General features: G+C 33.6%; 3 protein-coding genes across 5 annotated transcripts; 2 read left to right on the forward strand and 1 right to left on the reverse strand.

The window, feature by feature from the left end:
- The first annotated feature begins 304 nt into the window (after positions 1-304).
- On the forward strand, positions 305-14,766 carry LOC142336178 (uncharacterized). 3 transcript variants are annotated; one of them, XM_075384802.1, is made up of 3 exons: positions 305-617; positions 5,140-5,242; positions 14,232-14,766. In XM_075384802.1, the coding sequence occupies exons 2-3, from the start codon at positions 5,191-5,193 to the stop codon at positions 14,483-14,485; spliced, it is 306 nt and encodes a 101-aa protein (XP_075240917.1). In that variant the 5' UTR covers positions 305-617; positions 5,140-5,190; the 3' UTR covers positions 14,486-14,766. The 3 variants fall into 3 exon arrangements, with proteins under 3 accessions (XP_075240917.1, XP_075240916.1, XP_075240915.1); XM_075384801.1 differs by lacking the exon at positions 305-617 and adding an exon at positions 4,731-4,889; XM_075384800.1 differs by lacking the exon at positions 305-617 and having other exon boundaries at positions 4,968-5,242.
- On the reverse strand, positions 11,619-12,945 carry LOC142336177 (uncharacterized). The gene is made up of 2 exons (XM_075384799.1): positions 12,609-12,945; positions 11,619-12,205 (listed from the first exon to the last, which is right to left on the reverse strand). Exons 1-2 carry the CDS (start codon positions 12,841-12,843, stop codon positions 11,985-11,987), a joined length of 456 nt encoding a protein of 151 aa, XP_075240914.1. The 5' UTR covers positions 12,844-12,945; the 3' UTR covers positions 11,619-11,984.
- A 1,702-nt stretch (positions 14,767-16,468) lies between the features above and the next one.
- LOC142337044 (uncharacterized) lies at positions 16,469-17,042 on the forward strand. The gene has a single exon (XM_075386095.1). The coding sequence runs from the start codon at positions 16,591-16,593 to the stop codon at positions 16,759-16,761; it is 171 nt and encodes a 56-aa protein (XP_075242210.1). The 5' UTR covers positions 16,469-16,590; the 3' UTR covers positions 16,762-17,042.
- Positions 17,043-72,089: the final 55,047 nt, after the last annotated feature.

The raw sequence follows: 72,089 nt of genomic DNA on the forward strand, positions 1-72,089 counted from the left end.
TAATTTGATTATTTATCATGGCAGTGCATTCAGAAGAACAATAACAGCTCCAATCAACTTATTCCCAGCCCGTAAAAAGTGAAATCGTTAGTGAATATTGCAGCAGATAAGCTGAAACACTATTAATGTTTTGCCGTAATTTCAAATAAGACACTATAAAATGATCTTGAGCTGATCTATCGAAACAATAAGCATTCACTAAAATCATATAATTTTGTATCCAACCTAAATCAATTTCACGCTCTATAACCGAAACATTTTGACAATTTAACCATTGTTCACTGAATAAAATCCTTTTAAGCTGCACGGCGTACGCTTATATTTTTACCTGGCAATATTATTAACGCTTTCCACTAAATGAAATTAACTTGAAACTAACCAAACTTAATTAATTTTGATTCTTTGATAATAAACTTTTGATCCCGTTTATTAACCTTTTGAATTATTCGCTGCTTTTTAAAACGGATTGCATTGATCATCTTTGAAATTTTACAAAAGCACAATAAAGGATGACAGTTTCCTTACAACGGATAGAAAAACGAACGTTACTCTAAATACCTGTTCTACAAAACAAAAGTTGTTTCCTCAGTACATTTAATTTTGTAAACAACATTCAGGTGAGCTCAATCTTTGGGTATTTATTGGATAGAAACATAGTTGAAAGCGCTCTCTTATTTAGCAAAGCAAAAAATGTTGAGAGTAAATTTTTGAGACACATTTTTTTCTCTCAAAATGTCGGACACTAAAAAGCATCCTTCAGAAGGATCCTTTATGGTTTGCCTACTTAACCGCCAAACTTAATGCCCTATGACTACCAAGACAAAACTCGCTGGTGAACATCTGCAGGACTCAAAAAAACCTTACAGAGAAAAGGAAACCCAACCAAGTTTTCGTTTAAAATGGAAGAAGCCAACTTTTCCAAGAGAGACACTGTTTTTTTCCATTTTATTCCAAACGACTAAATAATATACAAAACAACTGGAAGCTGTAACAGCGCTAAAATTCAACTGTTTCAACTTAGTCCAGCTGCTTCAAACACTGAATGAGAACGTTCGAAATTACTCAAAATTAGAAAGTCAAAGTCCGAAAAGTCGATCCAATAGTAAGAAACGTTCGAGCAAAAACTTTGCATAAAAGATACACGCGAATACTAATATTGGTTCTAACTTCGCTCAAAAGCAATAAATTCATATTGAAGCATTGAAAACATTTTAAAAACTTCACATTTTCTTTAACCTCGCATTTAGTTGATTTATTCATTCAATTGTTATGGTATATAAATCAACAATACCAGATGATAAAATAAGAGAAACATGGAGAATACTTTTTAAACGACAAAAATTGAAAAACTTGAATTTTGAATTTTTGGCCGTGGATTTGCGCAGTGTTCCAATTTGGTGCCATATGGAACTATACAATTTTATTGAGAAAAAGATGACAAATTTCGATTTTTTTGATTGTATCATTTCTTGCTCTGAATTTTCAAAAAGCCTTCGGCAATTAAGCTTTTCAACGGAAGAGTTATAAAAAACAATATAAATTGTAAAATAAATTAAATTGAAAGCAAAAGATAAACGAAGAAAAAAGTAGACTCTCACTCTAATTTTTAATTCCGAATTCAAAACTAACCCTATAAATTCTGTCTCCTGTAAAATTTGCTTCCACTAAAACTGAACAAAAATACACAATATGGTGTATATATAAACTGAAAATCTTGAGAAAGTCATAACCATCTTCTGTTGACTTAACTGGGTTCTGAAATCAGTCATAAATATGATCTTCAGTCGATTAACCATTCAAATAATAAATTTCATTGAGTCAAAATTTTTTTTTAGACTTAGACTAAGACTTAGATTGCAACGAAAATGGAGACAGGAAGCTCTTCAAGCTCAAGGCTAATCGTAATCCAAGTGTTTTAAAGGTGTTTAATAGAAGTTATCTTGTTAGGGGGTCTAGTCCGGCGCAACTACTGTGAAATTAGACAGTACTGGATTCGAACCAGCATCTCTTACTTGCCTAGTGTGCTACCCATTTACAACAACTGGTCTTAAGCTCTCGAACTTGCGCATCTCTTATAACCCGTTATCGCGTTCTTTCTTGTTCCTCAAGGCTTCATTTCTCTAGCCAAGTATAAGTTGAACAAGTAGAGCTTCTTGTCAAGCTATGTCAAGCTTATCTTATGCACAATTTACATTAGGTTGTTCTCTCTCAACCTCCTATCATAACTGTTTGATAAAAATTGCTCGTTTTCGGATTTATTGCTCCAGTTGAATTTCAAGTGTTAATGAAGAACAGTTTTCTTTACAAAAAAGGTTCAAAAAAATAATTGATGGCATGTTTAGTATATCCCCATTGACCAATCTATATTGTTTAGTGATTCTGTTCACAAATTTTAGAAATGATTCATTTATACCATCACGAAACACATCAGATCAAGAAACATCGAACGTAAAGTGATATCTGTATGGCTTACTGTCTGTTAACATTTTCTTGAGGAGACATTGGTATGATGGTCACCAGAGTAAGATTACTGAAAAAATTCTGTGGAAAAAATGTTACGCTTTTCAAGGGACATTTGACTCGTCGTAAACAGCGTAAACGATAATATTAACTTTGGCAAAATAATAATTAGTAAACTTGCAAATGCTTTCTTTTATAAGTAGAGTCCACGAGTTTCTATGTAAAACTCTCGAGATAACAAGTTCTCCCAATAAAAATCCCAGTTTTAGATTGTAATTTAACAACAAAAATAAGTGAGTTGCTTAATTCACGCTATCCATTTGATTCCCTTAATAGTCAGATTTTAAAAATATGGCTGATTTATTTTAAAAGAAGCTCTATTTTCACTATAAGTCCCTAGTAACTTCATTAACAAGTCAAATGAAAGAAGTTAGTCATTTCTATAAGTTTCTAAAAAAAGAGTTTAACTATTCACAAAGCCGCTTAAAAGCTAGCAGTCTTCATGACAAACTTCTACGCGGAGATAAGAATTACACTAAAAGCTTAAAGATTTAAATATCATACTAAAACAAACTGAACCCGGGGTAACCTAAACTATTTTCTCTATGAAATATACGTACACGTCATCAAAAAAGAGAAAATAATTCTGTGGGTGTTTACCCGTACACAATTATGAAAACCGACTAACGTTGAAAGAATTGCTCTCGAACGACAATGAAAAAATCTTCAGAATGCAGCTAGATCTAAGATTGATAGATTTAAGAACTTATTTCGATAGTTCATAAACATCAAGATCGCATACTGTTAAAAATTGATGCTTTTGAAAAAGATCAACAAAAATGGAAATATTTGGATTTTTTCTAAAATGTTAGTACAATAGAAAGGGTACAGTAAATACAGCAGCAATACATGAGTATTCGATATTGTGTTACCTAGTTTACATTTCTCGAGTAAAAAACGATCAGTTGTTTTCTCTGAGTGTAAAAGCGCATTTTTTATGAGACCTCGTAGTTTATTAAGTTTTGCAGTCGAAATGACTACGGAAAGATAATTTTGAATCAATTTTAACTCCAAGATATTTGCAAACAGGCTCAACGTTAATGTTTTTGGAATCCAATAGCACTATTTTGGTTTGCATTCTGTGATTGAAGTTTCATGTTTACTTTTTTTCTAGTTTAACTAATTTTGTTGTGAAGCCATTTTTCCTCGTTTTCAATGTCCACTTGAACTTACCTTTTTTTTACACTAAGGGATGTGATATTTGCATCGTCCGCGAAGAGAAAAATATCTTATTTTTTACAGCAAGGCCAGAGGTCGTTAAGATATACGATCAAAAGGAAAGGCCCGAGAACTAATCCTTACGGGGCTCCGTTTTTCGTAAGTTCTAATTAAGATGGGAGAACCATTCAATTCTACTCGCTGAGTGCTGGCTTTGGAGGTAAGACCGCAACCAATCAAGATACGCACCACGGATTTCATATCTTTCTAATTTTGAAACAGTATTTTGTGGTTAATTGTAAATTTTCAGATTTCCAAAAAAAAACATAACCGGGTATTGCGTGAAAAATTAGTTTGGCAGCCCTTGAGGTTTATCTTCAAAACATCAATTTTTTGATAAATTGTTCTCGTATTGTTAATTCTCAATTCTTCCGTGGCATTTAAGTCATTGATTCTGTAAATATTACGGCTCATGACGTAGGGGAATTAAACAACTGATACATCTCCAAAAATTCCACCAACTCCGCCATTTCGGAATATGCCCTCTAGTTCGTCCTCTATTTACCCTGATGATGGCTCCATTTAATTAAATAAATTGTCTGGCCAGTTAAAAAGTCAACCAGACCCACGAAATAGCTCTCCAATCGGAGGCGAAGACGGTCGCTATTTCACATGCAGCATCTGTTGAAATTTATTCCACTTCAAAGAAGAGAGGGAACTCACTGACAACCCTTTCCTGGGAACACCCACCAATGCGAATTCCAAAAGGGCTTTCCTTTTAAACCCCCACAGACGATTCTTGATTAATTTTACGACAGCCCACACCCTATGCCCAGTTTCTACCTTACTCTCCATTACTTTTTCCCTTTTTATCCATACCTATTTTCTTTAATAAAAACCGCAACAAACGTGTAAAATTAAATTACAGATGGCAATCGGCGTAATTTCCCATAAAAATCAATTAAGTTAAGCGCAAGTTATAAACTCGTTAGGCAGCAGCTATAAAAAAGTAAAACTATCATCCCATCTATTACATGTAAGTGATGCATTTGTGATAAATCGGCATGACCGGGGAGTTTATTGAGGCCTCAAATTTAGCTTGTGACACTTAGCATTTATATCTTCCTCATATCCTCTCTCATTTCCTGTTCCTTATTGGCCCAACTAGTCGTACCTCTAAATCATTCTCTCATCTGTCAACTGTTACACAGGTAATTTGTTTCAACTCTTTATTGCTATTTTTAAGAGTTGTTTACTTTATTTATTCGCATCATTTCAACCCACATCCGCTCCGGCGTTCCCCTTCTACAAAAACAGCCCCTGGTTGGTTAATCAAGTCAGGACAGGCTGCCAAGTAGCCAAATAAATCACTTCTATCACTTTCTACCCTTCTTGGCTCATTTCACAAGTCAGCCGTAAACAGCTAGGTCGCAATAAAATCTGCACCAGTTTTAATTTCAGTTGCCCGACTTCTCAACCCCAAGAAAAAGAAGCGACTTCTCTAAAGACAAAATGGCAATTTCCAGTGCAGTCAAACTGACATCATCAGCCATACTTATGTTGGGTAAGTTGAAAAATCATATTCCTCTTTGTGCCAACAGTATTCCCTCCCATAATTGAATTCGTCAAACAAGGTGGCAACAAGAAAACACTTGAAAGCGAAAAATTATGACGCATAAGCAATAAATTCAAGTCACAATTTTTTTTCTTCATGTTTCGAATTCTTGTCACCTCTGCAATTTAACTAACAAGCTACTCAGTTATACGGTTCTAACACAACAAACAAACGGTATTTCAAATTGCAATCGGACGCGGTTTGGGTATCCCTTAATAAGGTAGTACTAGCAAAACTGTCCACTAATAGTTACAATTACCCCAACTCTTTGTTAATTCTACACATTAATGGATCGGAACTGAAATCGACACCAAAACCCTATATAATTGTAAATTAAACAAATTAGATAACTGATAGTTAAATTATGAATAAATGCAATAAAACTAAGTGGCTAACCATCCGCACTTCATCAAAATAATAGCTCAGTACGTCAAAAAGCAGCCGTCAAACAAACTTAGGCATATAAATAATCTGAAGCGGGTTGATAAAAATCGAAAATTTTGCGGCGTTTAAGACTGACTTGAAGAATGGAGCAAGGTCTGCTGCTATTAATTATATAGCAAACCGGTTGTGCTCGGTAATGTTCTGATAATGTGCTGGTAATACAAAGAGCAGCAATAGTATATAGTCAGATTCCGGTCAAATAGACTTTCAGTTAGCTTCCCTAAGCACTCATTGGCAGTTTTCTACATCCGAGGATTTCGGATTACTTCTAAGGCTGCGTATTTTCCAATCTTCGCCACCGCTGTTCACGATAACGAGAATAACCCATTTGAGTGCGTGGGCTGTGGTTTGTTAAAATGGGGAGGGGTTTCCGTAGATAACTCGAGTTCGCATGCGCATCCATTGAGGACAATAAACCTACGCAACTCGGGAGCCACAAAGAAATTTTACATATCAAAATAATTTTACTCTTCAGATAGTTGCCTTAAGTTTCTTGGGATCTTCCCCTCAGCTTAGTGTGTGCATATTATTTGCATGCCCCAGAAGAACCTGCAATATTTTATGCTCTGTAACTGGGGGGCACAAATCGAAAAATTAATTTTTGATTCCTGAATGCATAGAAAATGGCATATATCCTAATTGTTCCCACTCGGTTATTGACACTTCAAGCTGTGATTGAATCTTTTTGTATATTTTTTTTCGAAATAGTTTATTTCATCTATATAAAGATTTTGATGTGCAAAGCAGTTCTAACTTTTATGAGAAGTAGGAATTTTAAGACCCGCAATGTAAATATCGCACTTGCTGATCAATAACTTCCGTACATCTAAAATAAAACCGATAAACTAAATTTAAAGCAAAAGCAAAAAGACTATCCAATCATGTTCCCTGAGCAAACTACGCGTCAAACTCCTTAAAACAGGAGGATCTGATTGTGGATTACAAACTTCGACAAAAAGATTCTAACTTTTTCCAATAGATCGAAGAAGGGCAAGCTCAAACAAATATATTACAGCTATTAGCATGTTATCGCTAGGCTATCAAATTAAATAACGACTATGGCAATTCCACAGCAGCAACTGATGCCTACAATGTTAACACATCAGAAACAACGCAGATCTGATTTTTGACCTCAATAAACCAGAAACATTAACATTCACACGCCATTTAGGCACCAAACGGAGACAATATTAACAAAAATGATCACAATTAGAACAAAAGCGCCAGAAAGTTGGTAGCTTATGTAACAATTAAAACCAGATCTTGAAGAGATAGCATTCCAAAAAACTAGCAGAAATTTAGAAATAAATGCACATATATTGCTTTAACTCCAAAATTTGTTCATTTCGCTCAGCCTATTTTCTGGCTTTGAGAAAAGAAATATACTTTATTTGACATTCACTGAATTAAATTTAAAATTCAGATTAAAAAGCATAAGAGCCCGCATTTCGTCAAATACGAAAATAAATTTAAAATTATTTCGACATTCTCAGCCTTAATGTCTTCTCTGTTGAAGTTTGTATCAAAAAAATCCATCAGCTATTTAGTAAAACCTGTAATTTAATGAAGTAATGACAGATAACGCTGAAAAGGCAAAAAAATGCTTCACTGAAAAATACTTCATAGCGAATTCTAGACAAAAACATCTAGACAGAAACTACGAAACAAAAGGGGGTAAGCGACGGGGTGGGGGGATAAACAAAATCCGCCGTCTTCACAATTCTTCAAGAAATCGAAGAACGGCTCAAATCAATTATAGCTAATGTTCTCACCAGGCTATCAATTTAAAGGCGGTTGCATTGAAGCAACCACTACGGGCCATGTTAACAAACACTAAACAACGCGGCTAGAATAATTTTGACCTGAACAAACCCGAAACATTTCCAGGCCAAGGCACATTCACAGGCCATTTCGGCACCAAACAAAGACAAAACTGAGAAAAAATGTAGAACAGCTTCAAAGTGCTGGTAGCTAAAGTAACATTTAAATCTTGAAGATAGAACTCTTCAAAACAACTAGCAGAGCTTTCACCGAATTCAGTTCAAACTCAAAAACAAAAGCATTAGACCCCGTATTGTGTCCAATACGAAAGCAAAATTACAGAACTATAATTTCGACATTCTTTTGTCTTACTGTCTTTTTGCTTTTGGTCAGTTCATATCCAAAATCTACCAGCTACTTGATAATACTTGTAAATTTATAAAAAGTACGATACGTAGAGCTGAAAACGGTGTAAGCAACCGTTTACATGCAGCAAATGTGTCCCGTTTCGGCGCGCAATTGCCCGATTCAATGCAATAACTCGCGAAAACATCAAAAATCCGCAATTCTAAGCCTCTTCCGCTAATGATCTCAATCAGGCATTTGAAAAACACTTCAAAGCAAACCTTAGAACAAGACGTAAAAGTAAACACGAGACAAAAGGGGGTAAATATCAGGTTGCCGAACAAAAGCCGCCAGTTCCAATAGTTTTTATATTCTTTTCACCAGATCGAAGAACGCCAAGCTCAAACAAATTAAATACTAAGAAACGTGGGAAAAAATGTTTTCTACCTCAATAGACTTAAACATCAACTTTAACAAAGCATTTACGCACCAGGAGCAATGTAACAATCATAATATATATGAGTATTGGCAAGCTTTAAAAACTAGCAGAACTTTAACAATAAGTGCCAATAAATTAAATGCGAAAAATTCTTGCTTTTACTTGCCTCATTTTTCGAGCGCTGGGAAAGGACAAAGTCCCTCAATACATATTCGAACTACATACAAATTGAAATAAAAAAGCATAAGGCCCAGTATTTCGTGAAATACAAAAATCGCACGCAAACCATTGTTTAGATATTCTTTTGCCTTGTTTTTTTTGTATCAAAACAAGTGCATCAGCTATTTGGTAACACCTATAGTTTCATAAAATGACTGCAAGCAGTCCAGGAGCCCGTAAACAAGCAGCAATTATGTATGTTTGGGAGCGCACTTTCCATATTGAATGCAATAACTTGAAAAAATGCAATTTTCTGATTTTCTGCAATTTTTAGATTTAGCCTTCTACGCAGGTGCTCTCAATCACGCATTTGAAAATAAAAACCTATCAACGTCGGATGCAGTGCTTTCGAAACAACACGCGGTTGTATTTTAATTTAGAGGGGACGTAGCTTAGAAAGTTTAATGGGTGCAAAAAACTCCCACCCCACAAGGGTTCGATCCCTCGGCCTCCAGGGTACCAGATCCACTTAAATTATTATCTCGCAATCTTACATATTACCAAACTATTTCAGAAACAGTGCCAGAAACAGTGTATGTTTGGGAGCGCACTTTCCATATTGAATGCAATAACTTGAAAAAATGCAATTTTCTGCAATTGCGTAGATCCATTTGTTCTCAGTTGGTCCCCACGAGACCAGTTCTGTATCCTCAAAAAGATATTAAGCGCGAAAAAAGTCAAAGAATATTTAGGAAAGCGCAAAAACATTCATGCAAAAAGTTTGCATAGACACGTTTAAAATAATTTCTTCAACTTCCATCGAGAGCAAAAAAACTACTTCAAAGCTGTAGAACAAGACATAACAAACTACGAAAAATGGGGGGTGAACAGCTATTTGAACAGGTTCCAAATTAAAACATGCAAGTAGGTGGTGATCTAAGGGTATCGGGAATCCAAAATTTTCAACGTTTATTGGCCGTAATCAGTTGTTCGTTTGGTGAAATTTTCATATCCTTTCCAGTCCAGTGAAATTAAATCAGTCAGTCCAAGTTGCCCATTATCAATGCATCGGATCAGTTCTTAATAGTTCGGGATATAATCTATTCGTAGATCCATTTGTTCTCAGTTGGTCCCCACGAGACCAGGTCGGTATCCTCAAAAAGATATTAAGCGCGAAAGAAGTCAAAGAATATTTAGGAAAGCGCAAAAACATTCATGCAAAAATTTTGCATAGACACGTTTACAATAATTTCAACTTCCATCGAGAGCAAAAAAACTACTTCAAAGCTAACTGTAGAACAAGACATAACAAACTACGAAAAATGGGGGGTTACAACAGGGGGCAAATTGAACTTCTGATATACCTCATGTGCTTTACCCTCCCTCCAGCATTAACATTTGACAGATCATTCTGGCATCTGCCGACTTTTACGAAAAACTGACCATTGAGTGATAGAAATCAGAAATTTGGGAAACTAAATTGCAGAACACCTGCATAGTTTCAAGCATTTCATATCCATATTACACAACAACAATGTCAATGGCACTTTTGCCATACGGGCTTATAAGTGCCATTAAGCCCTACTATGAATGTAGTTTAAACGCATAACGACTAGAAAACAGCAGTTAGGATACTGTTCGTTCGCCCGGCGCATATTTTTCCTTCGAAGTCTGACGATGAACACTGCCAGAAACACTCAACAAACGTTCAAAGACAGCAAACGTTGAAATGATCTCAAACCAATAGCATCTTTAAATAGGCATTTACAGCCCAAAGAACTTCGACTTCAAGCTCAGCGTAACAAGCACATGAACACATGTTGTATGCTATCCAAACTTAGTTCTGTTTTTTTAACATAGCCGCCTTCCATGGAATTTAAACTGATGAATTAAGATTGACCACCAGTGCTTTAACAGACCACTAGACTTTTTGGGTTAGATTCGAACTGTCATTTTTATGACACATTCGCTCTATAAGGAAAAACCTTTCAAAATTATTCGCAGTCAAAAATTCAAGATTATAATACTCAAGAATTAGGGCTAATGTTCATAAAATTCATAAAATTTCATAAAGTGAGTTCAGAAGTCATTTTTTGAGGTAAGGCACGCAATTGACCAAAAGCAGAACAAATGACGTCCCAACATTGAAATTTAAAAAGTCAATGGTCGCAAAGATCATCGATTGAGACGAATTAAAAATAACATAGGACAAATCCTGACGTACAAATAAAGAACTTTCTTTGACTAAATAAAAACTAAATCGAACTGACGAGTGAATTGGAAAACCTATTTCAAAATATATTTCTAACTCAGTTAAAATATTTAAAAACCTGAATATCAATGCAAAATACCCCATGTGAACAAAAACCACTCGCGAGAAAGAAATTTGGTTCAAACAAAAAACAAGGCTCAGAATGAACTATGAATGGATTGGAAAAACTATTTAGAAAAATCCGATTCAAGAAATCGAAAAAAGCAGTAAACATTAAAGTGAAAGTGCCGCATGTTAAAAAACCACTAGTGAGAAAGCACATTTTTGCTCAACCACCATTTTCTCACTACTTTACATCTCTACTTTAAAACTAGAAAAAATTTCACTCCACAAAACCACTCGCTTTTTCGCTCCACTTCCTGTTTCGGTGTGACCAAAATCACTACTCATAAATCATGAAAATGTGTGAACAGATCTTAAAAAAGGACAGTGCCCCAATACAATTCAAATTCAAACTGTAAAAATTGAAAAATACAAGATGTAAAAACCACGATGTCCCCAATATAGCCGCTATCCTTTCGCGGTCATTAACAATCAACGTAAATTTTTTGCATTTTTGAACTGACGACAGCTCAGTGCCTTTAAATCTTCATATTTAGCAAAATTCTCGGCTGACCATTATCTCCTACCCATTAATGTATAACTTGGTCCTCTTTTTTAGGAAATTCAATTTATCGTGGAAAACATGCACATCACTCAGATTCATCTCAACTAGCTAAGTTTATTGGCTCCTCTCAGTACCGTTTCTGATCTATAATTCTGTTAATTAGAGCCTTAATTGCAGTCATAGCACCTGCTGGTGGTGCCTGTAAGAGACCGAAAAAGCATATTTGTAAAGCATATTGGCACTTAATTTGAATGGCGACCTCCTTCGTTACTTTTTATCGGTCCACTTAAAAAAGACAGTGACTTCATTGTTAATTACCACACAGTGGAAGCGATTAACAAACACTTCGTCATTCGTATATAAAGATGCTTAGATAATATAACCAGATATCAAAAGCACCAGCAAGTGCACAGGGTTAATATTAATTAACTTAATCGTGAACATCATTGATGACGCTATTTGAACAGGTTCCAAATTAAAACATGCAAGTAGGTGGTGATCTAAGGGTATCGGGAATCCAAAATTTTCAACGTTTATTGGCCGTAATCAGTTGTTCGTTTGGTGAAATTTTCATATCCTTTCCAGTCCAGTGAAATTAAATCAGTCAGTCCAAGTTGCCCATTATCAATGCATCGGATCAGTTCTTAATAGTTCGGGATATAATCTATTCGTAGATCCATTTGTTCTCAGTTGGTCCCCACGAGACCAGTTCGGTATCCTTGAACCACAGGGCAATTTCCTTCTGGGCACTGTCAAGGGAGTCACTTCCGTGCACAATATTCCTGCCGATGTCGATACAGTAGTCACCTCGGATGGTTCCGGGTGCTGAGGAGAGAGGGTTGGTCTCACCCAGCATAATTCTGCCTTGTTTGATCACGTCTTTGCCTGAAAATTAGGTAAATTAGATCACGCTAAGCGTCTAGGACATTCACAGTAGGTTGGATTCTTTAAAAATTCGCGTATTTAAACCCAGTCGAAACCGGAATTCACAAAATGCGGTGATAAACGAAATATCGTCCACTGCAGGGCTAGCAAGCTAGTTAACTTTCAGAATCTCACGAAATTTTCATGCAAATGACTTTACATCAAAGGAAAACCTTAAAACTTGCGATAGCAATACTTCAAGGCCGAAACCTTGAAAATCAATGCACCTCGACATACAGGGAGTGTAAATATTGCAGCCGGCGATTTGAGTATCAAGAACCTCTAGAATGAACGGTTTCGATAAAAAACGAATTTTAACACAAAAATTACCTCGCTGCTAAATTAAAAACTGAATTGAACTTACCCTCCCAGCACATAGCGACAACGGGTCCACTGGCCATGAAGCTGACCAATCCGGGGAAGAAAGGCTTGCCCTTCAGGTCAGCATAGTGCTGTTCCAATAGAGCAGCATCGGGTTGCATAAACTTCATCGCCACCAGCTTGTATCCCCTCTTTTCAAATCGCCCAATAATGTCACCCACCAGTTTTCGCTCCACACCGTCGGGCTTGACCATGATGTAAGTTCGCTCAGTTGCCATTTTAAAGATTTGGTTGGATTCAGCAATTCAAATATCGGCAGTTCAAAGTGCGACGCAAAGCAAACAAATCTGAAACGTTGAAAGAGAAGCATTAGCTCTTACTTAGTACGCAAACCGGTCATTGTCGAGATCAGTTCAATTACGTGAATTCAAGGTCAATTGACAACGGTCTTCGCTTTTCTTAATAATCGCTGCGTAACAAATGATAACTCCTAAGTGTTAGAGCGGGTGTTTAAGTTTTGTTCATTGAAATACCGGAACTTGCGAACTTGCCCCAAATTAATAGTTCAAAAATACACCAGCGGGGCAAAAGCTAATAAATATTAGAAGCACAAAATTGTGACCAATGATGAAGTCAAGTCTCGCCTACACAGTAGGAGTTATTCAATATGCATTAGGGCAATCAATTCCGTACAGAACAACACGACTTATTGGGGGCCACATAAAAGTAAAAGGTACAGCATATAACAACTATAAACAATAGACCACCAAATAGCTCGCTCAGGCCACCGGACCACAAAATGTTCAGGAGAGCTATTATTCTACAGGACCTAAATTAAGTATAAATTGCACGAACTTGGTTGGAATAAATATAAACCTGTAGCAACCATACTAGGAAGGGTAGCGAGGAAATTTGAGATTAAGTCTAATTCCACTAGCAACTAAATTGAATTTGCCTCAAGAGCATTTATTTAAGAGCAAAATGTTATGTCACAAACAATTCCTACATTCAAGTTGTAATATGACCCTGAAACTCCAAATAGAACAAAATTGTCCAATAGAAAGTGAACATTCCTCCATAACTTAGGCTAAACACAAAAAAAAATCTGTAAGCAATATATTTATTAAAGTTGTAAATGAAAAAAAATCTCGGGAATTTTTTTGAACTCAGTGCTAAAATTGATCCAAAAGCCATTAGTTCTTAAAGACATACAAAACAGTATAAGTTCGTAGACAATTTCAGTAGCCAGTCCTGTTTTTTCTGGTGACTTCTCGCATTTTACACAGCCGTATACATAAAACATACACTGTGCTCTAAGTGTAACCTCTAAGTGTAACAAACGAAATGTTTTTGTTGACCAGTCCTATTCAATTAAATATCAAAAGTAATCCCCAATTTTAGCATTATATGATTACTTACAGTAGAAGACATCAATTAGTTAATATAAAAATTATAAGTTTTGAAGAGGTCAATAAAACCTTACAACAAAAAATTTAGATGCAATTAATAAAATTACAGTATTTGAAATTCATCAATCAAAAATACAACGATCGCAATACTAATGTAAAATATGAAAAACTAAATAGGAAATATAGTTAGTTTTATTATTTTGGTACCGAAACAAAATTTATTACTATAATATATTGACCAAGTTTTGCTACTTCAGGCCTGGTCTTACCCTACAACATAGTAGTGTCAACAACTGCAATTAACTGCCGAGACCTGAGCACCACGGCCCTGATTGACGTCATGCGTGCTGTGAACGACTACTGCGAGGCAGTGCCCGAGAGCACAGTGTACTTGCGACACGCCCCCCTGGACACGGAGGAGAGCAACACACCAGTTAAAAATATGGTGGAGGCTATCAAGAAATGGAAAGGCAGATCGGAGCAGGAAAAGCGAACCGGAATGTTCCATTGAGTAAACAAAACAACAGTTACAAATGTTTCAGTTCAAACCAGAATATTTGCAACCAAGTTAAAAGCAACAATATTTTCACAATTTTGAGTATTGCTGTCGAACTATTTTGTAAGAGTACTAACTAGATTCTGAATGTAAATTTGAAAGTTATATTATGGTTTCAACTTCTGACGTCAATATCCGAATTTTGCGCTCCAACTTTGCAACGGCCTAAGTTTATACATGTTACCTGTAAAGTTCACAATTTAAATTGAATGTTTTGAATTGAAGTCTGACTGGAAGACAGCTTTGCTTTCCAATCCACAGCATGTCCGATAACACAGGTCATTTGTGTTTGTGTAGATTGGCATTTACAGTGTTTATCAAATATTTCACCCATAGGTGAGAAGTCTGGGATAAGATTTATGACCTAGTACACCCTTTGCAGCCTTAAAACGTTGCAAAAGTTGCAGCGACCATAAGTACCATAAGTGGAGTACTCCGCGCCTTACTAAGCAAGGATTAAATGGGCTATTTAGATTATAGTTGGACTAACTCAAAAGCGAAACAGAAAAATGAAACCAGGCGCGTTTCTAACAACCATAAAACAAAAATAGCCAATGCAGGAGGAAACCACGACGAACCAGGCCACTGGAACAGTTTTGCACTCTGTTCAAATCTATATATGCACTCTATATCTACTTTTTTATCATACTAAAGTCCCGTATGATAAAAAAACTTGCACTCGATTACAATTCGAATTTTCATTTAAAGAGAGTAACAGATACAAACACGTAACGGACACAAATGTAGTTCGCTAAAAGTCACTAAAAATTGCTTTTTTACTTGAGGCCTGATCAAATCTTCGAATAAAAAATTTGCGCAGGCGATATTTAACTGAACATAGCAGCAAATATCATGAGAAAAATACACATAGTCTGCTTGACAAACGAAATTGACTAAACTAATGAACTACATCTCGAAATAACCAGTAAAAACAGCAAACATAAATCAAATTCCAGCAAGTACGCAAAACAAATTATCAAAAAATCGAAACTTTTCAATCAACATTTCACTGGACTTAAAAATGCGTAATCAAAGTTACCTTTCTCATTTGGTTCAAAAAGCAACACAACGTTTGAACATATCTTAAAACAGAGCAAAAAAATAAAATGACAGGACAGCTCTTCAAATACGATCCACAGAAAATCGTACCTCACAAAATAGACCATCAAGCGAAGCATTACCTTCTCGAACTCTCCCAGAAAAAAAAGATGTCATCATAACGAGGAAAGACAAAACGAAAACAAAATGAAGAAGAGCAAATACTGACTTCCAATGATTAGAAAACTTGTTGGAAAAGTTTCAAAATTGAAAATTGCTGCTCAACTACTGCCAAACAAAAAATCAAACTGTTAGAGCGCATCAGAGTCAACAGGAAAAAAACAACAGCGAAATCCGAAACAAATATTACTAACCACTATTGGATTTTCGGAAATTCGGTCACAGAAAAAAAACTGCCATCAACAATTCGACCTCTTCTGTGCATTTTTGGCAACGCTCGATCATTGGTATTGGAAATTAATAGGTACCGATTGACAGTCTAACCAAAAACTACTAGAAATTAAATTATTAAAAATACAAAAAAAATCCAATCAACACAATTGTCTAAAAAGAATTGTCAATTGTCTAAAAACTACTGTAAGGAACGCGATTTCATAAACCAAAAGTTATCCGATAAAACACATTCTTTAAAATCGGCAAGAAATTTCGCGCTCTAAAATTTTGCTCATTCGTTTATTATTTTGTTTTCAATAAAGTTAATTAGTTAAAGTTAATAAGAAAATTTGATTTCTCGTTCTCATTGAGATTTGAAAATCTAAATTGAAGTCCGCATTTGATTCCTCATTGACCTTGAAAATCGAAATTATATCTTGTTTTGGATTCGTTAAAAAATCTGACAGAAATATAGTTAGTTTTATTATTTTGGTACCGAAACAAAATTTATTACTATAATATATTGACCAAGTTTTGCTACTTCAGGCCTGGTCTTACCCTACAACATAGTAGTGTCAACAACTGCAATTAACTGCCGAGACCTGAGCACCACGGCCCTGATTGACGTCATGCGTGCTGTGAACGACTACTGCGAGGCAGTGCCCGAGAGCACAGTGTACTTGCGACACGCCCCCCTGGACACGGAGGAGAGCAACACACCAGTTAAAAATATGGTGGAGGCTATCAAGAAATGGAAAGGCAGATCGGAGCAGGAAAAGCGAACCGGAATGTTCCATTGAGTAAACAAAACAACAGTTACAAATGTTTCAGTTCAAACCAGAATATTTGCAACCAAGTTAAAAGCAACAATATTTTCACAATTTTGAGTATTGCTGTCGAACTATTTTGTAAGAGTACTAACTAGATTCTGAATGTAAATTTGAAAGTTATATTATGGTTTCAACTTCTGACGTCAATATCCGAATTTTGCGCTCCAACTTTGCAACGGCCTAAGTTTATACATGTTACCTGTAAAGTTCACAATTTAAATTGAATGTTTTGAATTGAAGTCTGACTGGAAGACAGCTTTGCTTTCCAATCCACAGCATGTCCGATAACACAGGTCATTTGTGTTTGTGTAGATTGACATTTACAGTGTTTATCAAATATTTCACCCATAGGTGAGAAGTCTGGGATAAGATTTATGACCTAGTACACCCTTTGCAGCCTTAAAACGTTGCAAAAGTTGCAGCGACCATAAGTACCATAAGTGGAGTACTCCGCGCCTTACTAAGCAAGGATTAAATGGGCTATTTAGATTATAGTTGGACTAACTCAAAAGCGAAACAGAAAAATGAAACCAGGCGCGTTTCTAACAACCATAAAACAAAAATAGCCAATGCAGGAGGAAACCACGACGAACCAGGCCACTGGAACAGTTTTGCACTCTGTTCAAATCTATATATGCACTCTATATCTACTTTTTTATCATACTAAAGTCCCGTATGATAAAAAAACTTGCACTCGATTACAATTCGAATTTTCATTTAAAGAGAGTAACAGATACAAACACGTAACGGACACAAATGTAGTTCGCTAAAAGTCACTAAAATTGCTTTTTTACTTGAGGCCTGATCAAATCTTCGAATAAAAAATTTGCGCAGGCGATATTTAACTGAACATAGCAGCAAATATCATGAGAAAAATACACATAGTCTGCTTGACAAACGAAATTGACTAAACTAATGAACTACATCTCGAAATAACCAGTAAAAACAGCAAACATAAATCAAATTCCAGCAAGTACGCAAAACAAATTATCAAAAAATCGAAACTTTTCAATCAACATTTCACTGGACTTAAAAATGCGTAATCAAAGTTACCTTTCTCATTTGGTTCAAAAAGCAACACAACGTTTGAACATATCTTAAAACAGAGCAAAAAAATAAAATGACAGGACAGCTCTTCAAATACGATCCACAGAAAATCGTACCTCACAAAATAGACCATCAAGCGAAGCATTACCTTCTCGAACTCTCCCAGAAAAAAAGATGTCATCATAACGAGGAAAGACAAAACGAAAACAAAATGAAGAAGAGCAAATACTGACTTCCAATGATTAGAAAACTTGTTGGAAAAGTTTCAAAATTGAAAATTGCTGCTCAACTACTGCCAAACAAAAAATCAAACTGTTAGAGCGCATCAGAGTCAACAGGAAAAAAACAACAGCGAAATCCGAAACAAATATTACTAACCACTATTGGATTTTCGGAAATTCGGTCACAGAAAAAAAACTGCCATCAACAATTCGACCTCTTCTGTGCATTTTTGGCAACGCTCGATCATTGGTATTGGAAATTAATAGGTACCGATTGACAGTCTAACCAAAAACTACTAGAAATTAAATTATTAAAAATACAAAAAAAATCCAATCAACACAATTGTCTAAAAAGAATTGTCAATTGTCTAAAAACTACTGTAAGGAACGCGATTTCATAAACCAAAAGTTATCCGATAAAACACATTCTTTAAAATCGGCAAGAAATTTCGCGCTCTAAAATTTTGCTCATTCGTTTATTATTTTGTTTTCAATAAAGTTAATTAGTTAAAGTTAATAAGAAAATTTGATTTCTCGTTCTCATTGAGATTTGAAAATCTAAATTGAAGTCCGCATTTGATTCCTCATTGACCTTGAAAATCGAAATTATATCTTGTTTTGGATTCGTTAAAAAATCTGACAGAAGATGTTGTGATAAACTTATTAAACTCATTAAATAGTTTCAGGGATGAGCCAGCGAGGACATGGTGAACATTGTTGGAGCTAGTGTTCTTGTGAAGGCTAAGAAGTCATTACCCTACACTGCAATGAGGTAGGAAACTGTCAACTATAGAAACCAGATCTTTGCTCTAGGGGGTCTGAGCTTCAATCACAACTTCAAGAATCTTGTTCACCTTCTCACAAAGGGATCTCTCAGCAGACGCTCAGACATTGTCCTTTGGCACGACGTGATAAGCAACTCGGTGCCAAAGCACGACAGCAACCACAACACAGAATTGACTACCGCAGAGCTCGTGACACTGCTGAACAGATTTGCTCCCCAATTCAAAGCAATAATCTACTGTCGACGTGCCGGGTCCATTGATCTGTTCCAGACACTTTGCAAAGAGGTAAACGTTCTGATGATTAGTGTTAAACGTATTCTCTGAAAACGCAAATCGATCTGGTATAACCACCAGCTAACCAAAGTGCACACACATTACACTATCGATTCAAATTTTGTGGAGACCATAATCCACAATCGACAAAACCTGAAGAAAATCACCCTGAAAACAAGATCAAAAACAGGAAAGAAGAAATAAAAAAACAAGTGTGGCAGCAAACGTTCAAAGAAGAAGGGAAGCAAGAAGTAATTACCTGCAGTTAGTTATCTCCTATCCCCTTGTTTCCTTGTGTCTAGTTCTTGGTGCTCTCTGTGCTGGTAGCATCATGAGGCTTCTGTGCTTTGGAGCGGCCAATATCTATTAGGTATCTAAAAAAACCCGTCCACTGAGAACTGTTTGCTTTGCTGGTAGCTTCCTGAGGCTTTTGTGCTTTGGAGCGGCCAATAGCAAAAAATTTCCCCCATTCTTACTTTCCCCCGTATTACAATTTCTCCGATCAACAATCTGCCATTTAAAATATAAACCCGAATAGTGCCATCCACCTAAATCATGAAAAACCGATTGGCCAAGTGTCACACCTGCAACGGAAACATTAAGAAAGATCGATTCGAATGCTTGTTCTTAAAGGCAATGCATTTGACCACAAACTGCACTCAATTTGATAAAAAAAAGCATTGATGTCTTAACGAAATTGAAAGAAAACCTTCTCAACATATGCAACGACTGCAAAGACAATCGCGAGGAAAAACCGTGAGAAAAAAGCCTGAGTCATCGAAAAAGATTTGAACTAATTAAAAAGGCAAATGAAAACCTTCCAAGAAAGTATTAGTAAATCAAATGACTTGATCGAAACAGTCCAGGAGGAACTAAAACGAATGAAATAGACCCAACAGAAAAGCAATAGCACAGTTGTCGGGAACAAACGGGAAACGCAGGACAATCGACAACTAGCCAATGCCACGTCACTGCTCAGAAACTTGGCATTATAATCAGGGGCATTCAGGAAAGCTCTTTAAAGTCTCCCGCACTCTGACATTGAAAATGTTGAGAAGTCCTAGAGTTCCTCAAATTCAAAGATAAACGACTAGCAAAAATCCACACGATTGGAAAATACGAGGCAGAAAAAGGAGGCTCCCGAACGGTTGTCATCCAGATGGAAAGTGAAATCAGCAGAGATCTGGTAATTAAATCCGCTCACCTGTTGAAAAACTACAAAAAAGTATTCATTAGCCCTGAACTCTCATAGGAGGATGCAAAGGAAGAAAATGAGTGCCTCCGAAAGAGACGACTGCTAATAATGAATCATCTCTTTGACAGAAAGAGTTTGCGAATCAGAAACTTGAAACTACAGCAAAAACTCAACGGAAAGTGGGTGCGTGAACCCATGGAAGACGCTCCGGAGAGAGATCGCAAATGACTACAAACAATCATATTACTAAATTTTAACGTTCGAAGCATACTTAACTTAGACAGACGACTAACCCTAGCAAACACACTGACTAGTACTGACTATGACATACTGCTCCTCATTGAGGAACCGTGGTTAACCGAAAACTTTCCAAACAATGCTCTGTTTCTAACAGGCTTCACCATCTACCGAAGGGAGGGCACATGCGATCAAATCAACAACCAAACATGGTGGAGTGCTAATAGCTCTCAGAAAGGGTATTAAACATGAAGAAGTGTCGTTCAGCAGTGCTCCTCCTGATGTGTTGTCAAGATACTCACAAGACAAAAACCCATACTCATCTGCTACGCATACAATTTATCTTCCGGAAGACCCTACCTCTGGGATAAGCAAAAGTTTGATAGTATGATCAAGGAACTCAACAATGAGAGCAACTGCGAACCTTATGAATGCACACTGATAACAGGAGACCTAAATCTTTCGAAAACTGACTGGAACACAATGTCCTCATCCGACGACTGAGTCTGAAATAGTTGACCTTTTATCAGGGTCAAATTTTACTAACATCACATCGCAGAAACTGGATGTTGTATTGACCGACAACCCAGAGCAAATATTTGAATCAACAACAGACGAATACCTAAACAGAAAATACTCATTCCAAGGTAAACCACTGTCAGACCACCTCCCAATTAAAACGATCATACAGACAAACATGACTTTCATAACAAAAACAGAAAACCTAATATGCCTACAAGAAAGCACACTGGGCAAACTTGAATGAAACAATTTTAAAAAATCCTTTCGAACCATACTGCCTCAGCAATGTCGATTTCCTGTTAAAACAATGGTACGATTGGATTGAAAACCATATCGATAGTAATATTCCAAAAATCACAAAACATCGGGCGAGCGTCCCGCCCTGGATTGCTCCCCCAACGTCTCATCTAATAAAAAAACTGCAAACCAAAAAACGGAAATGGAAAATTCTAAATCTCAACATAACGCTCAAATTGAAACGCCTAGAACGAGAAATCGAGATGGCAACAAGCAATGACCTCGCAAACTATGAAGCGGAAGTGTTTCAAACAAGACAGTTCAGTAACATCCAAAGTACTCAGCCAGCATCCGCAAACACCCAAATGTGTCTCCGATAGTATACCTCGGCAATACGAGAGGTGAATCCGACAGAGAAAAAGCGGACCTATTCAACCGTTTCTTCAAAAGTTTTTGTAATGAAAAGAAGACAACGCAGCTCAATCCCCAACAGCATTGAAATTAAAGATAGAAATTGGAAAAATATTGGAAACTCTGAAGTTAAACAAAGCAACGGGACCAGAAAAACTGAGAAACCTCATCTCGAAACAATGCTCAAAATCTCTTAGCAGGTCACTCAAATTAGAACTCCAGAGAGTACTAAACAAAGGCGTGTACCCGAAGTACTGGAAAATCAGTCAAATCTCAACAATCTTCAAAGAAGGTAATAAAACTGACGTCAAGTGTTACCGAGCCATCATTAGTCTTCTTTGCTGCATCTCCAAAGTATTTGAAAGACTTATCTTCAATGCCCTCTAAAGGCACTATAAAGTATGGCTGCATCAAAATCAGTTTGGATTTAGAAAGAACAGATCTGCCACAATTCAACTTTCGATTTTCCTAGAAAGTACGACGATGGTTGACAACCTCACAATCTTGTATCTGGACTTCGCCAAGCTTCCCGACAAGGTTTCCCATCACATCCTTATAGAGAAACTCAAGAATTTTGAAGTAGGTGGTAAATTGTTGACACCTCTGCATTCATACCTTGAAGACAGGCAACAGTACGTAAAGATCAATGATGATTGCTCCGATTACCTGGATGTCACGAGTGGTGTGCCCCAAGGCTCCATCCTCGGACCCCTACTGTTCCTGATTTTCATTAATGATCTACCCAATATAAAACCTGAAATAGAAAACTACGGCTTTGCAGACGAATTTAAAATGATCGCACAGAGCCAAACGGAATTGGAAGCTGGAACCACCCACATCGAAATGTGGTGCAGGGAAAACCAAATGGAGCTCAATGCGTCAAAATGCAAGCTACTGATTCTAAAAGGTCAGCTTTCAGCAAGTCTAAACAAAACTGACCTGAAAGAAGTCCCAGTACAGCGAGACCTATGGCTCCTCAAATCTCAACTGGGCAGAAAATTGTGAATCCGGATCCAAAAAGCAGCCGGTGCGTTTTCCGGATCAAGCGTAACATATCAAACAAAAGCAGCATCTCAACAAATCTACACGCCTACACAGGATATGTTGTCCAAATCCTTACGTACTGCTCGCAAGCGTGGTATGCCAGCAAGACAAACCTATCGAAATTCGAATCACTTCAGATAAAAGCGACTAAGTGGATTGTCAATGGACAAGTATCAGGATACAAGGAACGCCTATTAAAGCTCAAACTGCTACAACTTAGTATGTATGCTGAGATGCACGACTTGCTACTTCTGATATCGCTAGATCGGAAAGAATACGATGTTGAAATTGAGAACATGAAGAGAAAAACGAATCAAATACTAGGCAAAATAGCAGAGGTGAATTTGAAATAAAAAACAGTAGACTTGCAAAAACAGATGAAAACTTCTTCCATCGAACAAAGCACCTTTACAACACTAGCAACTACGGCGAAGTACTCAACAAGCAAACAATCACCAACATCTACTGGGAATACTTCACAAAAAGTTTTAATAATCAACTGAACAAGTGCACCTGGCGAATAATGTGGAACATGTAACAACTGGAAAAAGATAAACTGAAATAGACTGACAAACACTGGAATTGACACCCCAGGGGCAATAACCCGAAGCTTGTACTACTACTACTAAGACCGGCAAAGACTCGTGAAAACTCGATCAACAACCTATCTAGCTCAAAAGTATGATGACCAAAACAACGAAACCAGTTTCTTGTGGTCTGTAGTCTCCAAGTGTTGTCTGTCTGGATCAAACTTCAATTGAAAGAATTTGTAGTACACACCGGTCAGTCTTTTCTTTCAACGAGTTGGAGGGATGTCGCGGGCGCTCACTCCTAGCAACGTTCCAATGAACGCGGCTAGCATTGTGGCCCTTCCTTATTCAGCAGTCGCTTTCCTGTTACCTTTTTGAGAATTATCGTGCAGAACATCGTTATTACTTTTATTCTCGTGAATGTTATGTGCCCAGTCTATATCGTAGCGATCTTTGAGGATGTCAAGGAACTGCATAACAAGTAAACCTTGGTGCAAAAACACTGGTAGTTTCATATCTTCTTTCGAGGGTTTCCAGGTCATATCCGTACATCAGAATGGGGGATTATTTCCTGTTTGTATGTCTCTTTTCGACTGCCATTTGGTCCTGGTGGAAATATTTGTGTTGATCATTTGGAGACCTTTCATTGCTTTCGACGGTCGGTGTTCAGCATGTTGTTGCGATGTCAGATCCATGGACATGACTAATCCAAGATTTTACTCCACTTCCATATTTTCGAGGGAGGCGTCCTTCATACGCATGTTCACCACGCTTCTGAAGCAAACAACCACGCTTTTCTCATTGGTTAGGCTCGTTAGCATCCGTTCACACAATTTCTTGGCCTTGACATGCATCTATTTGAGAGCGAGGGAATTCGTGCTGATGACGTTGTAGTCATTTGCGTAGACACAGACAACTATATAATGACAACACAAACGCCTCCTGTTAAAATATCAACTCACTGTTGGTAACAAAATCAGAAGAACGAAAGAATTGACTTCTTCTTCAAGTAAAATCATAGAACAAACTTATAATTTCTAGCATATCTATGAACACATCTATGAATATATATGAACACAAATTATTTTCCATTTTAAATGCATGGTATTTTATAGAACGTTATATCTCAGATCATTCAATGAAATCTATTTACTCGCTGTATCATTTCATTTTACTATTAACCGAAACCATATTTCACGAGCCCCGTATTGTTAAACAATTATGAAATTCTGCTTACGCAATTTCTTACCCATGCCAGCGTCTATTTGGAGAGTGATGTCATTCGTGCTTAAGATCTTGTAGTCATCTGCGCAGACACATACGATTACAGCATGACAACACAAATGTCACCTTTCAAAACGATTACAAAAATCAACTGTCACTTGTTATTAACAAAATCAAGAGAGAACAATATTCCAAGATCCTCTTATTTTACTGTTTTGTTTATTATTTGAATTAATATCACTTCAATTTTAAATAGAATAACTTTAAGTTGGATTTAACCTGATAATGCTATATATTGCGGAAAGCTGTATTGTAAATAGAATAACTTAAGTTGCATTTTACATTAATTTTCACAATTGACATAGCTTTTTAACAACTAATTTCAATTAATTTCAATCAATAGATTAGATAGATACCTAGAAGGGCACAAAACAATGATGTTCCTTGAAAATGTAACTTTTAGAACATAATGAAAACATTTACAGGCAGTTAACTCTTCCATGCTATTAACCAGGTTACTTAAAACAATAAGCCGCATTTGCTATTAAAAATGTCCCATCTGTCATTAAAAAAATGGTTTGGAATAGCAAAACCGTCGAGTGCGAAATATGTGAGAACTGGTATCAAATAAAATGTCAAAATATAAGTAAAAGAAACCAATTTGTCAAATTAAAATTACTTCCAATACTTAAAACAAACGTTTTCGAACTTTACGTTCATCGTCAGGTTAAAACTGTTTTACAAATTTTTAAAAGATAAAATGAATATGTATTTACATTTGTCTGAGATGACAATTAAAACAATTCTAGGAAACATTCTAAAAAATTCAATCGAAAATTTTTCCTTATATACAATATTTAGCCTATTTACAACACATATTTACATCTGTTATCAATTTACTTAAAAACATTCCTATTCCGGATTTTTCGATTTTGTCCATGTTCTTGTATTTTTAGGGTTATTCCGAATTTGCCCTAACCATAAGTATCCCTCTTGTGGAGGTTTTGCAAATTTCGTTTTGTCATGCACAAAATGTTTTTTGCCCTATGCATTCTCATTTAGTCAAAAATATGATTTGAACTAATATTTTAGCGTGAGTTCCCTCCCCCTATATTCGTCGCGTGTGTTTAGTGCCGGCTTCAGCTTGCTGATATATATAGCTTCGATGATCATTAGTTTTTCTACTGACCGACAGGCGTCCAGAATTCTCCATTCAATGTCATTCGTGGCGCCACGACATTCAACTAGATGTTGACCCACCTGTGAATCTTTCTTTTGATGTTCTGTTATCCTTGTGGTAACATGCCGGCTTGTTTGCCCAACATAGATGGATCCGCATCCATTACATTTAATTTCATATACCACGTGGGATTTCAGATCTCTATCAAAGGATGATTTCAAGGTGGGGAGGCACGATCTTAATTTTCGCGTTGTAAAAACTACTTGCAATTCGCATAGTTTCTTCAATTTGCTTGCGAAGTTTTGAGTGAGGTTGCCTCTGTATTGTAGAAAAATAGTTGGCTTATCATTAGATTTAGTCTTGCTTTTTTGATGCTCTTTTGGTGTTGTTCTTAATTGGTCTTTACCGCCACTTATTATTTTTTCTAGAGTCTGATTCACAATTTTTGAAGACCATTCCTCTGGATATTGATTTTTGGTCCAGCAAGATTTGTTCTTTTCAAGAGCCTGATCGAAGGCCAACCAATTAGAGGTTGCATTAAAAACCCTGTGAACCGTCCCTTGAATCACATTTTTCTTATGTTGAAGCGGTGCACAGCTGCGAAAATTCAGTATTATTCCAGTGTCAGTTGGTTTTTGATACCAATGACAGGTGATATTATTTTTGCTGCTCACATTTACGTTAATGTCAAGAAAAGCCAAACTCCCATCCATGTTCACTTTTTCTAAGGTAAATTGCAGGTTGTTGTGTAATGAATTTGCAAATTTTAAATACTCATCCGGGTCACCACGAACCGTGCAGATAATATCATCCACATACCTTTTAAACAATTTCATCTCCTTATCGTGTCCCACTGTCTGTTGGTTGCTGCAATAAGTACAAATCCAAACCACATCCTGCATGTTGGCGTATTCCTCATTCGATATTTTTTGGCATCTTGCATGAAACCAGTTTTTGCATGACTCACATTCCACTCCTTTTCCTCGGTAGGTCACTCTCCGGTTACAGTCTTTGCAATTCCCGTTTTGGTCGCATCTGGAAAAGTTTTTACTGAGCTCTGGTTTTTGAAGTGATGCCTCAAACAATTTCATCCACACATTTGCTAGTATTACAGCCAGTGATGCACCCATAGCCAGTCCCTCTGATTGTACATACCAGATCCCATTACATTTGAAATGAACATTCGTCACCGCAAGCTTTAGCAAACTTTTCATGGCGGACCTTGGGATATCTGGAGCTAGATTGCTTGAATAGAGATCTCTTAGAGCAATTTCTATAGCCTCTCCAACTGGAACGTTGGTGTACAAACTTTTTACGTCAAGAGATACTATCTGCTCGTCATCTTCAAGAGTGAGAGACTCTAAGGCTTTTCTAGCATCTTGCGTGTTGGTTTCAATGTTTGCGCCCGGTAGTTTCTGGAAAAATGGTGTCAAAAATCTGTTCAAGTTTTCGTAGCTGCTACCCGGTATTGAAAGAACAGGTCGGAGAGGTGTATCTTTTTTATGTACCTTTGCCAGGCCATAAAGCCTCGCTGGTTGTGAACCTGTTGACCTGAGTCTTTGATAAATTTTGTCACTAATTTTCCCTTGCTTCATTAAATTTTGCAGGCTGTTATTGATCTGTTTTTCATTTTCGATCTTTAGCTAATTCGATTTTTTGAAATTGATCTGAGTTCAGTACCTCATCAAGTTTTTCCCTGTACGTTGACTTCTTCATCACACAGAAACCGCAACCTTTGTCAAATGGTACCGCCAGCAAATAATTGGCTTTTAGGTAATCATGCACTTTTTTGACCCCTCTATCCAATGGGGTTTCACGTACATTCTTTGCATACCATTTTGCGGACGCCTCAATTTCACAAAGTTTCTCACCCTCAGTGTTTTTCTCGCGTAACTCACGTACAAGTTTGTCTACATCTGCGAGAAAGTGCACCTCATTAAACTTGTCTCTCACTGGGTGTTTAGGTCCCAACGATAGGATGTCAAGTACAAACTTTGGAAGTTCCGGGCCATCCATTATCACAACATTACTGTGGGAGCCATTCCGCAGTGGTCTATCCTGTCTCTCTGACAGTTTATCAAGTTTTCCATTAAGTCTGTTCTGAACCATTGCGGAGTGACCCCTCATATCACGCTTAATGCAGCTAACAACGGATGGCATCAGTTCTGGTCTCACCTTCTCCCTAAAACTACTCCTATCTGTCTCAAGTTTTTCCCTGAACACTTTACGGCCTTTCTCCGCACGGTTTATTTCTTGTTTTAGGAGCTTTAATTGAAAACTGTGCACCGCTTGTTCAGAAAAAATTTCATTTTTAGGAGCGCGAAACCTCAAAAAATCCGGAAGTAAGGAGAAACACGAAAAGATGGTGCATTTGTTTGGAATTGCTTTGAATGTGAAAACTCAGCAACTAACCAAACTAGAATACGAAAACTATTTGAAAGATATGTAGATGACATAATTTGCGCAGTAATAGATGATCCCAATAATTTTCTTCGAATAGGAAACAATTTGCAAAGTTCGCCATTGAATAAAATGTACCGAAAACATGAACCAACCTTCCTGGATATGCGTTGACGGATAGAGAACAGTCTATTGTAAATGGTACCAGAAGCAAACAGACACTGGAACAATTCTAAACTTCTCTAGCTGCGCTCACCTCCAGCGTAAAAAAATATTGTAGAGGGTACTACCCATAGGATCTTTCGATCTACACTGGCATAACTTTGACGAAGTTCTAAGAAACAATGAGAATATATGGCAAAAACTTCAATAATCGGAAAGTTGGTAGTCACCTTGTTAATCAGGCGACTCTAAAAACAAAAAAAAACAACAACGGAATGCAAGTCAAACAATAGGCTAAAGCAGAAGGACATACCCACACTTTTCCTACAGTATAGATTCCAATTAGGCTTTCGATTTAATGAAAGGCTGCAAAAGATATTGAATCTTACAGTCTTACAGTGATCTATGCAATACGGAAACTAAAAAACTTAATACCATCATTATACCAGCATCTAAAAATGCACGTTGTTTACAAAATAACATGTAGTGGATGCAATTCGACCTATGTTGGGCAAACATGCAGACATATAAGCATGCGACAAAAAGATAAAAGATTCACCGATAGGTGAGCATGTAAGCAAATTTTGTGACAAACCACGTGCGTTTGATTGGCGTATAATAGATCAGTGCAATATGACACAAGAACTCGTGACTCTCGAAGCGTTACGAATAGCACAATTGAAGACACTGCTGAACACGCGCGATGAATAAGTAGGATTTGACACTGAAAAACTAGTCGACCGTTTTCATGTTGCTCTATTCAAAAAATACATTTTAGTTAAAAAAATTGAAATGATCCAAAACGTTATCTAAATGCTAGAAAGCCACTAAGAACAGCAAAATCTAATTGAAACGATATTGGAAAAAAATTAAAAGCGAATTTTACAACGAAATTTTAGAAGTTTTGGTTTATACCGTTAAAAAATTTGTCGAGAGCCTCTAATTTCAATGTTTTTTTTATTATTTGAATGTTATTATTGTTTTTTTATGTTAATTGTAAATAGAAAAACTTTACCTTGGATTTCACATGATGATGTTGGAAATAGCGAATACATTGGTAATGTAAATAGAATAATTTTAAGTTGCAATTTACATTAAATTTTAATATTGGCTAAGCTTTTTAAAAACTAAAATCAACAGAAAGAGATTTAATTTCTCTTTTTATAAGAATCATATTACAAATTTTTAGTTTCACAACAATAAAATTGGAGAGGACAACAGAACGGGGTCAAGTGAACCACAAAAAATTTGCCCATAACTTAATTGACTGAAGAAGCATATCTATAAAAAAAAATTATTTCCAATTTTAAATGCAAAGTACTCTAAGAACTTTGTATCTCAGATCATTTTAAGCAATCTAAATACTAGCTCTAATAATTCATATTACTGTTGCCCTAAACAGTTTTCAGATCCATATTGTTTAATAAGTAGTTATCTCTGAAAAAATGCTAAAAATTACTTTGCAATAGTATCGTGAATGTTTGCTGGCAATATTACACTAAATCTGACAGTATTGTATAGTTGCGTTCTCCTGCTTGTGCACTGTGACATTGATTGACACTGTAATTATTTTCGAAATTTGTTTCTTCAATTAGGTGAAAAAACCACCTTCGATGGCAGATTTCTGATATGGATAACTGGCTAAGAAAAGTTTCGATATGAAAATAGTTAAAACCTCTCATCATTAATTTTCAAGCTCATATATTCGAAATTTGAAAATATTAGTTGAACAAAACAAAACAAAAAAACTACTAAGCTTGAACAAAACAAAAAACTACTAAATAAATTAAAAAAGCAACCTAACAGGAACCAGAATAAACAACGAAAGTTGACTAATTTTGCCACATTCACTAATTCAGCCTTCTGCCACAAGACTGCTTGAAGTCATTAGAATAAGTTTTAAACTAAAATTTTGATAATAAAAAAAATTGTTCAATACTAAAAAACTTCCCCGAGCGTTACAAAAAAATTACACTGAAAAACAAAAAAACCATTAGGTAAGCGTATAACACGGTAAAATTGCAAACTAGCTTTGACCTAAACCTGACCCTTTGTGCTGAAGTAGAAGTAATTGCAGATTCCAGTTATCACTTATACCCACGGGTGATGTGCAGCCTCGCTGCTTAACCCACAAGCATTATGTTTTTAGAAAGGATTTCAATTTTCTTATCTACATGCAATACGCCTTGTGTTTTTGTCATTGAGTTTGAAGGAAGTTAAAAATTAGTGCTAGTAAGCCATTCATTTTGCACTTTATTCGCCCGCAGCTTTCACATTTTTAATTAAGATGTTATGAAGTGTTTTTGAACATTAGAAAAAGTTTTCATCTGATTTCTTCAACCTGTATTTTGCTGGCAATATTACACTAAATTCGAGAGTGTTGGTTAATTGCGTTTTTCAGTATGTGTACTGCGACATTGATTGTCTTTGTATTTAGTTTTGAAATTTGTTAGCTTCAAGTACGTGAAAAAAGGACCTTCGATTGCAGCATTCTGATATGGATAACTGGTTAAGAAAAATTTCGATAAGAAAATAGTTAAAACATCTCACTAATATTTGGAAAGCTCATATATGTGAAGTTTGAAAATATTAGGTAGCTTGAACAAAACAAAAATAAACTAATAAATAGATTTAAAAAAAGCAACAGGAACAAGACTAAAACAGCGAAAGTCGACTAATTTTGAGCACACTTCTTCCACAAGATTGTTTGAAGTCATTAGAATAAGTTTTGAACTAACATTGTGATTAAAAAAAACAAATTTTTCGTCCAAAAATCTCCCCAAGCATTTGAAAAAGAACACTGAAAAACAAAGAAAAACCGCTAAGTAAGCGTATAACACGGCAAATTGCAAACCAGCTTTAATCTAAATTTGACTATTTGTGCTGAAGTAGGAGTAGTTGCAGATTCTAGTAATCACCCATACCCACGGGTGCTGTGCGGCCTCGACAAACGCACAAGCGTAAAGTTTTTACAAAGGACTGCAATTTCCTTATCTACATGCAAAACGCCATGTGCTTTTGTCATTGACTTTGAAGAAAATTAAAAATTAGTGCTAGTAAGCCGTTCATTTTGTACTTTATTCGCCCGCAGCTTTCACATGTTTAATTATGCTGAAAAAAATTGTCATAAGTTGCATCAGAAAAAAATGTCATCTGATGTCTTCAACCTGTTTTTTTCGATTTGAAAGTCACCGCGGATCTTCAATCTTGTTGTATCAATGCAAATTTCAAATTGACTTTCAGCTCTTGCAGTTAACTTTGCCTTCATTATTTAGAAGAACAGTTCTCCTTTTAAATGGCACTCAATGCCTTGAAGCAGTTTTAGTAAATTTAGTTCACGTGCGGCAACTATACTCAAAATTGTTTCACGTGCGGCCTGACTTAATTTTATGTGGAAAAAAGTCAACATTAGAGAACTGTCACTCCTCTTCGAGATGTAAAACCAAGAGATAACCAGACCTTGGATTCAATGAAAAATGATAAATACTATATTGTTGATTTTCTTTTCAATAATTTGCTTCTTGTCTTTAGATAATGATTTTGAAGGCAAATAGAAGAAAAACAGCCACTAATCGCTGAAGTCAGGGTAACGCATAGTTTTAAATTCACAAAACTCATAAAAATAAAAGAGTGGCCTCCAGTAGATCACCAAAACTGATAACCGTACATTTATGAGGCTTGTGCATGGGGTTTTTGTGGCAAACCGTTTCTAAATACCGTTATAGAGCACAAAAATGCGGTTTAGAACAGCCGGCAATGAAATCATTTCCCCTATGGTATATTTAACATGCTGGGGGAGGGCTTAAATAATCTGACCTCAAAGCTGCGGTAGAATGCCAAAAAGAACTGCAAAATCTAAGTGAAACGATCTTGAAAAAAAATAAAAGCGGATTGAACAACGACATTTCAGAAGTTTACGTCAAAACCGTTATAAATTTTCCGAGAGCCCCTAATTTTACTTTTTTTTGTTTATTTTTTGAAATATAATTATTCCAATTGTAAAAAGAATATCTTTAATTTGGATTTCCCCTGATGATGCTAGATATATCAAATCGTTTGTAATGTAAATAGAATAGCTTTAATATAATTTTTAGATTACATTTTATAATTGGCTGTGATTTTAAAAACTAAAATCAACAGAAGAAGAGAATTAATATCTCCTTCAAGTAGAACCATAGTACAAATTCATAGTTTAACAACAAAAAATTTAGAGGGGACAACTAACCGGGGTCAAGTGAATTGCAACAAACTTGCTGATAATGTAATTAACTGAACAAGCATATCAATCAAAACAAATTATTTCAATTTTAAATGCAAAGAAATTTATAGAACTTTGTATCTCAAATCATTTTAAGCAACTTAAATACTAGCTCTATTGCTTCATTTTACTGTTGGCCAAAGACATTTCAGATCTATATTTTTTAATAAAAAGTTATCTCTGAACAAATGCTAACAATTACTTTGCAGTAGCATCGTGATTGTTTGCTGGAAATATAACACTAATTTCAAGAGTATTGGTTAGTTGCGTTCATTTGTATGTGCACTGTGACATTGATTATCTTTGTATTTATTTTTGAAATTTGTTGCTTCAATTAGGTGAAAAAAGGACCTTCTCGTGCAGCTTTCTTATATGGATAACTGGTTAAAAAAATTTTGATCAGAAAATAGTTAAAAGCTCTCAGTAAAATTTGAAAGCTCATTTGTGCAAATTTTAAAAATTTGAGGTAGCTTGAACAAAACAAAAAAAATAATAAATAGATAAAAAAAGCAACCTAACTAGAACAAGACTAAAACAGCGAAAGTCGACTAATTTTGATCACACTTCTGCCAGAAGATTGCTTGAAGTCATTAGAAAAAATTTCAAACTAACGTTGTGGTGGAAAAAAACAAAATTTTTAATCGAAAATTCTCCCCAAGCATTAAAAAAGAGCACTGGAAAAAAAACCACTAAGTAAGCGTATAACACGGTAAAATTGCAAACTAGCTTTGAAATTTGATAAACTATGATGAAGTAGGAGTAGTTGAAGAATCTGGTTATCACATATACCCATGTGTGGTGTGCACTGTTGTTATTAGTCACAAACATTAAATTTTGCAAAGCATTGCAATTTCCTTATCTACATACAATGCGCCATTTTCTTCTGCTATTGACATTGAAGGAAATAAAAAAAGGTGCTAGTAAGCCTTTTATATTGTACTTTATTCTTCGATAGCCTTCACACTTTTAATTATGATGCTAGGAAATAATTTTGGACGTAAAAAGTTGTCATCTGATGTCGTCAACCGTTTTTCTAATTTTTGAAGTCCCCGCGGTTTTTTAGTCTTGTTATATTAAAGCAAAATTCAATATGGCCTTCAGTTTTTGCGGTTAACTTCTCTTGATTATTGAGAAGAACAGTTCTCCTTTCAAATGGCACTCAATGCCTTGAAGCAGTTTTTGTAAGTTTAATTCAAGTGCGGCAACTATGCTCAAAATTATTTCGTGTGCGGCCTGACTTAATTCGTTGCGTTCATTTGCGTTCATTTGCGTTCATTCAATGCGTTCATTTGTATGTGCACTGTGACATTGATTATCTTTGTATTTATTTTTGAAAATTGTTGCTTCAAGTTGGTCAAAAAAGGACCTTCGCGTGCAGCTCTGATATGGATAACTGGATTAAAAAAAATTGGATCGGAAAACAGTTATAAACTCTCAGTAATATTTTGAAGGCTCATATGTGCGAAGTTTGAAAATATGAGGTAGCTTGAACAAAACAAAAAAAAATAATAAATAGATTAAAAAAGCAACCTAACAGGAACAAGACTAAAACAGTGAAAATCGACTAATTTTGATCACACTTCTGCCACAAGATTGATTGAAGTCATTGGAATAATTTCGAACTAATGTTGTGGTGGAAAAAAAACAAATTTTTAATCCAAAATTCTCCCCAAGCATTAAAAAAAGAACACTGAAAAAGGAAAAAAACCACTAAGTAAGCGTATAGCACGGTCAAATTGCAAACTAGCTTTGAAATTGGATAAACTATGATGAAGTAGGAGTAGTTGAAGAATCTGGTTATCACATATACCCATGTGTGGTGTGCACTGTTATTATTAGTCCACAAACATTAAATTTTGCAAAGCATTGCAATTTCCTTATCTACATACAATGCGCCATTTTCTTTTGCTATTGACATTGAAGGAAATAAAAAATGTGCAAGTAAGCCTTTTATGTTGTACTTTATTCGTCGATAGCTTTCACATTTTTAATTATGATGCTAGGAAGTAATTTTGGACCGTAAAAAAGTTGTCATCTGATGTCGTCAACCGTTTTTTTTATTTTTGAAGACCCCGCGGTTCTTTAGTCTTGTTATATTAAAGCGAAATTCAATATGGCCTTCAGTTCTTGCGGTTAACTTCTCTTGATTATTGAGAAGAACAGTTCTCCTTTCAAATGGCATTCAATGCCTTGAAGCAGTTTTAGTAAGTTTAATTCAAGTGCGGCAACTATGCTCAAAATTATTTCACGTGCGGCCTGACTTAATTCGTTGCGTTCATTTGCGTTCATTTGCGTTCATTTGTATGTGCACTGTGACATTGATTATCTTTGTATTTATTTTTGAAATTTGTTGCTTCAATTAGGTGAAAAAAGGACCTTCTCGTGCAGCTTTCTTATATGGATAACTGGTTAAAAAAATTTTGATCAGAAAGTGGTTAAAAGCTCTCAGTAAAATTTGAAAGCTCATTTGTGCAAATTTTAAAAATTTGAGGTAGCTTGAACAAAACAAAAAAATGATAAATAGATAAAAAAAGCAACCTAACTAGAACAAGACTAAAACAGCGAAAGTCGACTAATTTTGATCACACTTCTGCCAGAAGATTGCTTGAAGTCATTAGAAAAAATTTCAAACTAACGTTGTGGTGGAAAAAAACAAAATTTTTAATCGAAAATTCTCCCCAAGCATTAAAAAAAGAGCACTGAAAAAAAAAAACCACTAAGTAAGCGTATAACACGGTAAAATTGCAAACTAGCTTTGAAATTTGATAAACTATGATGAAGTAGGAGTAGTTGAAGAATCTGGTTATCACATATACCCATGTGTGGTGTGCACTGTTGTTATTAGTCACAAACATTAAATTTTGCAAAGCATTGCAATTTCCTTATCTACATACAATGCGCCATTTTCTTCTGCTATTGACATTGAAGGAAATAAAAAATGTGCAAGTAAGCCTTTTATGTTGTACTTTATTCGTCGATAGCTTTCACATTTTTAATTATGATGCTAGGAAGTAATTTTGGACCGTAAAAAAGTTGTCATCTGATGTCGTCAACCGTTTTTTTTATTTTTGAAGACCCCGCGGTTCTTTAGTCTTGTTATATTAAAGCGAAATTCAATATGGCCTTCAGTTCTTGCGGTTAACTTCTCTTGATTATTGAGAAGAACAGTTCTCCTTTCAAATGGCATTCAATGCCTTGAAAGAGTTTTAGTAAGTTTAATTCAAGTGCGGCAACTATGCTCAAAATTATTTCACGTGCGGCCTGACTTAATTCGTTGCGTTCATTTGCGTTCATTTGCGTTCATTTGTATGTGCACTGTGACATTGATTATCTTTGTATTTATTTTTGAAATTTGTTGCTTCAATTAGGTGAAAAAAGGACCTTCTCGTGCAGCTTTCTTATATGGATAACTGGTTAAAAAAATTTTGATCAGAAAATGGTTAAAAGCTCTCAGTAAAATTTGAAAGCTCATTTGTGCAAATTTTAAAAATTTGAGGTAGCTTGAACAAAACAAAAAAAATGATAAATAGATACAAAAAGCAACCTAACTAGAACAAGACTAAAACAGCGAAAGTCGACTAATTTTGATCACACTTCTGCCAGAAGATTGCTTGAAGTCATTAGAAAAAATTTCAAACAAACGTTGTGGTGGAAAAAAACAAAATTTTTAATCGAAAATTCTCCCCAAGCATTAAAAAAAGAGCACTGAAAAAAGAAAAAACCACTAAGTAAGCGTAAAACACGGTAAAATTGCAAACTAGCTTTGAAATTTGATAAACTATGATGAAGTAGGAGTAGTTGAAGAATCTGGTTATCACATATACCCATGTGTGGTGTGCACTGTTGTTATTAGTCACAAACATTAAATTTTGCAAAGCATTTCAATTTCCTTATCTACATACAATGCGCCATTTTCTTCTGCTATTGACATTGAAGGAAATAAAAAAAAGGTGCTAGTAAGCCTTTTATATTGTACTTTATTCTTCGATAGCTTTCACACTTTTAATTATGATGCTAGAAAATAATTTTGGACGTAAAAAGTTGTCATCTGATGTCGTCAACCGTTTTTTTGTTTTTGAATTCCCGGCGGTTCTGTAGTCTTGTTATATTAAAGCATAATTCAATATGGCCTTCAGTTCTTGCGGTTAACTCCTCTTGATTATTGAGAAGAACAGTTCTCCTTTCAAATGGCACTCAATGCCTTGAAGCAGTTTTAGTAAGTTTAATTCAAGTGCGGCAACTATGCTCAAAATTATTTCACCTGCGGCCTGACTTATTTTTATGTGGAAAAAAAGTCAACCTTAGAGAACTGTCACCCTTCTTCGAGTTGTAAAACCAAGAGATAACCAGTCTTTCGATTCATTGAAAATCGATAATTACTTTATTGTTGATTTTCTTTTTAATAATTTGCTTTTTGCCTTTAGATAATGGTTTTGAAGAAAGATAGAAGAAAAACAGCCCATAATCGCTGAAATCAGGGTAACGCAATGTTTTAATTTTACAAAAGTCATAAAAATGCAAGAGTTGCCTCCAGTATATCATTAAATTTGATAGGCGTACATTTATGAGGCTTGTGCAAGAAGTTTCAGAGGCAAACCGCTGCTAAACACCGTTATAGAGCACAAAAATGCGGCCCAGAACAGCCGACAATAAAATCAAAGCCCCTATTGTATTTTTAACAAGCAGGGGGAGGGCTTAAATTATCTGACCGCAAAGTTGAGATAGAAAGCCACTAAGAACTGCAAAATCTAATTGAAACAATCTTGAAAAAAATTAACAGCGAATTGAACAACGACATTTCAGAAGTTTCGGTCAGTACTGTTAAAAAATTTTCCGAGAGCCCGTAAATTAACATTTTTGTTTATTGTTTGAAATATAATCATTCCAATTGTAAAAAGAATATCTTTAGTTTGGATTTCACCTGATGATGCTAGATATATCAATACGTCTGTAATGTAAATAGAATAGCTTTAATATAATTTTTAGATTACATTTTGTAATTGGCTGTGATTTTAAAAACTAAAATCAACAGAAGAAGAGAATTAATTTCTCCTTCAAGTAGAATCATAGTACAAATTCATAGTTTAACAAAAATAAATTTAGAGAGGACAACTAACCGGGGTCATGTGAATTGCAACAAACTTGCTGATAATTTAATTAACTGAAGAAGCATATCAATCAATACAAATTACTTCCAATTTTAAATGCAAGGATATTTATAGAACTTTGTATCTCAAATCATTTTAAGCAACTTAAATAGTAGCTCTATTACTTCTTTTTACTGTTGCCCAGAGGCATTTCAGATCCATATTGTTTAATAAAAAGTTATCTCTGAACAAATGCTAAAAATTAGATTGCAGTAGTATCGTGAATGTTTGCTGGCAATATAACACTAGTTTCAAGAGTATTGGTTAGTTGCGTTCATTTGTATGTGCACTGTGACATTGATTAACTTTGTATTTATTTTTGAAATTTGTGTCTTCAAGTAGGTAAAAAAGGGCCTTCGCATGGAGCTTTCTGATATGGATAACTGGTTAAAAGAATTTCGATCAAAAAATAGTTAAAAACTCTCATTTTGAAAGCTCATATGTGCGAAGTTTGAAAATATGAGGTAGCTTGAACAAAACAAAAAAGAAAATAAATAGATTAAAAAAGCAACCTAACAGGAACAAGACTAAAACAGTGAAAGTCGACTAATTTTGATCACACTTCTGCCACAAGATTGCTTGAAGTCATTAGAAAAAATTTCAAACTGACGTTGTGGTGGAAAAAAAAACAAAATTTTAAATCGAAAATTCTCCCCAAGCATTAAAAAAAGAACACTGAAAAAGGAAAAAACCACTAAGTAAGCGTATAACACGGTCAAATTGCAAACTAGTTTTGAAATTTGATGAACTATGATGAAGTAGGAGTAGTTGAAGAATCTGGTTATCACATATACCCATGTGTGGTGTGCACTGTTGTTTTTAGTCCACAAACATTAAATTTTTCAAAGCATTGCAATTTCCTTATCTACATGCAATACGTCATTTTCTTTTGCTATTGACATTGAAGGAAATAAAAAATGTGCAAGTAAGCCTTTTATGTTGTACTTTATTCGTCGATAGCTTTCACATTTTTAATTATGATGCTAGGAAGTAATTTTGGACCGTAAAAAAGTTGTCATCTGATGTCGTCAACCGTTTTTTTATTTTTGAAGTCCCCGCGGTTCTTAAGTCTTGTTATATTAAAGCAAAATTCAATATGGCATTCAGTTCTTGCAGTTAACTTGCCCTTGATTATTGAGAAGAACAGTTCTCCTTTCAAATGGCACTCAATGCCTTGAAGCAGTTTTAGTAAGTTTAGTTCAAGTGCGGCAACTATGCTCAAACTTATTTCACGTGCGGCCTGACTTAATTTTATGTGGACAAAGTCAACTTTTGAGAACTGTCACTCCTCTCCGAGATGTAAAACCAAGAGATAACCAGACTTTTGATTCATTGAAAATCAATAATTACTTTATTGTTGATTTTCCATTTAATAATTTGCTTTTTGTCTTTATATAATGGTTTTGAAGAAAGATAGAAGAAAAACAGCCCATAGTCGCTGAAATCAGGGTAACGCAATGTTTTAATTTTACAAAAGTCACAAAAATGCAAGAGTGGCCTCCAGTAGATCACCAAATTTGATAACCGTTGATTTATGAGACTTGTGCAAGAGGTTTTTGAAGCAAACCGCTTCTAAAAACCGTTATAGAGCACAAAAATCCGGTCTAGAACAGCCGACAAAAAAATCAAAGCCCCTATGGTATAATTAACAAGCAGGGGAGGGCTTAAATTATCTGACCGCAAAGCTGCGATAGAAAGCCACTAAGAACTGCAAAATCTAAGTGAAACGATCTTGAAAAAAAATTAAAGCGAATTGAACAACGAAATTTCAGAAGTTTCCGTCAGTACCGTTAAAAAATTTTCCGAGAGCCCCTAATTTTACTTTTTTTGATTATTGTTTGAAAAAAAATCATTCCAATTGTAAAAAGACTATCCTTAATTTGGATTTCCCCTGATGATGCTAGATATATCAATACGTTTGTAATGTAAATGGAATAGCTTTAAAATAATTTTTACATTACATTTTATAATTGGCTTTGATTTCAAAAACTAAAATCAACAGAAGAAGAGAATTAATTTCTCTTTCAAGTAGGATCATAGTACAAATTCATAGTTTAACAACAATAAATTTAGAGAGGACAACCAACTGGGGTCAAATGAATTGCAACAAACTTGCTGATAATGTAATTAACTGAAGAAGCATATCAATCAAAACACATTATTTCAATTTTAAATGCAAAGAAATTTATAGAACTTTGTATCTCAAATCATTTTAAGCAACTTAAATAGTAGCTCTATTACTTTTTTTTTACTGTTGCCCAAAGACATTTCAGATCCAGATTGTTTAATAAAAAATTATATCTGAACAAATGCTAAAAATTACTTTGCAGTAGTATCGTGAAAGTTTGCTGGCAATATAACACTAATTTTAAGAGTATTGGTTAGTTGCGTTCGTTAGTATGTGCACTGTGACATTGATTATCTTTGTATTTATTTTCGAAATTTGTTGCTTCAAGTTGGTCAAAAAAGGACCTTCGCGTGCAACGTTCTGATATGGATAACTGGATTTAAAAAATTTGGATCAGAAAATAGTTATAAACTCTCAGTAATATTTTGAAGGCTCATATGTGCGAAGTTTGAAAATATGAGGTAGCTTGAACAAAACAAAAAAATAATAAATAGATTAAAAAAGCAGCCTAACAGGAACAAGATTAAAACAGCGAAAATCGACTAATTTTGATCACACTTCTGCCACAAGATTGATTGAAGTCATTAGAATAAGTTCGAACTAACGTTGTGGTGAAAAAAAAGTAGGAGTAGTTGAAGAGCGCACTTTCGTTTTTAGTCCACAAACAATAAATTTTTCAAAGCATTGCAATTTACTTATCTACATACAATACGCCATGTTCTTTTGTTATTGACATTGAAGGACATAAAAAATAGTGCTAGTAAGCCTTTTATATTGTACTTTATTCGTCGATAGCTTTAACATTTTTAATTATGATGCTAGGAAGTAATTTTGGACCGTAAAAAAGTTGTCATCTGATGCCGTCGACCGTTTTTTTTTTTTCGAAGTACCCGCGGTTCTTTAGTCTTGTTATATTAAAACAAAATTCAATATTGCATTCAGTTTGTGCAGTTAACTTGCCTTTGATTATTGGGAACAACAGTTCTCCTTTCAAATGGCACTCAGTGAACTGAAGCAGTGTTAGTAAGTTTAGTTCAAGTGCGGCAACTATGCTCAAAATTATGTAAAACCAAGAGATAACCAGATTTTCGATTCATTGAAAATCGATAATTACTTTATTGTTGATTTTCTTTTTAATAATTTGCTTTTTGTCTTTTGATAATGGTTTTGAAGACCGATAGAAAAAAAACAGCCACTAATCGCTGAAGTCAGGGTAACGCAAAGTTTTAAATTCACAAAAGTCATAAAAATAAAAGAGTGGCCTCCAGTAGATCACCAATTTGATAACCGTACATTTATGAGGCTTGTGCAAGAGGTTTTTGAGGCAATACGCTTCTAAATACCGCCATAGAGCACAAAAATGCCGTATAGAACAGCCGACAATGAAATCAAAGCCCCAATGGTATATTTAACAAGCAGGGGGAAGGCTTAAATTATCTGAACGCAAAAACGCAAATCTGCGATAGAAAGCCACTAAGAACTGCGAAATGTAAGTGAAACGATCTTGAAAAAAAATAAAAGCGAATTGAACAACGACATTTCAGAAGTTTCCGTCAGTACCGTTAAAAAATTTTCCGAGAGCCCGTAATTTACCATTTTTGTTTATTGTTTGAAATAAAATCATTCCAATTGTAAAAAGAATATCTTTAATTTGGATTTCCCTGATGATGCTAGATATATCAATACGTCTGTAATGTAAATAGAATAGCTTTAATATAATTTTTAGATTACATTTTATAATTGGCTTTGATTTTAAAAACTAAAATCAACAGAAGAAGAGAATTAATTTCTCCTTCAAGTAGAACCATAGTACGAATTCATAGTTTAACAACAATAAATTTAGAGGGGACAACTAACCGGGGTCAAGTGAATTGCAACAAACTTGCTGATAATGTAATTAACTGAAGAAGCATATCAATCAAAACAAATTATTTCAATTTTAAATGCAAAGAAATTTATAGAACTTTGTATCTCAAATCAATTAAAGCAACTAAAATAGTAGCTCTATTACTTGTTTTTACTGTTGCCCAAAGACATTTCAGATCCAGATTGTTTAATAAAAAAAGTTATATCTGAACAAATGCTAAAAATTACTTTGCAGTAGTATCGTGAATGTTTGCTGGCAATATAAGACTAATTTTAAGAGTATTGGTTAGTTGCGTTCATTTGTATGTGCACTGTGACTTTGATTATCTTTGTATTTATTTTTAAAATTTGTTGCTTCAAGTTGGTCAAAAAAGGACCTTCGCGTGCAGCTTTCTGATATGGATAACTGGATTAAAAAAATTTGGATCAGAAAATAGTTATAAACTCTCAGTAATATTTTGAAGGCTCATATGTGCGAAGTTTGAAAATATGAGGTAGCTTGAACAAAACAAAAAAATAATAAATAGATTAAAAAAGCAACCTAACAGGAAAAAGACTAAAACAGTGAAAATCGACTAATTTTGATCACACTTCTGCCACAAGATTGATTGAAGTCATTAGAATAAGTTCGAACTAACGTTGTGGTGAAAAAAAAACAAATTTTTAATCCAAAATTCTCCCCAACCATTAAAAAAAGAACAATGAAAAAGGAAAAAACCACTAAGTAAGCGTATAACACGGTAAAATTGCAAACTAGCTTTAAAATTTGATAAACTATGCTCAAATAGGAGTAGTTGAAGAGTGCACTTTCGTTTTTAGTCCACAAACATTAAATTTTTCAAAGCATTGCAATTTCCTTATCTACACACAATACGCCATGTTCTTTTGTTATTGACATTGAAGGAAATAAAAAAATAGTGCTAGTAAGCCTTTTATATTGTACTTTATTCGTCGATAGCTTTAACATTTTTAATTATGATGCTAGGAAGTAATGTTGGACCGTAAAAATTTTGTCATCTGATGCCGTCGACCGTTTTTTTTATTTTCGAAGTCCCCGCGGTTCTTTAGTCTTGTTATATTAAAACAAAATTCAATATTGCATTCAGTTTGTGCAGTTAACTTGCCTCTGATTATTGGGAACAACAGTTCTTCTTTCAAATGGCACTCAGTGAACTGAAGCAGTGTTAGTAAGTTTAGTTCAAGTGCGGCAACTATGCTCAAAATTATGTAAAACCAAGAGATAACCAGACTTTCGATTCATTGAAAATCGATAATTACTTTATTGTTGATTTTCTTTTTAATAATTTGCTTTTTGTCTTTTGATAATGGTTTTGAAGACCGATAGAAAAAAAACAGCCACTAATCGCTGAAGTCAGGGTAACGCAAAGTTTTAAATTCACAAAAGTCATAAAAATAAAAGAGTGGCCTCCAGTAGATCACCAAATTTGATAACCGTACATTTATGAGGCTTGTGCAAGAGGTTTTTGAGGCAAACCGCTTCTAAATACCGCTATAGAGCACAAAAATGCCGTATAGAACAGCCGACAATGAAATCAAAGCCCCAATGGTATATTTAACAAGCAGGGGGAAGGCTTAAATTATCTGAACGCAAAAACGCAAATCTGCGATAGAAAGCCACTAAGAACTGCGAAATGTAAGTGAAACGATCTTGAAAAAAAATAAAAGCGAATTGAACAACGACATTTCAGAAGTTTCCGTCAGTACCGTTAAAAAATTTTCCGAGAGCCCGTAATTTACCATTTTTGTTTATTGTTTGAAATAAAATCATTCCAATTGTAAAAAGAATATCTTTAATTTGGATTTCCCTGATGATGCTAGATATATCAATACGTCTGTAATGTAAATAGAATAGCTTTAATATAATTTTTAGATTACATTTTATAATTGGCTGTGATTTTAAAAACTAAAATCAACAGAAGAAGAGAATTAATTTCTCCTTCAAGTAGAACCATAGTACAAATTCATAGTTTAACAACAATAAATTTAGAGGGGACAACTAACCGGGGTCAAGTGAATTGCAACAAACTTGCTGATAATGTAATTAACTGAAGAAGCATATCAATCAAAACAAATTATTTCAATTTTAAATGCAAAGAAATTTATAGAACTTTGTATCTCAAATCAATTAAAGCAACTTAAATAGTAGCTCTATTACTTGTTTTTACTGTTGCCCAAAGACATTTCAGATCCAGATTGTTTAATAAAAAAGTTATAACTGAACAAATGCTAAAAATTACTTTGCAGTAGTATCGTGAATGTTTGCTGGCAATATAAGACTAATTTTAAGAGTATTGGTTAGTTGCGTTCATTTGTATGTGCACTGTGACTTTGATTATCTTTGTATTTATTTTTAAAATTTGTTGCTTCAAGTTGGTCAAAAAAGGACCTTCGCGTGCAGCTTTCTGATATGGATAACTGGATTAAAAAAATTTGGATCAGAAAATAGTTATAAACTCTCAGTAATATTTTGAAGGCTCATATGTGCGAAGTTTGAAAATATGAGGTAGCTTGAACAAAACAAAAAAATAATAAATAGATTAAAAAAGCAACCTAACAGGAAAAAGACTAAAACAGTGAAAATCGACTAATTTTGATCACACTTCTGCCACAAGATTGATTGAAGTCATTAGAATAAGTTCGAACTAACGTTGTGGTGAAAAAAAAACAAATTTTTAATCCAAAATTCTCCCCAACCATTAAAAAAAGAACAATGAAAAAGGAAAAAACCACTAAGTAAGCGTATAACACGGTAAAAATGCAAACTAGCTTTGAAATTTGATAAACTATGCTCAAATAGGAGTAGTTGAAGAGTGCACTTTCGTTTTTAGTCCACAAACATTAAATTTTTCAAAGCATTGCAATTTCCTTATCTACACACAATACGCCATGTTCTTTTGTTATTGACATTGAAGGAAATAAAAAATAGTGCTAGTAAGCCTTTTATATTGTACTTTATTCGTCGATAGCTTTAACATTTTTAATTATGATGCTAGGAAGTAATGTTGGACCGTAAAAATTTTGTCATCTGATGCCGTCGACCGTTTTTTTTATTTTCGAAGTCCCCGCGGTTCTTTAGTCTTGTTATATTAAAACAAAATTCAATATTGCATTCAGTTTGTGCAGTTAACTTGCCTTTGATTATTGGGAACAACAGTTCTTCTTTCAAATGGCACTCAGTGAACTGAAGCAGTGTTAGTAAGTTTAGTTCAAGTGCGGCAACTATGCTCAAAATTATGTAAAACCAAGAGATAACCAGACTTTCGATTCATTGAAAATCGATAATTACTTTATTGTTGATTTTCTTTTTAATAATTTGCTTTTTGTCTTTTGATAATGGTTTTGAAGACCGATAGAAAAAAAACAGCCACTAATCGCTGAAGTTAGGGTAACGCAAAGTTTTAAATTCACAAAAGTCATAAAAATAAAAGAGTGGCCTCCAGTAGATCACCAAATTTGATAACCGTACATTTATGAGGCTTGTGCAAGAGGTTTTTGAGGCAAACCGCTTCTAAATACCGCTATAGAGCACAAAAATGCCGTATAGAACAGCCGACAATGAAATCAAAGCCCCAATGGTATATTTAACAAGCAGGGGGAAGGCTTAAATTATCTGAACGCAAAAACGCAAATCTGCGATAGAAAGCCACTAAGAACTGCGAAATGTAAGTGAAACGATCTTGAAAAAAAATAAAAGCGAATTGAACAACGACCTTTCAGAAGTTTCCGTCAGTACCGTTAAAAAATTTTCCGAGAGCCCGTAATTTACCATTTTTGTTTATTGTTTGAAATAAAATCATTCCAATTGTAAAAAGAATATCTTTAATTTGGATTTCCCTGATGATGCTAGATATATCAATACGTCTGTAATGTAAATAGAATAGCTTTAATATAATTTTTAGATTACATTTTATAATTGGCTGTGATTTTAAAAACTAAAATCAACAGAAGAAGAGAATTAATTTCTCCTTCAAGTAGAACCATAGTACAAATTCATAGTTTAACAACAATAAATTTAGAGGGGACAACTAACCGGGGTCAAGTGAATTGCAACAAACTTGCTGATAATGTAATTAACTGAAGAAGCATATCAATCAAAACAAATTATTTCAATTTTAAATGCAAAGAAATTTATAGAACTTTGTATCTCAAATCAATTAAAGCAACTTAAATAGTAGCTCTATTACTTGTTTTTACTGTTGCCCAAAGACATTTCAGATCCAGATTGTTTAATAAAAAAGTTATATCTGAACAAATGCTAAAAATTACTTTGCAGTAGTATCGTGAATGTTTGCTGGCAATATAAGACTAATTTTAAGAGTATTGGTTAGTTGCGTTCATTTGTATGTGCACTGTGACTTTGATTATCTTTGTATTTATTTTTAAAATTTGTTGCTTCAAGTTGGTCAAAAAAGGACCTTCGCGTGCAGCTTTCTGATATGGATAACTGGATTAAAAAAATTTGGATCAGAAAATAGTTATAAACTCTCAGTAATATTTTGAAGGCTCATATGTGCGAAGTTTGAAAATATGAGGTAGCTTGAACAAAACAAAAAAAATAATAAATAGATTAAAAAAGCAACCTAACAGGAAAAAGACTAAAACAGTGAAAATCGACTAATTTTGATCACACTTCTGCCACAAGATTGATTGAAGTCATTAGAATAAGTTCGAACTAACGTTGTGGTGAAAAAAAAAACAAATTTTTAATCCAAAATTCTCCCCAACCATTAAAAAAAGAACAATGAAAAAGGAAAAAACCACTAAGTAAGCGTATAACACGGTAAAATTGCAAACTAGCTTTGAAATTTGATAAACTATGCTCAAATAGGAGTAGTTGAAGAGTGCACTTTTGTTTTTAGTCCACAAACATTAAATTTTTCAAAGCATTGCAATTTCCTTATCTACACACAATACGCCATGTTCTTTTGTTATTGACATTGAAGGAAATAAAAAATAGTGCTAGTAAGCCTTTTATATTGTACTTTATTCGTCGATAGCTTTAACATTTTTAATTATGATGCTAGGAAGTAATGTTGGACCGTAAAAATTTTGTCATCTGATGCCGTCGACCGTTTTTTTTATTTTCGAAGTCCCCGCGGTTCTTTAGTCTTGTTATATTAAAACAAAATTCAATATTGCATTCAGTTCGTGCAGTTAACTTGCCCTTGATTATTGAGAAGAACAGTTCTCCTTTCAAATGGCACTCAATGACCTGAAGCAGTTTTAGTAAGTTTAGTTCAATTGCGGCAACTATGCTCAAAATTGTGTAAAACCAAGAGATAACCAGACTTTCGATTCATTGAAAATCGATAATTACTTTATTGATGATTTTCTTTCTAATAATTTGCTTTTTGTCTTTAGATAATGGTTTTGAAGACCGATAGAAGAAACACAGCCACTAATCGCTGAAGTCAGGGTAACGCAAAGTTTTAAATTCACAAAAGTCATAAAAATAAAAGAGTGGCCTCCAGTAGATCACCAAATTTGATAACCGTACGTTTATGAGGCTTGTGCAAGAGGTTTTTGAGGCAAACCGCTTCTAAATACCATTATAGAGCACAAAAATGCTGTATAGAACAGCCGACATTGAAATCAAAGCCCCTATGGTATAATTAACAAGCAGGGGAAGGCTTAAATTATCTGAACGCAAAGCTGCGATAGAAAGCCACTAAGAACTGCAAAATCTAAATCAAAGGTTCCTGCAAAAAAAAATTAAAAGCGAATTGGACAACGAAATTTCAAAAATTTTCTTTTGTACCGTTAAACAATTTGTCGAGTGCCTCTAATTTTACTGTTTTGTTTGTGATTTGAATTCCAATTATGTTAATTGTAAATAGAATAACTTTAAGTTGGATTTTACATGATGATTCTAGAAATAGCGAATACATTTGTAATATAAATAGAATAACTTTAAGTAGCAATTTACAATAAATTTTATAATTGGCTTAGCTTTTTAATTCTGTCTCAAGTAGAATCATAGTAAAAATTTATAGTATCACAACATTAAATTCGGAGAAGACAACTATACGGGGCCAAGTGAATCGCAAGAGATTTGCCAATAATATATTTATCTTAAGAAGCATATCTATCAGAATAAACTGTTTTCAATTTTAAATACACAGTACTTTATAGAACTTTGCCCATTCTAAGATAGATCTTTAATTCAAAGACAATTGACAGATACTTAATTGTTAATTTGGTTTATAATAATTTGCTTTTTTTCTTCAGAGAGCTTACTTTTGAGGACAGATAGAAAAAATCCAATAAACGCTGATGTTACGGTAACGCAGTGTTTTAAATTTACGATAGTCTAAATATTTTGAGAGTTACCTCCAGCTGTTCATCTTTTTTGATAACGGTAAACAAATGAAGCTTGTGCATGAGATTTTTGTGGCAAACTGTTTCTAAATACCGTTATAGAGCACAAAAAAGCGGTTTAGTAGCCGACAATGAAATCAAAAACTATATAGTAGATTTAACACGCTGGAGGGGTTCAATTATCTGACCCCAAAGTGGCGGGGGCAGTGATGTGAAAGCCTTTTAAGAAATATTTTACTGCAAAAGCTTATCAATGGCCGGAATAACTGAATACAAAATTAAAAACCTTCTAAATTAGTTCATAATAATTCATATTTAGACAGCTAAAAAACTCAGTTTACCAACTATAGACAAAAAACAATAGCAGCTACTCGTGAACGTTTTTATATCAGATTCAGCCAACTACATAATTACTGAACACAAACGTCTCCTGTTAAAATTACAACTCACTGTTGGTAACAAAATCAGAAGCAGGAAAGAATTGATTTCTTCCTAAGTAAAATCATAGTACAAAATAATTTGCAAAAAAATGGAGGGAGCAAATAAACGGGATATGTAGCCAACTAGAAGTTTGCCCATAATTTAAGTAACCGAAAAATCATATCTATGAACAAAAACTATTTTCAGTTTTGAAAGCACAGTATGTTATAGAACTTTCTATCTCAGATCGTTCTATACAAACTATTTACTTGTTGTATTTTTTCGTTTTACTATTAGCCAAAAAATTAGCTCACAAGCTCCGTTTGGATCAACAATTAACTCATGAGATTCTTTTGACGCATTTTCTTAACAATGGCCGCGTCTATTTGTAGAGTGACGGCTTTCGTGCTGAAGATCCTGTGGTCTTGTGAGCAGACACAAACGACTACAATATAACTCAACACAAATGTCAGTCTTTCAAATGTTAAACAACAAACTGTCTCTTGTTATTAACAAAATCAAAAGAGAACAATTTTCCGAGAAGACCTTCTTTTACTTTTTTGTTTACTATTTGAATTAAAATCATTTTAAATGTAAACAGATCAAGTTTAGGTTAGATTTTAATTGATTGTGCCAGGCATAGCGAAAATTTTTTGTTTTGTAAATAGACTAATTTTTAATTTCACTTTACATTCAATTTATAATTGAATTAGCTTTTTATAGACTAAACCTTTCAGTCAATTGATTAGATAGAGCTCTAGAAAGGCACAAAACAATGATGTTCGTTAAAAATGTAACTCCTTAAGAAAGTAGTAAAAATATTGGCATACTATTTCTTGTTTTTAACCAGGTTACTTAAGACAGAAATCGGCATATGCTAGCAATAATGTCCCACATATCAAAAAAACTGGTTTGGAATAGCAAAGCAGTCAAATGCGAAAAATGTGAGAACTTGTATCAAATAAATTATCAAAGTATAACTGAAGATCAATTCGAAATAGATGGCGGATGTTGTTTGGAAATGCCTTCAATGTTATAACGCACAACTGATAACCAAACTAGAAAACTAAAATTATTTGAAAGATATGTAGATGACATATTTTCCGCATTAAAAGACAAACTCAATAATTTTCTTCGAGCTTAACTTCCTAGATATAGCAGTCTTCGTTGATGAACAGAGAAAGGCCTATTGTAAATGCTACCAGAAGCCAACAGACACTGGAACAATTCTAAACTTCCCTAGCTCCCCTCCAGCGAAAAGAAATATTGTTGAGGTTACTATCCCTAGGATCTTTCGATATACAATGACATAACGTTGACGAAGCTTTAAGAAACAATGAGAATATATGGCAAAAAAATCACTATACGGAAAATTGGTAGTCACATTCATTGCAAATCAGACAATAGGAAAAATTTCAGGTGACTCCAAAAACAACGAAAAAACAACAGCGGAATGCAAGTCAAACAATAAACTAAAGCAGAAGGACATACCCACAATTTTCTCACAGTGTAGAGGCCAATTAGGCATTCGATTTAAGTAAGTGCTACAAAAGATAACGCATCTTACAGTGATCATCACAATACGGAAACTAAAGAAATTTTACCATCATTTGTGACTGTTTTTTAAAGCATCTAAAATCGCACCTGGTTTACAAAATAGCATGTTGTGGATGCAGTTCCACCTATGTTGGGCAAAATTGCAGACAAATTACAACGGGGATGAAAGAGCAATTTCACTTTACATTCAATTTATAATTGAATTAGCTTTTTATAGACTAAACCTTTCAGTCAATTGATTAGATAGAGCTCCAGAAAGGCACAAAACAATGATGTTCGTTAAAAATGTAACTCCTTAAGAAAGTAGTAAAAATATTGGCACACTAATTCTTGTTTTTAACCAGGTTACTTCAGACAAAAATCGGCATCTGCTAGCAATAATGTCCCACATATCATAAAAACTGGTTTGGAATAGCAAAGCAGTCAAATGCGAAAAATGTGAGAACTTGTATCAAATAAACTATCAAAGTATAACTGAAGATCAATTCGAAAAAGATGGCGGATGTTGTTTGGAAATGCCTTCAATGTTATAACGCACAACTGATAACCAAACTAGAAAACTAAAATTATTTGAAAGATATGTAGATGACATATTTTCCGCATTAAAAGACAAACTCAATAATTTTCTTCGAGTAGGAAACAATTAGCATTAAATTGGAATTCACAATGGAAAGAATGGACGAAAAACATGAACTAAACTTCCTAGATATAGCAGTCTACGTTGATGAACAGAGAAAGGCCTATTGTAAATGCTACCAGAAGCCAACAGACACTGGAACAATTCTAAACTTCCCTAGCTCCCCTCCAGCGAAAAGAAATATTGTTGAGGTTACTATCCCTAGGATCTTTTGATATACAATGACATAACGTTGACGAAGTTTTAAGAAACAATGAGAATATATGGCAAAAAAGTCACTATACGGAAAATTGGTAGTCACATTCATTGCAAATCAGACAATAGGAAAAATTTTAGGTGACTCTTAAAACAACGAAAAAACAACAGCGGAATGCAAGTCAAACAATAAACTAAAGCAGAAGGACATACCCACAATTTTCTCACAGTGTAGAGGCCAATTAGGCATTCGATTTAACTAAGTGCTACAAAAGATAACGCATCTTACATTGATCATCACAATACGGAAACTAAAAAAATTTTACCATCATTTGTGACTGTTTTTTAAAGCATCTAAAATCGCACCTGGTTTACAAAATAGCATGTTGTGGATGCAGTTCCACCTATGTTGGGCAAAATTGCAGACAAATTACAACGGGGATGAAAGAGCAATTTCACTTTACATTCAATTTATAATTGAATTAGCTTTCTATAGACTAAACCTTTCAGTCAATTGATTAGATAGAGCTCCAGAAAGGCACAAAAAATGATGTTCGTTAAAAATGTAACTCCTTAAGAAAGTAGTAAAAAATATTGGCACACTAATTCTTGTTTTTAACCAGGTTACTTCAGACAAAAATCGGCATCTGCTAGCAATAATGTCCCACATATCATAAAAACTGGTTTGGAATAGCAAAGCAGTCAAATGCGAAAAATGTGAGAACTTGTATCAAACAAACTATCAAAGTATAACTGAAGATCAATTCGAAAAAGATGGCGGATGTTGTTTGGAAATGCCTTCAATGTTATAACGCACAACTGATAACCAAACTAGAAAACTAAAATTATTTGAAAGATATGTAGATGACATATTTTCCGCATTAAAAGACAAACTCAATAATTTTCTTCGAGTAGGAAACAATTAGCATTAAATTGGAATTCACAATGGAAAGAATGGACGAAAAACATGAACTAAACTTCCTAGATATAGCAGTCTACGTTGATGAACAGAGAAAGGCCTATTGTAAATGCTACCAGAAGCCAACAGACACTGGAACAATTCTAAACTTCCCTAGCTCCCCTCCAGCGAAAAGAAATATTGTTGAGGTTACTATCCCTAGGATCTTTCGATATACAATGACATAACTTTGGCGAAGTTTTAAGAAACAATGAGAATATATGGCAAAAAAAATCACTATCCGGAAAATTGGTAGTCACATTCATTGCAAATCAGACAATAGGAAAAATTTTAGGTGACTCTAAAAACAACGAAAAAACAACAGCGGAATGCAAGTCAAACAATAAACTAAAGCAGAAGGACATACCCACAATTTTCTTACAGTGTAGAGGCCAATTAGGCATTCGATTTAAGTAACTGCTACAAAAGATAACGCATCTTACAGTGATCATCACAATACGGAAACTAAAAAAAATTTACCATCATTTGTGACTGTTTTTTAAAGCATCTAAAATCGCACCTGATTTACAAAATAGCATGTTGTGGATGCAGTTTCACCTATGTTGGGCAAAATTGCAGACAAATTACAACGGGGATGAAAGAGCAACAAAATGGATTCACGGCTAAGTCAGTACGCAAGCGAATTTTGTGGCACATCACGCGTGTTTGATTAGCGTATAATAGATTAGTGCAATCTTCCATAAGAACTCATGATTTTCAAAACGTTACATATTCACAACGGAAGACATTGCTGAGCACGCTTGATGAGTATGTATCAGGGATTTGACATTGAAATACTTGTCCAAAAAGTTACCTAAACAATAAAAAGTCACTAAGAACTTCAAAATCTGAATTCAACGATCCTGATGATAAATTTAAAAGGAATTAGAAAACAAATTTTCAGAAATTTTTGTTTTTACCGCTAAAAATTTTCCGAGAGCCTCCATTTTTACTGTTTTGTGTATTATTTGAATTCAAATAGAGTTAATTGTAAAAAGAATAACTTTAAGTTGGTTTTTACATGATGATGCTAGAAATAGCGAACACATTTGTAATGTAAATAGAACAACTTTAAGTTGCAATTTACATTAAGTTTTATAATTGGCTTAGCTTTTGAAAATCTAAAATCAACTGAAAGAGAGACTTAGTTTCTCTTTCAAAAAAAATCTTATTACAAATTTTTAGTTTCACAACAATAAATTTAAAGAGGACAACTAAACGGGGTCTAGTGAACCACAAGAAATTTGCCCATAACGTAGTTAACTGAAGAAGCATATCTATCAGTACAAATTACTTCCAATTTTTAATCCAAAGTACTTTCTAGAACTTTGTATCTCAGATCATTTTAAGCAACATAAATACTAGCCCAATCACTTCAATTTACTGTTGCCCGAAACATATTTCAGATCCATATTGTTTAATAAGTAATTTTCTCTGAAAAAATGCTAACAATTAACTTGCAGCAGTATCGTGAAAGTTTGCCGGCAATATTACACTAAATCCTAGAGTATTGTTTAGTAGCGTTCTCCTGCATGTGCACTGTGACATTGATTGCCATTGTATTTATTTTCGAAGTTTGTTGCTTCTATTAGGTGAAAAAAGGACCTTCGAGTGCAGAGTTCTGATATGGATAACCGGTTAAGAAAAATTTCGATATGAATATAGTTAAAACCTCTCAGTAATAATTTTCAAGCCCATATATTCGAAATTTGAAAATATTAGGTAGCTTGAACAAAACAAAAAAACTGATAAATTGATCTTAGAATAGATAAAAAGCAACCTAACAGGAACAAGACGAAAACAGCGAACGTCGACTACAGCGAACGTCGAAAACGGCGAAATCGACCACAAGATAGCTTGAAGTCATTAGAATAAGTTTTGAACTAACGTTTTGATAATAGAAAAATTGTTCAATACTAAAAACCTCCCCAAGCGTTACAAACAAATTACACTGAAAAACGAAAAAACCGTTAGGTAAGCGTATAACACAGTAAAATTGCAAACTAGCTTTGACCTAAATTTGACCATTTGTGCTGAAGTAGAAGTAGTTGCAGATTCCGGTTATCACTTATACCAACGGGTGATGTGCAGCCTCGCTGCTTAACCCACAAGCATTAAATTTTTTCAAAGGATTACAATTACCTTATCTACATGCAATACGCCATGTGCTATGGTCATTGACATTGAAGGAAATTAAATGTTAGTGCTAGTAACCGTTCAATTTGTACTTTATTTGCCCGCAGCATTCACATTTTTAACTATGATGTTATGAAGTGTTTTTGAGCATTAGAAAAAGTTGTCATCTGATGTCTTCAACCTGTTTTTTTGCAATTTTGAAGTCACCGCGGATCTTTAGTCTTGTTATATCAAATTTCAAAATGGCTTTCAGTTATCTTGCTCTTGATTATGGAGAAGAACGGTTCGTCATTAAAAAACCCTCATTGCCAGGAAGCACATTTGTGGCAACCATGCTCAAATTTATTTCACGTGCGGCCTGACTTTATAATATGTGGAAAAAGAAGTCAAGATTAGACCACCGTCACTGCGCATTGAGTTATAAAACCAAAAAATAACTAAATTTCGACTCAATGAAAATAAACTGATACCTCATCGTTGATTTGGCTTTTATTAATTTCATTTTATCTTCAGATGGCCTAGTTTTGAGGACAGATAGAAAAAAATCCTTTAAACGCTCATATTACGCAATGTTCTAGTTTTACGAAAGCCATAATAATGTGAAAGTTACGTCCAGTTGTTCACAATATTTGATACTATTAATATTTGAAGCTTGTGCATGAGGTTTTCTAAATACCGTTATAGAGCACAAACATGCCGTTTAAAATAGCCCACAATGAAATCAAAGCCCTCAATGGTATATTCAACGTGGTGTAGGTGGGGGGGGGGGTTTAAATGATCTGACTCCTAAGCTGCAGGGGCAGTGATGTGAAAGATCTTAAAAAATTGTTTAACAGGAAGGGCTGATAAATGGTCGGAATCGCTGAAAACAAAATTAAAAACACTCTAAACTATACCATAATTACACATATTTAAACAGCTGAAAAACCCAATTTACCAACTCTATATTGAAAACAATGACAACTACTCTTGAACGTTTTTATATCAGCTTCAGCCAACTTAATAATTACTGAACACAAACGTCTTCTGTTAAAGTATCAATTCACTGTTGGTAACAAAATCTGAAGAAAGAACCAAAGAAACAATTTCTCCTTCAAAAAAACCATAGTACAAACTTATATATTCACAACAAAAAAACGTACAGGACAATTGAACGGGGCCAAGCGACAACTAGAATTTGGCCCATAATCAAATTAACTGAAAATCACATCTATGACCTCAAATCAATTTCAAATTTAAGTGCAGTCTTTCATAGAAATTTGTATCACAGATCGTTCTATGCAATCTATTTCTGTATTACTCTTTATTACTTCAGTTTACTATTGACCAAAACCATATTTCACGAGCTCTGTATTGCGTAACAAGTAACAAAAAATTTCTTTCATGCAATTTCTTACACATGGAGATTTATGGCATTCGTGCTGAAGATCTTATAGTCACCTGCGCTGACACCGACGACTACAACATGACGCAACACAAATGTCACCTTTTAAAACGTTAAACACTCTACAATCCCTCCTGAGTAGCAAAATCAACAGATAGAAAGAATTAACTTCTCCTTCAAGTTAAATCGCCGTACAAATTTATATTTTCACAACAATAATTTTGGAGGACATATAAACCGGGTCAAGTGACCCCCAAGAAGAATGCGCATAATTTATTTAACTGAAAAAACATATATATGAACACAAACTTTTTTCTAATTTAAATGCACAGAATTCTATAGGACAGTGCTTATCTAGCAGTGCTTATCTATTTAATAGCTGTATCATTTCATATTACTATTGACCAATACATATATTAGCTCCGTATTGTTTAAGAAGTAGTTATCTCTGAACGAATGGCAAAAAATACTTATCAACATTGCAGTAGTATCATCAATGTTAGTTGGCAATATTCCATATTTCAAAAGTGGGAGAGTTTTGGTTGGGTGGTGCAGCTGTATATGATTGATTGCCTTTGAGATTAATTTTGAAAGCTGATTCCTCAAATAGGTGAAAAAAATACCTTCGAGAGCAGATTTCTTATATAGATATCTTGAATAGCTAAATAATAAAATGGTTAGGCCATCTCAGTAAAAACACCGAAAGCTCATATATGTGCTGTTTAAAAAAGTAAGTACCTTGTTAAAAACAAATTCAAACCTGACAATAGATCTAAGAATGGAAATAAAAAACAAATAAACACAAAAAAAACTTAACAAAAGTCGACTAGCTTTGATCACGTTTCTGTCAAAATAGAGATTGAGGTAATAGAATAAGTTGTGAACTAAATTTGTGATGAAAAGACTAAAAATCTCCCAATGCTTTTCATAAACATGAACGCTGATAAACAAAAACATCTTGGTAAGCGCATAACACGGCACAATTGCAAACTAGCTTTAAAATTTGGCGATTTTTTTGTTGAAGTAGTAATAGTGAAAGATTCTGTTTATCACTTAATTCCATGGGTAGTCTGCACCCTCACTATTTAGTCCACAATTATTATATGTTTCCAGGGATACCACATCTACATACAATACGACAGGTGCATTTGTCATTGAATTTGAAGGGTTTTACAAAAATGTGCTAGCAGGCCTTCAATATTGTACTTTGTTCGTCGGCAGCCTTCAGACTTTTAATTATGATGTTAGGAAGTAATTTTGGACCACAAAAAAATTGTTATCTGATGTCCTAAACTTGCTTTTTTTTCGATATTGAAGTTAGCGCGGGTCTGCGTTCGTGTTATATTATCGCAAAACTCAAAGTGATGCTAAGTTGTTGCAATTAGCTTGTTCTTGATTACTGATTAGATCTTCAACCAATCGTGCATTTATGTGCAAAAACAAAGGTATAAAGACCTGAAGGCCGTTTGTGATAATTGGCACAATTTTCCTTTTATACTCGTTTAGCTTGGTTGCTTTGGAGCATAACGACACATTTTTTCGATGAGGAAGAGAGCTTTAGTTGCTTTGCTGGCTCGTAATTCACAGTTGTTATTGCCATTCACATTTGCAGATACCAAGACTCCCAAGTTGCTATGTATTGCTAGAGAACTCAACATTTCTCCATTTGATATTTAGCAAGGCGAACTCTGTTGCATTAAGTTTCAGCTATTCGTTTTACACCATTCTTTGAAGCATGATCGAGACTTAAAGCCACTTGAAAATCGTCCGCAAATCCTGAACACTCAATGCCTGGAAGCACTTTTGGTAAGTTTACTTCGCATTCGGCCTGTGGCAACTATGCTCAAGTTTATTCCACGAGCGGGCTGACTTAATATTATGTGCAAAAGAAGTCAACATTAGAGAACTATCACTCCTCTTCGAGATGTAAAACCAAAAGATAACCAGACCTTCGATTCAATGAAAACCGATAATTACTTTATTGTTGTATTGCTTTTTAATAATTTGCTTTTTGTCTTCAGATAATGGTTTTGAAGACTGATAGAAGAAAAACAGCCACTAAACGCTGAAGTCAGGGTAACGCAATGTTTCAATTTTACAAAAGTTTTAGAAAAGCAAGAGTGACCTCTAGTTGTTCATCAAATTTGATAACCGTACTTTTATGAGGCTTGTGAATGAGGCTTTTGTGGCTAAACCTTTTCTAAATACCGTTATAGAGCACAAAAATACGGGTTATATTAGCCTACTATGAAGTCAAAGCCCCCTATGGCATGTTCAACATGATGGGGGAGGGGCCTTAGGTTATCAGGCCGCTAAGGTGCGGGGGCAGTGATGTGATAGACCTCAAAACAATTTGACTGCAGTAGCTTAACAATGGTCGGAACAACTGAAAACAAAAATCTGAAAAACTCTAAAATAGTGAACGTTCGTATTAATTCAGATTTTAAACAGCTGAAAAATACTCAGTATTCTAACTCAGTATTTAAAAAATGACAGCTCCTTTCGAACGTTTTCACATCCTCTAAATATAAACCAGCCTATTTTATTTTCAAAAGCTGTGGATAGAAAAATAAACACAATCTATTGAAGTCGGATGAAATAAACTTATTGGACGTGGCTCCTGATAAGTATTCATAGCATTTTGCTGTGGTGGCTGCCGACTGACGGAAATAGGCTCCGGACTGGTAACAGAGCAATGCTTCATTTTGTTAAAAACGACTATTCACAGCCTACTGATCAGTTAAAATAAACCAAAAAACAGCTGGCAGATTGCCAGGAGAAACTGCATTAGCTTTGTAGATCTGCAGTCTCAAAAAAATAGTATGGGACAAAGACCGAACAGGAAGTTGCTTTATATAAATGCCGAGATGAGTTTTTTTACTGCAGAGAAAAATGAATGGGCAATTTTTAATTAAAAAAACGAACCTTTTAATGCTTTTAGTTCGACGTCAAGTTTAATTAATATAGATTCCCAAACCAATAAAATGATTTACAAAGTATATAAAATTTGGTTTTTAAATTTCCAAAGATAAAATTTAAAATAACCAAAAGGTTAATGTTCGCATGCCTTTACAATACTCCGAATTTTTTTTTGAAATAATCAAAAGCGTATATGAATCTACGAATGAACTTTACTCATTACATATTACCCATTAAGGTGTTCGCTGATACCAATAAAAGTAGGAATCAAATGATCCTAATTGTCTGTCTATTGGTGCATTTTCCTGCTGACATTGCAAGAACTCTGTTAAAGCCCCTTCGAAAATGTTTTTCGGCTTGGCTATTTCATTAAAAGGTCATTTATTCAACTTTTGAATGTTTTTCATAATCAAAGATCTTGTAGTCGGCTTAGTTTTCTGTTCTTATTGTAAGATGTTTCGTCCGTTTATTAATTTTGCGACTCTAGACGGTTTTGTGATGGTTTCTGATGTACACCACTGACTGAAATTTATGTGAACTTTTAAACAGACTAAACACCCAGAAAATTCAGCTGGTAGGACATGCGATTTGAGAATATCTCGACAATGATTATACGTTCTACTAATATAACAAACTCATGAGCTGAAAATAATCTGTCAATCTATACTCTGCATATTCTTTCCTGACATATTTGTAAAGAAAAACTGAAAGAAAGATGAGGAAGGACTAAAGAAGTTGGTAGGATACTTATTTCTAAGGCTATATGGTTTCCTACCAGATATAGTGATCAAATGGCAGCCGTCATGTTTCCTCAAACTACGTTTAAATGCACTTCAAATAACATTTTTGGGTCAAAATCCTATCCTGAATCACGACACTCTCAGCAAATTTTTATTGCTTTCCCATTTAAATTAGATTTTGGTTCAAGTTCATAAGTTCTCTAGAAAGAAAATAGCTCTATTTTATCAGCATTCAAAGTCAATCGATTGTAAAGAGAAAACACGTCCGTCTGCAGTAAAAATAAATTTTCCATTTAGTTGGCAAATTTTTCTGCAATCAAATTGACGGTCAAGAGTATCATTCTGTCAACCAAATTTTGAATACGAATCTGTTTCAATTACTACTGCTTATAATAGCTGGTCTTCTAAGGAGATCCATCCTCTGTATTCGAGTGTTTAAGACACTAAGGCTGCGCGAAGTTGATGGTGCTTCAATGGGAGCTGTTGTTAAAGAATGGAGGCTGTTGCTTTAACTCATCTAGTTTCAGCATTAGTTATTTGTTTTGAACAATTAACTATCTGGCATTTTATTTTTTTTTTCTGAAGTGATGTCTGTTTGTTATAGCAACTGCTCTACAATAAATATCAACTAGGGATACATAAACTCACTGGACGTTATCTCGTTGATTTAAAGTAAAGAAAAATAAATTTCAGAATCAGGAAGTCATTTTTGAGCGTACGATGATTACCCGAAAGCACGCAATCTACGTGCAAGAATAAACATAAACAAACAAATTTGGAGAAAGTGTGACGTCAAAAGGTCGTAAAAAAATCTTAGGAGCGAAATAAAAAAACAGAGCAGAACAAGAAAAACCATAGACATTTCAATGAATTTCATTTGACCAAACAAGAGACCATAACAGAGATTGACAACAAATGAAATAACCTGCAAGAAATTCCGATCAATAATTAATTTAGCGAAATTCAAAATCATATTGTTGCATATGAAAAAAAACAACAATCGAGAAAGCAAAATTTTGTCCAAATAGGGTTTCTTAATTCTACATAAAAATGGAGAGACAAAATTTCACACCACAAAACTTTTTCGCTGTACTTCTTTCTTTGGCTTGACCAAAACACTTCTCCAATTCGACCACAAAAACCATGAAAATATTTCAACAGATATCTGAAAAGACAGCGCTCGAGACTTTAACGAATTTTTATAAAAAAGAGAGAGAAGACCAATAACAGCCCCAGTCATCGCTTTGCGGCTATTAAAGAAAGCAAATGTTTCTCAAAACTGAACACAAATTGCGGATTTTAAGAAAAGCCCCAAGATTCGGGAACCAACTTGGAGAAGATATTCACTTGGGCTGTAAAAAACTACTCACTGAAAAAAAAACAAAATTTTTTCAAAATTAAATTAACCATTTTCAAATAATAATAGGTGAGATAGGGAAAAGGGCAAACCTGATATTCATTTCCTTAAATTTCGAAAATCTTGAAACGAAAATGGCTTATTGCAACCTAAATGTTAAATGATAAAAACTTATTCTGGAGACTGAATTTCTGGCTTTGTCAATTGCTTATTGATCAAATCAAAATATTTTCTTGTTCCTCTTAAATGTTGGAGAATTACATAAATTTTAGTCGAAAAAACTTGTTTTCAAAGTTTGTTTTGTGTTTTTGGTTGTGATGTTTTTTAGTCGAGGGGACTTAGGCTTATTATTCCACTAAGTAGCCATAGCAAAGAAAAAAGATATGTTCAATTTACCGTGGACGTTAAAATTTGAAACTAACTAAAGATTATTATTTTTAGACCCCATTTCTATTGTCTCTCAAACGATGAGATCATAGTATAAATAAGAAATTAAAAAATTCGCAAATCAAATAACAAAATCGATTAGTCTAAATGAGTCACCACAACAAAATTTATCAGTTTTTTCAATTTTGTAGATTTGAGAGGAAACTCATGAATTTCCATTTGTGCATCGTGTTCTGGATTTTTTTTCAAAACATCGTGGACCTTGTTCGCTTTCAAGAATTTCTTCATCTTTTTTTGCTTTGGTTCTAGTCATTCCAGTTCTTGTTGATACTGTTGTTTAAGAGATTCTTAGTTTTTTGACGTCTTTTAACGGCTAAAATACAATCGAAAAAAGACCAATTGCTTTTATCCATGTTATCATTTTTTTGTTCCCAATGAATTTTTCCTCTATGGCTTCATTCTGCTCAATGGTGGAAGTTATAGTTATGGAGTAACAGCAGCTTTTCTACAACTTGAAAAGCTATTGTTGAGTTGTGATAGACTTTCTGAAATTGGATTGACAATAGTTTTTTTCATATAAAAGAACTAACTTTTGGGGCGTTTGCTTTTGATTTTTAATATTTGCTGTTATTTGGGTTAAAGAACTAAAAAATTGACCGGAAGGTTCTATCAGCTTTGATAAAACCAATATTTGTTTTTGATTAAATATTCAACTTATTTTCACCATAGGCAGGCCCTGTATTAAGGCCAATGTGTTGAGCGTAAAAGCGCTGAGGAAATGATTTGGAGTGAGCACCTTTTAATAACATATTTTCTTTGAAATTTTATCAATTTTAATAGCTCTAATAATCCACTTAAACCAACTCGTTACCATTTGTCGAAAAAAACCAGAATCTTCTCTGACTCTTGGGGCAAGAGTTTTTGGCACCAAAATTGCAAAACCACCTCTTTTTGTTTTGATTTACGTTTCCTCTCAAACTTAACATGTGTCTCATTCAAAGAGTTCCATACTGCAGAGTTCAACTTGGTCTCATCAGAGGCAGAAGCTTTATTAAGACAACGAGGAATAATGACTGTGTACAAACAATTTCTTTCTGTTTAAGTAATTTATGTTATAGACACCCAATAGAATTAAATTATTGCATTTTACAATAGCATTTTTCATGTGCCCTGTCAGGGTAGAGGAAAATTGTTATGTTTGAGGTCACTAAGCATATTTAAGTAACTTTTTTTCATTGAATTTTTTGTCAAATATTCTTAAAACCCATCTAAACTGACCACTAACCAAATTGCGCAAAAATCAAAATCGTTTTGGACTCCTGGGACAAGAGTATTTGGTATCAAAAGTGCAACACCGCTTCCTTTTCTTTTCTTTTGTTTTGAGTTAAAAAACTTTCATTCTGCAGTGTAGCCATTTTCTGTCAGCATGTTTCAGTTAGAACAACAACAACAACAACTGTATTGCATCAAAAAACGTTGAAAAATTTCAAAATAATTACCACATCGTCACTAAGACATCTAAGTGCAAAAGAGAAGTGTGAGTAGAATTGAAAAAAGACAAATGTGGGCTTATCCTCTTTTTTTTAAAAGTGTGATGTTCCTAAAGCTCTCTTAAAAAGTACTATGGAAAAGTTTAGCATGTTTAATGGAGTTTGCATGCTTACTTAAGCAGCAGTGTGACCATGAAATGAACTTCATGATAAACAATCGAAAAATTCGATGTAAAGGAGCATTTCAGCGTGATTGATGTTGTTACGTTTCGGCACCATGTCAAGCGTCAATAGTGGATAAAAAAAGGGAATCAACCACCAGTAAAATTTGTCCCTTTCTCCTAACGCTAATCGCGCATGTCGAATCGGGCCACATTTTACTGTTTATTGATTCTCTTGTTTTATCCACTACTATATATTCAGAGGCAGAAGCTTTATTAAGACAACGAGGAATAATGACTGTGTACAAACAATTTCTTTCTGTTTAAGTAATTTATGTTATAGACACCCAATAGAGTTAAATTATTGCATTTTACAATAGCATTTTTCATGTGCCCTGTCAGGGTAGAGGAAAATTGTTATGTTTGAGGTCACTAAGCATATTTAAGTAACTTTTTTTCATTGAATTTTTTGTCAAATATTCTTAAAACCCATCTAAACTGACCACTAACCAAATTGCGCAAAAATCAAAATCGTTTTGGACTCCTGGGACAAGAGTATTTGGTATCAAAAGTGCAACACCGCTTCCTTTTCTTTTCTTTTGTTTTGAGTTAAAAAACTTTCATTCTGCAGTGTAGCCATTTTCTGTCAGCATGTTTCAGTTAGAACAACAACAACAACAACTGTATTGCATCAAAAAACGTTGAAAAATTTCAAAATAATTACCACATCGTCACTAAGACATCTAAGTGCAAAAGAGAAGTGTGAGTAGAATTGAAAAAAGACAAATGTGGGCTTATCCTCTTTTTTTTAAAAGTGTGATGTTCCTAAAGCTCTCTTAAAAAGTACTATGGAAAAGTTTAGCATGTTTAATGGAGTTTGCATGCTTACTTAAGCAGCAGTGTGACCATGAAATGAACTTCATGATAAACAATCGAAAAATTCGATGTAAAGGAGCATTTCAGCGTGATTGATGTTGTTACGTTTCGGCACCATGTCAAGCGTCAATAGTGGATAAAAAAAGGGAATCAACCACCAGTAAAATTTGTCCCTTTCTCCTAACGCTAATCGCGCATGTCGAATCGGGCCACATTTTACTGTTTATTGATTCTCTTGTTTTATCCACTACTATATATTAGCTCTAAATTCAATAAAAAAATCAATTAAAATCAAAAATAAAACAAAAAATCAAAAAATCAAAGCAAAATTTACATTTCACTCTTTAAGAGCGATTCACTCTTATTCGGAGTGATCCCCCAGTAGAAAGATCGCTCTTTTTCGCTCTTAAAGAGTGATTCCCTCTTTTTTGATATATTTTTAATTTTTTATACTTTTTATTTCAAATTATCTATACTCTTCAATAAATTTATATTTTCTTTTACTTTTTCTATATTTATTCCATTACTAATAAAAAAATGATACAAAATTATAGTATTTACATAAACAACTTTGTTCTGTTTGGACAATAACTACAGCTCTAGGACTGTCTTTTATCTAATAAGCTTCTACTAAATCCTCTAGTTAATTCTACATCTGGATGTTGTTTCTTTACATGAGCCCGTATCCCATCATATCTCACAACAGAAGTACAATATGGACAATTAACTTTAGCTGAAGTACATCTTCTACATGTATACTTACTCTCATCAAAATCAGTTAGTGGTTTTACATAATTACATTTATTGCAACTTCTAATTAAGACTTCTGGGTTAAAGTTAAGGTTAGGGTTAAGGTTAAGGTTAGGGTTAAGGTTAGGGTTAAAGTTAGGGTTAGGGTTAGGGTTAGGATCTGAGTTAGAGTTAGAGTCATAGATAGAACTAGAACCAGAACCAGAACTAGAACTAGAGCTAGAGCTAGAACTAGAACTAGAACTAGATTCATTTTTTAAAGAACAACCCCATGGAGAAAAATTATTAGCACAAATACCACTTAGTATTATATTACCAGACATACATTTATCAGTTTTATCTTTATGACATGATTCATAATGATATTTTAAAACAGCAATGTTTCCATGTTTATATTTACACTCTAAACATTTTAAAAGCATTTATTATAGGGTAAACTTTAATATTTACCTAATCATTTCGCGGGGTAATATTTAACCATGATTTCAATTAAATCTTTAGTATTATCTTTAGATGTGATACACTCTGCTAAATATTTATTTCCTACCGTATTGAGTGTATTAGTTTTACATCTCTTATCCAAAATCAATTCAAGGTCTAATTCTTTTTTATCTCTAACAAAATTTATAATCTTTTCTTTAAATTCTTCATTATTTCCATATAGTCTGGTTAAAAACTTTCCTCCCTTTCTATTCAAAATTCCCATCTCTTTATTGACGAAGTCACAGCTACACTGATTTATATATTCTTCTTGTATTGCTTTTCGTAGATCAGTGAACGAACTTTGTTCGTGGTTCTCCAACGAGCTTTCCTCGTGGTTCTCCAACGAATTTTGCTTGCCACGGAATTCGTCTGTTCGTAGATCAGTGAAACTGCTTCGCAGATCATTATCCAACTCTTCTCCATATCCAACGTTAACTAATGTATTTACTCTACTCAACATTGTGCTTGCCCCCATTGCTACACTCCCAGCATTTCTTGATACTATATCAGGATAAATATAACTAAATATAATTAAACCTGAGCTTTTAATTCCACCAATAGTTGATAAACTTTTTATACCCTTTCCAATAATCATTTCTTTAGTTAAAATATCTTTCTGTATTTTAATATTATTTAATTTAAGAAGTTTATTAAAATAGAATATATAGTTATCGTGATTAATAACATTTCTATCTGTTGCATTTATCATGAGTGGTTTCATATATGCTATAAGTTTATTTATATCTTTATTTCTAATTCATTTTTTAAACTAAGAATTTTTAAATCAAGGAAACCAACTCTTGAATCATATATCATTGTTCTATTACTATTAATAATAATAGTATTTTCCTTCTTATTATATTTAATTATACCATAACGATGATCTTCTGACATTCCATTTGTACGATTATAATGGTTACTTTTTAACTCACTAATTATTTTTTACTAAAGTCATGTTCAAATTTATATATCGCATTGAAGTTTTTAAATAGATCAGGTCCATTATAAGTTGTTAAATAAATAGTATCACAACTCATTCTTGCTGTATTAATTATTTGAGCTGGTTTATGAAACATTACAATCATTTGAATATTATAATGTCTACCTTCAGTAAAATAATAAGCTATATCCTTATTTAACCTATCACCTATATCATCAAGTACTATTACAAAATTTTGAAATTTATGCATATTTTTTTTGTGATCATATTTATGTCACATTTATTAAACCCAGTAAAAAAATTATTAGACTCAGGATCTATCCAGTCTCTGTCAATTTTACACACTATAACTATATTTTTAGCCTGATCAGTGAACGAGCTTTGCTCGTGTTTTACCAAACTGCTTCGCAGATCTTGGTCCTGGTTTTGGTTTTGGGCTTGGTTTTGGACTGAGTATAATTTTAAGTATTGTCTAACAAAATATGTTTTCCCTGTACCAGTTCCACCATAAACAATAGTATGTAATGGTGACTTTTCATATTCAAACCTAACCAGATTCCTATTCATAAATCCGCCAAAGCTTTCTTCTAGTTTTGTATATTTACTTGATATTGAATCAAATAATAAATAACAAATTCCAATTATAATAAAAAGAAAAAAAGTAAACCGCCTTTATCCGTATCCATTTTTATATAAAAAATTTATTATATAAAAATGCTTATCCTAACTTTTGAGGAATTCAATAATAAATTTAATATTGATAATAGTGCTATGAGTGATATCAGAATAAAAGATATAGGTAAAGATATAAGTCTATCACCAATTGAAATAGTAATGAGAGATCAAAGTCCAAAAACGATCAGGGAACCTGCTTCGCAGATCTATGAACCTAACTTCAACATTATTGTGAATCTACATCCAACTGATGGTACACATTGGATTTTAGTTATAAGAAGAGAAGGTGGTCCTGTGTATTACTTTGATAGTTTTGGTGTTGAGACCCCACCATTATTTTTAGAAGAATATGTTGATCTAGGCTCTAATGAGAGAATACAACAATATGATGAATCTTATTGTGGGGCTTATTGTTTATATATGATCTATCTTATTGATAGAGGATTTAGAATTAAAAGTGCTTTGAATATTCTAGTTAATCAATGTAAATATCCCGGAATGTATAATGAGTGTTCTTGTTTAGGTTGTAATGTTAATGTTAATGATAATGATAATAAATTTGATAATGATAATGATAATGATAATGATAATGATAATGATAATGATAATGATAATGATAATGATAATGATAATGTTAATGATAATGATAATGATAATGAGAATGATAATGATAATGATAATGATAATGACATTGATAATGAAAATGTTAATGATCTACGAAGTAGCTTTGCTAATAATGTTAATGATAATGATAATGTTAATGATAATGATAATGACATTGATAATGATAATGTTAATGATAATGTTAATTAAAAAAAATAATGTTAATGATAATGTTAATGATAATTTTATATATCAGGGAACCTGCTTCGCAAATCTATCTGGTGAAAAACATGGTGAAACATGGCAAGCCAAGCCCCATCAGAAAGGTAAACCTAATAACAATAGTCCTACTAACAATATCTCTGTAAATATAGATGAAGATCTACAATCTTGGCTAAATGATGATGATATAATTACTGAAGCCACATTCCCAGATAACTTTAGATGTATAATATCTTGTCCTAGGGAATGTGGTAAGACATTCTTATTAAAAAAAACTAATTCTAGCTAGTATATATTTTGATAAGCTATAAATCATTGGACCTACTGGTGATCAATACAATGGATTAGAAAGAATAAACCCAAAAGCAATTATAGAATTTTTTAAAGATATAAAAGATTTACCATCTCCTGATAAACTACCCAAAGACTTAAAGAAACTAATGGTATTCGATGCTGTTAGAGCCAAAGAACCAGTTATTAATGAATACTTTTGTAGAGGTAGACATAATAATTGCATTATGGTATCTCTTAATCAAAACCTGTTCTCTCTGGATAGGCAGAGTGTTAGAGAGAATTGTAATCTATTTATTTTATTTGAACAAAGAAGTAAAGTCGTCATGTCTAAATATCGAGATTTCTTTAATAATGTTGCACTTAGTTATAATGATTTTTCTAATATATGTAATAAGGTATGGAAAGAGCCTTATAATTATATTGTCATTGATATAACTAAAAATAAAAATATTAATGGTAAACTAAGAATTATTTGGGATCGGAGAGTTTTTAAATTAAGTATGGTGAAGCATGGTCGAGGACCCATAAGTAAAAGTATGAGTATCAGGGAACCTGCTTCGCAGATAAGTCTAAGTAAGTGTAATTGTAAGTCTAAGTCTATGGTTATCAGAAACTGTCTCTGACCATTACTAAGTCTATATCTATCAGGGAACCTGCTTCGCAGATATATATATATATATATATATATATATATATATATATATATTCTATATCAAATGCAAAGCAAAACTTAATACATCACCATTAAAGTCTATAGGTCTTCCATGCTCATCTTTAATATGAAACTCTTTATCTTCTATTCTATCTTTAGTTACATTTTGATATAAGATATTAGTTGGTATAATATTTATTAGATATCCTGGTGGTTCTGTTAGAGTAAAAGTATATAGTATGTCTGTGTTTTTCCCATTATCTTTAACACCAGATATCACATTACAATGAATGTTAATAGAACCAAAACCCATAATATCAACAATTTTCTGAGATTTATATTTACCTTTTTTTAAAACCATTTTTCTAAATCCTAGTAATGAGGCTATTGAATTTGCTATATCAAAACTAATTGCACCCTGTTTAATTTCCATTAAACATTTAATTGTATTCTTATCAGGTTCTATTATAACATTACCATCAGTTTCTTTTTTTATTAATTCTGCTATGTCAGTTAACTCATATGCTCCCGGTGTAATAGTTGAATATAGCAACGGGACTCCCTTATAATTATAATTAAGGACAGATGTAATTTTTGGGCTTGAGGTAGAGATAGGGTTAGGGTTATGGGTAAAGTTATAACAGTACTAGTTATAACACCTTCTAAAAGTTATAACACCTTCTATAACAGTACTAGCATATAAGAATTGATTATTTCTCCTATTCACATTAAACACTGAATTATAAACCGATAATCTAATTAAACCTAATTTTGTTGTAATAAGTATAGGATCACTTAAATTAAACATTTCTGTTGGCTTTATCATTCTAAAGTTAAGTGTATGTTCTTCTTTAGTTTTAGTTAAAGCATCATGTATCTTTTGCAGTTCCCATAGGATTAAATTTTCTGTCATTTTTTATCTAATAAAAATGGATTTTAATTTGGATACAACTTATAGTTATAATAATGATATACACAAAAGTAAGATTATAAAACATAAACCTAATAATCTAGCAACAATGAATACAATCAATACTAAAATTAATATCTTTCTCAATAGAGAAGAGAATCATTTAAATTTGCATGATTCGTATCTAGAGATAGAGTTTGTTGTATCAGATGATGCTTGTGGTGTATTTGTTAATGATGCTAATATCAGATTAGTTAATTATGCTATGATGGCATTGTTTAGTTCATTTAAACTTGAAACTAGTGGTGGTAGGACTATTGAATATATAGATCACTGTCATCCTAATCTATTGATGTATAAGTTATTAACTAGTACTGATGATGAATATGAGAGTGGTTTTGTTAGAAATCAAGGCAATAGAGATAGTCAACTTAAAGGTGACCATATTGCTGCACATCGAGTTCATATGTATATGATGATTAAGATGAGTGATCTATTTGGTTTCGTAAATGATTTAGAAAAGGTTATATATGGTTTAGGATTTAAACTAACATTAAAAAGAAATAATAAGGATAGAGCTCTATATAGAGTTAATGCTAATCCTGGTGCAGTTGCTAATGATGGTAATATAGAAATTAGAGATATATCATGGTGTGTACCTAGTATTGATCCTAGTAATGATTCCTAGTAAGGAATTATTGTGCAAAATTGTTTACGCAAAAAGAATAATGTAGCCTTTAGTTATTATGAAGTAAAGACATTTTATAAGAATGTACCCAATGCTACTAACTTCTTGTTTGATCTAGGTATGGAAAGTGGGATGGAAAGACCATAATATATAATAGTTTGTTTTGAAAATAAAAATGTTAATGAACAAACTCATGATGCAAGTACATTTGATGTAATGAATGTTACTGAATGCTATTGTTAGATTGGTAGTGAGTTTTATCCCGAGGATAGAATGAATATTAATTATGGTACCAATAATTATAATGAGGCTTTTAAAGAGATTGTTAGCTTTAATAAAGATTATAATGGGCTACCGCATATAATTAAACCATATATAAATCATAGAACATTCAAATGTAGCTATAGAATATATGTATTCGATACTAGATATCAAAGGGATCACATAGGACCACAACCAATACAACTTAATTTTAAATTTAGTGCTGCAGTTGCAGATGTTATATGTCATGCATTAGTATTAACTAGAAAGGTTATTAGTGTGAATAGTGATGGTAATAAGATGGTTGATATAATTTCATAGACATAGTCTTAGTTATAATTAGGTCATAGTTATAATTAAGTCATAGTTATAATTATAACTATAGTCCTTGTCATTATTTCCTACTAGTCTTAACAAAACCCTTAGCATAAATAATATCTATTTTCGTTTTATTCTCTAGAGACAGACCCTTAGCTTCAAGCTTAATCTTAGCCTTGGGCCTAACCTTGGGCTTGGGCTTAGGCTTAGGCTTAGGCTTAATAACAACAAATAACAACAAAAGAATTATACTTTTTAACTTCCATTATTTTTTATTTATAGAAATGAGTCTTTTAAATAAGTTCAAAACTAATTCATATTGTGTTGGAGGTAGACATTAAAGTGGTACTACTAATATTCATGGGTTTATCTCAGCTAAAGGAACTAAGATGTTAAAGAATAATTGTGTTAAGTGTAGAAGGAATAAATCAATGACAGTATCTGATGCAACAATAGAAGCAAAGGGATTGAAAGATTTTTTTTAAAAGTGTTGGTAGGGCTACAGTTAGCTTTGGAAAGAAGGTTGCCAATAATCCAGTAAGAGCATTAGAAAAAGAAAGTAAAATAGGAAGTGCAGCTTTATCTAGAAACCCTAGAGCTGCTTTATCAGCCACATCTGATTTAATTAAATTTACAACTATTGGTGAAGGTATAAAGGTAATACAAAAAGGAAGAGGGTTATACTTAGGTACTAAGAAGAGATAATTATTTGATTATAGTCATGATTAAATTTATGATTATGTTTATATTTATGTTTATGATTATGATTATATTATATTTATGATTATGATTATATTTATATTATGTTTATGATTATTGATAAAAATTATTACTAATATTATTATTACTAAATACATTAATATAACTAAACACCAACAATTTTGGTTTAAAAAAACACTCAGCTTGTTTTTCTTGTTCTTCTAATAATCCTCATATACCTTAACTAATTCATTATACTCATCATTATCTATTTTATTATCATTCACTGATTTAGTATATAGTCTATTAAACTTATCACTAAACTGTTTACTTAAAGTATATATTTGTGAATACTTTATAATTTTATTTCTAATTTTAGTATTAATAGTTTTTGATAATGAACCACAAACAGTTGCTGTAGCAAAAACTGTTGGTATAGCATAAGCTAATCCTATACCTGTTAATGAAACTGATGTTGTTGCAGTTGTTGCTATTAATGATAACACTATTTCTGTTATCTCAGCTACGTTAATATAATTTTTATATCTACTTAACTTCTTATTATAGTTCTTAGTTTCAGTTTCATAATAATTTCTATTATCTTTTATAATGTTAATATTGTTGTCAAATTTATTATTAGCTTGAATCTTTTCGGTTTATTAATCTTTCTGATACTGATGATAAATCTGGATATAGTAATCTCACTCGGTGCCGTTGGATTGGTCATTGCTTTGCTTATTTTCATTAGTAAAAATTCTTTCTATTTCTTTCCTTATATCTTCTTGATTAAAACTATAATGGATCTCAAGTCTGTCTTTCTCTTTATTATCAAGTAACTTATTTTGTAAAAGCATAGCAATTATATATTGTACTGTAACACCTCTAAGAGATTTATTGTATTCTTTCATTTCTCTCAGACCGTTAGTAAACATTTCATCTAAGTGTATGTTAGTTATATTCTGATTAAATTTATTATTATCAAATTCTTGCTTTAATTGATTATATTTAGAGATAGTATCTGCAGCAACTTTGTTACAAAACTTAACAGTATTTCTGACTTCATTTGTTGATTCAATAAACTCATTAATTAGTTCTTCATTAACTTGTGTTTCATTTAGTTGTAATGTTTTAGTTGTAACTTTATCAAAGTCACCCTTTCTTAGTTCAGTTATGTTTCTACGTAAAATGTCTATTTTATTAGAAGAGGATAATAAGTTATTGTCACAGTACTCTTTATTAACAACATCGTTTTCATCTATCGGAGGATGTACATTTGTAATTTTATAGGTATCCTTCATATCAATATTATCATTATCTTCTAGGAATAACCCAGGAGCCTTACTTAGTGTTAAGTTGTTTGTTGATGTTGATGTTGATTGA

This window comes from Convolutriloba macropyga, chromosome 3, assembly GCF_964194025.1.
Source record: "Convolutriloba macropyga chromosome 3, txConMacr16.3, whole genome shotgun sequence".
In the NCBI taxonomy this organism is placed as follows: domain Eukaryota; kingdom Metazoa; phylum Xenacoelomorpha; order Acoela; family Convolutidae; genus Convolutriloba; species Convolutriloba macropyga.

Bases quoted from the DNA above. Each gene is read 5' to 3' on its own strand.
- LOC142336178 (XM_075384802.1), top strand. From the start codon at position 5,191: ATGGCAATTTCCAGTGCAGTCAAACTGACATCATCAGCCATACTTATG. The intron at 5,243-14,231 runs GTAAGTTGAAAA...TTGCTACTTCAG, and splicing joins ATCAGCCATACTTATGTTGG to GCCTGGTCTTACCCTACAAC.
- LOC142336177 (XM_075384799.1), bottom strand. From the start codon at position 12,843: ATGGCAACTGAGCGAACTTACATCATGGTCAAGCCCGACGGTGTGGAG. The intron at 12,206-12,608 runs GTAAGTTCAATT...CCTAATTTTCAG, and splicing joins TGTCGCTATGTGCTGGGAGG to GCAAAGACGTGATCAAACAA.
- LOC142337044 (XM_075386095.1), top strand. From the start codon at position 16,591: ATGCGTGCTGTGAACGACTACTGCGAGGCAGTGCCCGAGAGCACAGTG.